The 72,089-nt window shown below is 45.5% G+C and overlaps 1 protein-coding gene across 1 annotated transcript; it reads left to right on the forward strand.

The window, feature by feature from the left end:
- The first annotated feature begins 33,027 nt into the window (after nt 1–33,027).
- Nucleotides 33,028–34,014, forward strand: LOC143793182 (vomeronasal type-2 receptor 26-like). The gene has a single exon (XM_077279919.1). The coding sequence runs from the start codon at nt 33,037–33,039 to the stop codon at nt 33,928–33,930; it is 894 nt and encodes a 297-aa protein (XP_077136034.1). The 5' UTR covers nt 33,028–33,036; the 3' UTR covers nt 33,931–34,014.
- Nucleotides 34,015–72,089: the final 38,075 nt, after the last annotated feature.

The following is a 72,089-nucleotide window of genomic DNA, read 5'->3' on the forward strand; positions in this document are numbered from 1 at the left end:
AAAGAGCATCTGCCTTCACATTTTTTGAACCTGGTAAATACGAGACAACAAAGTCAAAACGGGAGAAAAACAATGACCAGCGGGCCTGTCTAGGATTCAGGCGTTTAGCAGACTCGAGATACATCAGATTTTTGTGATCAGTCAAGACCACCACACGATGCTTAGCACCCTCGAGCCAATGACGCCACTCCTCAAATGCCCATTTCATGGCCAACAACTCCCGATTGCCCACATAATAATTTCGCTCCGCAGGCGAAAACTTCCTAGAGAAAAAGGCGCAAGGTCTCATAACAGAGCAACCAGGGCCTCTCTGCGACAAAACGGCCCCTGCTCCAATCTCTGAAGCATCCACCTCAACCTGAAAGGGAAGCGAGACATCAGGCTGGCACAAAACAGGCGCCGAAGTAAACCGACGTTTCAACTCCTGGAAAGCCTCCACGGCAGCAGGAGCCCAATTAACCACATCGGAGCCCTTCTTGGTCATATCCGTCAAAGGTTTCACAATGCTAGAAAAGTTAGCGATAAAACGACGGTAGAAGTTAGCGAAACCCAAGAACTTCTGAAGACTCTTAACTGACGAGGGCTGAGTCCAATCAAGAATAGCTCGGACCTTGACTGGGTCCATCTCCACAGCAGAAGGGGAAAAAATGAACCCCAAAAAGGGAACCTTCTGTACACCAAAAAGACACTTTGAGCCCTTGACAAACAAAGAATTTTCACGCAAAATTTTAAAGACCATCCTGACCTGCTCCACATGCGAGTCCCAATTATCAGAAAAAACCAGAATATCATCCAGATAAACGATCAAAAATTTATCCAGATAGTTCCGGAAAATGTCATGCATAAAGGACTGAAAAACTGAAGGGGCATTAGAGAGCCCAAAAGGCATCACCAAGTACTCAAAATGACCTTCGGGCGTATTGAATGCGGTTTTCCATTCATCCCCTTGCTTAATGCGCACAAGGTTGTACGCACCACGAAGGTCTATCTTGGTAAACCACTTGGCACCTTTAATCCGGGCAAACAAGTCAGACAACAGCGGCAAAGGATACTGAAATTTGACAGTGATCTTATTTAAAAGCCGATAGTCAATACAAGGCCTCAAAGATCCGTCCTTTTTAGCCACAAAAAAGAATCCCGCACCAAGAGGGGAAGAAGACGGACGGATGTGTCCTTTCTCCAGAGACTCCTTGATATATGAACGCATAGCGGTATGTTCAGGTATCGACAGATTAAACAGTCTTCCCTTAGGAAATTTACTGCCTGGAATCAAATCTATTGCACAGTCACATTCCCTATGAGGAGGCAATGCACTGGACCTGGACTCGCTAAAGACATCCTGATAATCAGACAAATACTCCGGAACTTCCGAAGGCGTAGAAGAAGCAATAGACACAGGCAGGGAATCCTCATGAATACCACGACAGCCCCAACTAGACACTGACATAGCCTTCCAGTCAAGGACTGGATTATGGGTCTGTAACCATGGCAGCCCCAAAACAACCAAATCATGCATTTTATGTAGAACGAGAAAACGTATCACCTCGCGGTGTTCAGGAGTCATGCACATGGTAACCTGTGTCCAATACTGCGGTTTATTTTCTGCTAATGGCATAGCATCAATACCCCTAAGAGGGATAGGATTTTCTAATGGTTCAAGAATAAAACCACAGCGCTTAGCAAATGAGAGATCCATAAGACTCAGGGCAGCACCTGAATCTACAAACGCCATGACAGGATAAGATGACAGTGAGCAAATCAAAGTTACAGACAGAATAAACTTAGGATGCAAATTACCAACGGTGACAGGACTAACAACCTTAGATATACGTTTAGAGCATGCTGAGATAACATGTGTAGAATCACCACAGTAGTAGCACAAGCCATTCCGGCGTCTATGAATTTTCCTCTCATTTCTAGTCAGGATTCTATCACATTGCATCAAATCAGGTGTCCGTTCAGACAACACCATGAGGGAATTTGCGGTTTTTCTATCACATTGCATCACATCAGGTGTCTGTTCAGACAACAACATGAGGGAATTTGCGGTTTTGCGCTCCCGCAACCGCCGGTCAATTTGAATAGCCAGGGACATGGTATCATTCAGACCTGTGGGAATGGGAAAACCCACCATAACATTCTTAATGGCCTCAGAAAGGCCATTTCTAAAATTAGCGGCCAGTGCACACTCGTTCCAATGTGTCAGCACAGACCATTTCCGAAATTTTTGGCAATACACCTCAGCCTCGTCCTGGCCCTGAGACATAGCCAGCAAGGCTTTCTCTGCCTGAATCTCAAGATTGGGTTCCTCATAAAGTAAACCGAGCGCCAGAAAAAACGCATCAATATCAGCCAATGCCGGATCTCCTGGCGCCAACGAAAAAGCCCAATCTTGAGGGTCACCCCGTAAGAATGAAATAACAATTTTTACTTGTTGAGCAGAGTCTCCAGACGAACAAGGTTTCAGGGACAAAAACAATTTACAATTATTCCTGAAATTCCTAAACTTAAATCGGTCTCCTGAAAACAGTTCAGGAATCGGAATCTTGGGTTCAGACCTAGGATTTCTGGTAACATAATCTTGTATACCCTGCACACAAGCGGCAAGCTGGTCCACACTTGTAATCAAGGTCTGGACATTCATGTCTGCAGCAAGCTTAAGCCACTCTGAGGTAAAGGGGAAAAGAAAAAAAAATGAGAGAGGGAAAAAAAAAACTCAAAATTTTCTTTCTTATAATCCCACTTCTGCAATGCATTAAACATTTAATACTGGCCTGGCATACTGTTATGACCCCAGTGGACAGGGTCTCAGAGGAACGTGTAAGTCTGCGAGATTCAAAAATCCAGCTCATAGGGCTGTGGTAACTGGGTTGACCAAATAGCTACTCCTAACGCCAACACTAGAAGTAGCCGGGGATCATGCCTACGGTGATCTCTAGATGACTCGCGCCAGCCGGAGAATCTAACTACCCCTAGGAGAAGAGAACAAAGACCTCTCTTGCCTCCAGAGAAAGGGACCCCAAAGCAAGATACAAGCCCCCCACAAATAATAACGGTGAGGTAAGAGGAAATGACAAACACAGAAATGAACCAGGTTCAGCAAAGAGAGGCCAGCTTACTAATAGCAGAATATAGCAAGATAACTTATCTGGTCAACAAAAACCCTATAAAAATCCACGCTGGAGATTCAAGAACCCCCGAACCGTCTAACGATCCGGGGGGAGGACACCAGCCCCCTAGAGCTTCCAGCAAAGGTCAGGATACAGATTGGAACAAGCTGGACAAAAATACCAAACAAAACAAAAGCAAAAAGCAAGAAAGCAGACTTAGCTTGAAATACAGGAACCAGGATCATAGGACAAGAGCACAACAGATTAGCTCTGATTTCAACGATGCCAGGCATTGAACTGAAGGTCCAGGGAGCTTATATAGCAACGCCCCTGAACTAACGGCCCAGGTGAGGATATAGGAAAAGACAGAAGCTCCAGAGTCAAATCACTAATGACCACTAGAGGGAGCAAAAAGCAAAATCACAACAGGGCAGACACCGTTAGTAGGCCCTAAACACCAATTTTTTTAAAAAAAAAACAGCACTTAATGAGAGCCAGAAGGTAGAAGCTCAGCTTTATTCAGTTGAGGACAAACACCAGGGAGCAGCAAACAGAGGTATTAGGCCCCATCCAGCAATTTAAAAAAAAAAAAAAAAAAAAAAAGCTTAATAAGAGCCAGAAGGTAGAAGCTCAGCTTTATTCAGTTGAGGACAACACCAGGGAGGGGCAGACACCGTTAGTAGGCCCTAAACACCTATTTTTTTTTTAAAAAAACAGCACTTAATGAGAGCCAGAAGGTAGAAGCTCAGCTTTATTCAGTTGAGGACAACTTGAATTAGGGACTGCAGACAGACTTAGCAGGCTGTCCCCTGTGTGGACCATGCATCCAATACATTAACCCATTGCACCATAAAGGACACGTAACCTTCCGTGGCCATGCCTACAGGTCCATGTGTCTGTTGTCAGGTGTACCTTTGGACTCACAGATTGACAGAATGCATGGACAATGCGGTCTTTTACATGCTGGTGGAGGGGTGGGATGGTTTTTCTCGCAAAAGAATTGTCAACTGGGTAGCTCATAGCGTGGTACAGCGTAGTCCATCATGGCTTTATTAATATTAAATAAAATTAAAAAATAGGCTCTATGCACTGTAAAATAGGTTCCAGGGGTAAACGGGCAGCATTGGTGTGGTCAGTGGAGGAGGATTGCAAGGAGGCACCGCAGACAGGCTTACTAGGCCTAAAATACCTAAAAATACGCTCAAGGCAGTTTAAAATAGGTTACATGGATACACAGGCAGCTTTGTGGTCAGCGGAGGAGGAGTATTGAAAGTAGGGACCGCAGACAGGCTAACAAAGGCCTAAAATAACAAAACATAGGCTCTTGGCAGTTTTACATCGGTTACATGGATACACAGGCAGGCAGCATTGTGGTCATGGAGGAGTATTGCAAGGAGGGACCGCAGACAGGCTATCAAAGGCCTAAAATAACAAAACATTGGCTCATGGCAGTTTTACATCGGTTACATGGATACACAGGCAGGCAGCATTGTGGTCAGTGGAGGAGTATTGAAAGTAGGGACCGCAGACAGGCTAACAAAGGCCTAAAATAAAAAAACATAGGCTCTTGGCAGTTTTACATCGGTTACATGGATACACAGGCAGGCAGCATTGTGGTCATGGAGGAGTATTGAAAGTAGGGACCGCAGACAGGCTATCAAAGGCCTAAAATAACAAAACATAGGCTCTTGGCAGTTTTACATCGGTTACATGGATACACAGGCAGGCAGCATTGTGGTCATGGAGGAGTATTGAAAGTAGGGACCGCAGACAGGCTAACAAAGGCCTAAAATAACAAAACATAGGCTCATGGCAGTTTTACATCGGTTACATGGATACACAGGCAGCATTGTGGTCAGTGGAGGAGTAATGCAAGGAGGGACCGCAGACAGGCTATCAAAGGCCTAAAATAACAAAACATAGGCTCATGCAGTTTTACATTGGTTACATAGATACACAGGCAGCATTGTGGTCAGTGGAGGAGTAATGCAAGGAGGGACCGCAGACAGGCTATCAAAGGCCTAAAATAACAAAACATAGGCTCATGGCAGTTTTACATCGGTTACATGGATACACAGGCAGCATTGTGGTCAGTGGAGGAGTATTGCAAGGAGTGTCTGACCCAGTACTCCCAAAATATAAATAGATGTTAATGTCTCGCAAAACAACGAAAAAAAATTAAAAAGGGTGGCATACTTAGGTACAGGGGTGGGCTCATCTGCTGAGTTTCTGACATAGTAATTTGGCAGTAAATTTTTAATGGTGCCAATATAGGACACTGACCCAGACTACTTTAAGTAGCATCATAGATGTCTACAAATTGGTATTGTCAGTGCCAGGCACTGAATGATGTCAGCGAATAGACTAAACATTGGTGGAGCTGTGCGAGATAATTTTGCACGTGGTAGAGCACAGTTTGACCTGGGGGGGAACTCTCTTGTGGCCGGCGGTACTGCCCCAGGGCCCCTCATGTTACAACGGTGTGTCTGACGTTGGGGGCGCACCACCACCGCCAGAGACACTACATTGTACTATGAGGGACCCAGTGGCAGTGCCGTCGACCAAAAGCGGGCACACCCACCTCTTCAGACAAACAGCTCTGTAACGGGTGCTTGAGCCAAGTGGCGAGACCACGGCCTCGTGGGGGGAGTTTTCACATTGCGGGAGGTGTAAACATGTCGTATGCTGGACAAACTGCTGCTGCAAATTAACAGATTGGAACACTCAGTAAGACCAGTCCACAAGCAAGCACTTTTTATAGGAAAGCTAGGTGTCAGCCGGGAAAGGTGGGGCAAAATAATTTGAAATCCAGGAGTGGTTCATTTTAATGAAGGTGAGATCATCCACATTTTGGGTCGACAGACGAGTCCTTTTTTCGGTTAATATTGAACCAGCAGCACTGAATACTCTTTCTGATAGCACACTAGCTGCTGGGCAAGCAAGCTCCTGCAACGCATATTCTGCCAATTCAGGCCAGGTGTCTAATTTTGATGCCCAGTAATCAAATGGGAATGACGGTTGAGGGAGAACATCGATAAGGGATGAAAAATAGTTAGTAACCATACTGGACAAATGTTGTCTCCTGTCACTTTGAATAGATGCTGCAGTACCTGTCCTGTGTGCGGTCATTGCAAAATCACTCCACAACCTGGTCAGAAAACCCCTCTGTCCAACGCCACTTCTGATCTGTGCACCTCTAACACCTCTGCCATGTAGCCCCCTGCAGCTTGTGTGAGAACCATCACGTGCGCTGTGTGCTGGGAATGCCTGAATCAAACAGTCTACAAGAGTAGCTTGTTTGGTTGCTAAGATTTGTTCGAGGTTCTCATGTGGCATAATATTTTGCAATTTGCCTTTATAGCGAGGGTCAAGGATGCAGGCCAACCAGTAATCATCATCGCTCATCATTTTAATAATGCGTGTGTCCCTTTTGAGGATACGTAAAGCATAATCCGCCATGTGGGCCAAAGTTCCAGTTGTCAAATCTGCGGTTGTGCTGCTTGGAGGGGCAGTTACAGATAAATCTACGTCACTTGTCTCCCTTAAAAAAACAGAACCCGGCCTTGCAACTCCACTAATTTCTGTTGTCCCAGGAGAAGCTTCCTCATTCAAAAAGTACTCATCCCCATCATCCTCCTCGTCCTCCTCCTCCTCCTCTTCGCCCGCTACCGCATCCTCTACATGGCCCTGACTGTCATGATCTCAATGGCGAGAGAACATAGCATCAGCATATATAGGAACTAGCTCTTGGAAGATGGGAACTGAGCTGACCATGAACTAAACCTACAGCACAACTAGCAGTGGCCGGGTAGCATGCCTACGTTGATTCTAGATGCCCAGCACCAGCCGGAGGACTAAATAATGCTAGCAGAGGAAAATATTAGTCCTAGCTCACCTCTAGAGAAATACCCCGAAAGGAGACAGAGGCCCCCCACATGTATTGGCGGTGAATTAAGACGAAATAACAAACGTAGTATGAAAATAGGTTTAGCAAATTTGAGGTCCACTTACTACAAAGCAGAAGACAGAAAGGACACTTTCATGGTCAGCTGAAAACCCTATCAAAACACCATCCAGAAATTACTTTAAAACTCTGGCATTAACTCATAACACCAGAGTGGCAATTCCTGTTCACAAGAGCTTTCCAGACACAGTAACGAAACTACAGCTGTGAACTGGAACAAAAATGCAAAAACAAACATGGACAAGAGTCCAACTTATCTAGTAGTTGTCTAGGAGCAGGAACAAGCACAGAGAGGCTTCTGATAACATTGTTGACCGGCAAGCAACTAACAGAGAAGCAAGGTTATATAGCGACTCCCACATCTTGATGGGAACAGGTGAACAGAGAAGATGAAGACACCAGTTCAATTCCACCAGTAGCCACCGGGGGAGCCCAAAATCCAAATTCACAACAGTACCCCCCCCTCAAGGAGGGGGCACCGAACCCTCACCAGAACCACCAGGGCGATCAGGATGGGCCCTATGAAAGGCACGAACCAGATCAGAGGCATGAACATCAGATGCATTCACCCAAGAATTATCCTCCTGGCCGTATCCCTTCCACTTGACCAGATACTGGAGTCTCCGTCTGGAAACACGGGAGTCTAAGATTTTCTCCACAACGTACTCCAACTCACCCTCAACCAACACCGGAGCAGGAGGCTCAACGGAAGGCACAACCGGTACCTCATACCTGCGCAATAATGACCGATGAAAAACGTTATGAATAGAAAAGGATGCAGGGAGGTCCAAACGGAAGGAAACAGGGTTAAGAATCTCCAATATCTTATACGGGCCGATGAACCGAGGCTTAAACTTAGGAGAAGAGACCCTCATAGGGACAAAACGAGAAGACAACCACACCAAATCCCCAACACAAAGCCGAGGACCAACACGACGGTGGCGGTTGGCAAAAAGCTGAGTCTTCTCCTGGGACAACCTCAAATTGTCCACCACCTGCCCCCAGATCTGATGCAATCTCTCCACCACAGCATCCACTCCAGGACAATCCGAAGATTCCACCTGACCAGAGGAAAATCGAGGATGAAACCCCGAATTACAGAAAAACGGGGACACCAAAGTGGCAGAGCTGGCCCGATTATTGAGAGCGAACTCCGCCAATGGCAAAAAAGCAACCCAATCATCCTGGTCAGCAGACACAAAACACCTCAGATATGTCTCCAGGGTCTGATTAGTCCGCTCGGTCTGGCCATTCGTCTGAGGATGGAAAGCGGACGAAAAAGATAAATCTATGCCCATCCTAGCACAGAATGCCCGCCAAAATCTAGACACGAATTGGGTCCCTCTGTCAGAAACGATATTCTCAGGAATACCATGCAAACGAACAACATTTTGAAAGAACAGAGGAACCAACTCGGAAGAAGAAGGCAACTTGGGCAGAGGAACCAAATGGACCATCTTAGAGAAACGGTCACACACCACCCAGATGACAGACATCTTCTGAGAAACAGGCAGATCTGAAATAAAATCCATCGAGATGTGCGTCCAAGGCCTCTTAGGAATAGGCAAGGGCAACAATAATCCACTAGCCCGAGAACAACAAGGCTTGGCCCGAGCACAAACGTCACAAGACTGCACAAAGCCTCGCACATCTCGTGACAGGGAAGGCCACCAGAAGGACCTCGCCACCAAATCCCTGGTACCAAAAATGCCAGGATGACCTGCCAACGCAGAAGAATGAACCTCAGAGATGACTCTACTGGTCCAATCATCAGGAACAAACAGTTTATCAGGTGGGCAACGATCCGGTCTATCCGCCTGAAACTCCTGCAAGGCCCGCCGCAGGTCTGGAGAAACGGCTGACAATACCACTCCATCCTTAAGGATACCTGTGGGCTCAGAGTTACCAGGCGAGTCAGGCTCAAAACTCCTAGAAAGGGCATCTGCCTTAACATTCTTAGAACCCGGTAGGTATGACACCACAAAATTAAACCGAGAGAAAAACAATGACCAGCGCGCCTGTCTGGGATTCAAGCGCCTGGCGGTCTCAAGATAAATCAAATTTTTGTGGTCAGTCAATACCACCACCTGATGTCTGGCCCCCTCAAGCCAATGGCGCCACTCCTCAAAAGCCCACTTCATGGCCAAAAGCTCCCGATTCCCAATATCATAATTCCGCTCAGCGGGCGAAAATTTACGGGAAAAGAAGGCACAAGGCCTCATCACGGAGCAGTCAGAACTTTTCTGCGACAACACTGCCCCAGCTCCGATCTCAGAAGCGTCGACCTCAACCTGAAAAGGTAGAGCAACATCAGGCTGACGCAACACAGGGGCAGAGGAAAAACGGCGCTTAAGCTCCCGAAAGGCCTCCACAGCATCAGGGGACCAATCAGCAACATCAGCACCCTTCTTAGTCAAATCGGTCAATGGCTTAGCAATATCCGAAAAACCAGCAATAAATCGACGATAAAAGTTAGCAAAGCCCAAAAATTTCTGAAGACTCTTAAGAGAAGAGGGCTGCATCCAATCACAAATAGCTTGAACCTTGACAGGATCCATTTCAATGGAAGAGGGAGAAAAAATATATCCCAAAAAGGAAATACTCTGTACCCCAAAAACACACTTAGAACCCTTCACACACAAAGAATTAGACCGCAAAACCTGAAAAACCCTCCTGACTTGCTGGACATGAGAGTCCCAGTCATCCGAAAAAATCAGAATATCATCCAGATACACGATCATAAATTTATCCAAATAATCGCGAAAAATATCATGCATAAAGGACTGGAAAACTGACGGAGCATTTGAAAGACCAAAAGGCATCACTAAATACTCAAAGTGGCCCTCGGGCGTATTAAATGCGGTTTTCCACTCATCCCCCTGCCTGATTCGCACCAAATTATACGCCCCACGAAGGTCAATCTTAGAGAACCACTTGGCCCCCTTTATGCGAGCAAACAAATCAGTCAGCAACGGCAATGGGTATTGATATTTAACAGTGATTTTATTCAAAAGCCGATAATCAATACATGGTCTCAAAGAGCCGTCTTTTTTTGACACAAAGAAAAAACCGGCTCCTAAGGGAGATGACGATGGACGAATATGTCCCTTTTCCAAGGACTCCTTTATATATTCTCGCATAGCAGCATGTTCAGGCACAGACAGATTAAATAAACGACCCTTTGGGTATTTACTACCCGGAATTAAATCTATGGCACAATCGCACTCTCGGTGCGGAGGTAACGAACCAAGCTTGGATTCTTCAAAGACGTCACGATAGTCAGACAGGAAGTCAGGAATTTCAGAGGGAATAGATGATGAAATGGAAACCACAGGTTCATCCCCATGAGCCCCCTTACATCCCCAGCTCAACACAGACATAGCTCTCCAGTCGAGGACTGGGTTGTGAGATTGCAGCCAAGGCAATCCTAGCACCAAATCATCATGTAGATTATACAGCACCAGAAAGCGAATAATCTCCTGGTGATCCGGATTAATACGCATAGTTACTTGTGTCCAGTATTGTGGTTTATTATTAGCCAATGGGGTGGAGTCAATCCCCTTCAGAGGAATAGGAGTCTCCAAAGGCTCTAAATCATACCCACAGCGTTTGGCAAAGGACCAATCCATAAGACTCAAAGCGGCGCCAGAGTCAACATAGGCGTCCGTGGTAATAGATGACAAAGAGCAAATCAGGGTCACAGATAGAATAAACTTAGACGGTAAGGTGCAAATGGAAACAGATTTATCAAGTTTTTTAGTGCGCTTAGAGCAGGCTGATATAACATGAGTAGAATCACCACAATAGAAACACAACCCATTTTTCCGTCTAAAATTCTGTCGCTCGCTCCGGGACAGAATTCTATCACATTGCATACTCTCTGGCGACTTCTCAGTGGACACCGCCAGATGGTGCACTGGTTTGTGCTCCCGCAAACGCCTATCGATCTGAATAGCCATTGTCATGGACTCATTCAGACCCGCAGGCACAGGGAACCCCACCATAACATCCTTAATGGCATCAGAGAGACCCTCTCTGAAAGTCGCCGCCAGGGCGCACTCATTCCACTGAGTAAGCACAGACCATTTACGGAATCTTTGGCAGTAAACTTCCGCTTCATCTTGCCCCTGAGATAGGGACATCAAAGTTTTTTCTGCCTGAAGCTCCAAATGAGGTTCATCATAAAGCAACCCCAAGGCCAGAAAAAACGCATCCACATTGAGCAACGCAGGATCCCCTGGTGTCAATGAAAAAGCCCAGTCTTGAGGGTCGCCCCGGAGCAAGGAAATCACAATCCTGACCTGCTGTGCAGGGTCTCCGGCAGAGCGAGATTTCAGGGACAAAAATAATTTGCAATTATTTCGAAAATTCTGAAACCCAGATCTATTCCCCGAGAAAAATTCCGGCAAAGGAATTCTCGGCTCAGATACAGGTGCATGACAAACAAAATCTTGCAAATTTTGTACCTTCGTGGCGAGATTTTTCAAACCTGCAGTTACACTCTGAAGATCCATTACAAACAGGTGGACACAAAGCCATTCAAAGGAGAAAAAAAAAAAAAAAAAAAAAAATCTCAGCAGACTTCTAATTTCTCTCTTTTCTCAGCCAAGGATTTTAACCCTTTAGTAGGCCGGTCAAACAGTCATGATCTCAATGGCGAGAGAACATAGCATCAGCATATATAGGAACTAGCTCTTGGAAGATGGGAACTGAGCTGACCATGAACTAAACCTACAGCACAACTAGCAGTGGCCGGGTAGCATGCCTACGTTGATTCTAGATGCCCAGCACCAGCCGGAGGACTAAATAATGCTAGCAGAGGAAAATATTAGTCCTAGCTCACCTCTAGAGAAATACCCCGAAAGGAGACAGAGGCCCCCCACATGTATTGGCGGTGAATTAAGACGAAATAACAAACGTAGTATGAAAATAGGTTTAGCAAATTTGAGGTCCACTTACTACAAAGCAGAAGACAGAAAGGACACTTTCATGGTCAGCTGAAAACCCTATCAAAACACCATCCAGAAATTACTTTAAAACTCTGGCATTAACTCATAACACCAGAGTGGCAATTCCTGTTCACAAGAGCTTTCCAGACACAGTAACGAAACTACAGCTGTGAACTGGAACAAAAATGCAAAAACAAACATGGACAAGAGTCCAACTTATCTAGTAGTTGTCTAGGAGCAGGAACAAGCACAGAGAGGCTTCTGATAACATTGTTGACCGGCAAGCAACTAACAGAGAAGCAAGGTTATATAGCGACTCCCACATCTTGATGGGAACAGGTGAACAGAGAAGATGAAGACACCAGTTCAATTCCACCAGTAGCCACCGGGGGAGCCCAAAATCCAAATTCACAACACCTGACCAGACAATGGCTGACTGTCATCAAGGCTTTCCTCTTCCTCGGCTGCAGACGCCTGCTCCTTTATGTGCGTCAAACTTTGCATCAGCAGACGCATTAGGGGGATGCTCATGCTTATTATGGCGTTGTCGGCACTAACCAGCCGTGTGCATTCCTCAAAACACTGAAGGACTTGACACAGGTCTTGTAGCTTCGACCACTGCACACCTGATAACTCCATATCTGCCATCCAACTGCCTGCCCATGTATGTGTATCCTCCCACAAAAACATAACAGCACGCCTCTGTTCGCACAGTCTCTGAAGCATGTGCAGTGTGGAGTTCCACCTTGTTGAAATGTCGATGATTAGGCGATGGGGAAGGTTCAAAGACCGCTGATAGTTCTGCATACGGCTGGAGTGTACGGGCGAACGGCGGATATGCAAGCAAAGTCTGCGCACTTTGAGGAGCAGGTCGGGTAAGCCCGGGTAACTTTTCAGGAAGCACTGCACCACCAGGTTTAAGGTGTGAGCCAGGCAAGGAATGTGTTTCAGTTGGGAAAGGGCTATGGCAGCCATGAAATTCCTTCCATTATCACTCACAACCTTGCTTGCCTCAAGATGTACAGTGCCTAGCCATGACTGAGTTTCATTCTGCAAGAACTCGGACAGAACTTCCGCGGTGTGTCTGTTGTCGCCCAAACACTTCATTGCCAATACAGCCTGCTGATGCTTGCCACTAGCTGTCCCATAATGGCACACCTGGTGTGCAACAGTGGCAGCTGCGGATGGAGTGGATGTGCGACTGCGGTGTGTGGACGAGCTCTCGCTTCTGCATGAGGAGGAGGAAGAGGAGGAGGGGGGGCGAACGCCTACAGCCAACTCTTTCCTTGACCGTGGACTAGGCAAAACTGTCCCAATATTGCTGTCCCCTGTGGACCCTGCATCCACCACATTCACCCAGTGTGTCGTGATGGACACGTAACGTCCCTGGCCATGCCTACTGGTCCATGCATCTGTTGTCAGGTGCACCTTTGTAGTCACAGACTGCCTGAGTGCATGAACGATGCGGTCTTTAACATGCTGTTGGAGGGCTGGGATGGCTTTTCTAGAAAAGAAGTGCCGACTGGGTAGCTCGTAGCGTGGTACTGCGTAGTCCATCAGCGCTTTGAAAGCTTCGCTTTCAACTAACCGGTAGGGCATCATCTCTAACGAGATTAGTCTAGCAATGTGGGCGTTCAAACCCTGTGTACGCGGATGCGAGGATGAGTACTTCCTTTTCCTAACAAGAGTCTCATGTAGGGTGAGCTGGACTGGAGAGCTGGAGATCGTGGAACTAGCGGTGGTGCTGGTGGACATGGGTGAGTGAGAGAGGGTTGGAGATGGTATTCTTGCCGGTGTCCTACATGCAGTGTTTTCTACTGCAAACCTGGTGATTCCCTGACTGCTTTGGCCTGGCGACGAAAGCTGCACAGATACTGCCGGTGGTGCGGGAAATGGTGGGTTTACAGTGAGGGAAGGGATGTAGCGTTGCTGACTAGCTTCATTGGCCGAGGGTGCTGCAACCTTTAGGGACATTTGGTAGTTATTCCAGGCTTGCAAATGCATGGTGGATAAATGTCTATGCATGCAACTTGTATTTAGACTTTTAAGATTCTGACCTCTGCTTAAGGTAGTTGAACATTTTTGACAGATGACTTTGCGCTGATCATTTGGATGTTGTTTAAAAAAATGCCAGACTGCACTCTTTCTACTATCGGATAACGTTTCAGGCATTGCAGACTGAGCTTCTTTACCCGGATGGCCACGCTGTCCTCCAACAGGTTTTGATTTTGCCATGCGTTTTTGGCCAGATACGGGCCCGGTAGATGGAACCTGTTGTGATGTTGATGCCTGCTGCGGCTCCTCCTCCTCCGCTTCAGAGCTAATGCCGCCTGCACCCTGTTCCCCCAATGGCTGCCAATCGGGGTCAACAACTGGGTCATCTATGACCTCCTCTTCTATGTCGTGTGCAACTTCGTCTGTGTCACCGTGTAAGCCGGTGGTATAGCGTTCGTGACGGGGCACCATAGTCTCCGCTGGGTTTGATTCTGCCTCAGTACACAGCGAGGGCAATGTTCTGGTCTGAGTCAAAGGAACAGCATAGTAATCTGGCTGTGGCTGTGCATCTGTGCACTCCATGTCCGATTCAACTTCTAATGGGCATGGCCTGTTAACTGTTTCACTGTCTAACCCAGGAACGGTATGTGTAAAGAGCTCCATGGAGTAACCTGTTGTGTCGACTGACGCATCCTTCACTGTTGTTCTGGGTGAAGGACACAAGGAAGCGACTTGTTCCTGACCGGGAGCATCCACTGATGATGCACTGCTCTGACATTTGGCACTTTCGGAGGAGGAGGCAAAAGAGCTAGAGGCTGAGTCAGCAAGGAAAGCCAAAACGTGTTCTTGCTGCTCCGACTTTAAAAGCGGTTTTCCTACTCCCAGAAAAGGTAGCGTTCGAGGCCTTGTGTAGCCAGACGACGTTTTTGGCTCAACAACTCGAGACTTAGGTGCTGTACTGCTTTTACCACGACCACCTGATGCTCCACCACCACTACTATCATTACCAGCTGACAATGACCGCCCACGGCCACGACCTCTTCCACTAGACTTCCTCATTGTTTGCAAAACGTAACCAAAGTAACGCTATTTGTTACTGTAAAACAACTTATAAGTTGAACTCAAACTTCTGTAGGATTTATAAACACCTTTATAGGTGCCTGACACTGAAAGGAAAATCAGGCCCAATGTTACACACTAGGTTTTCTGTGCCCCAATAATTTGAGACAGATGGCACACACAGGAGCAGCACTCACGCAGACTTGCCAATATTTATCTCCCACTAATATTTTTTTTTTTAAAGGGAGAATTTACCCCCCAAAAAACAAAAAGGCCCAGTATTACACAGTGCTTTTCAATGGCACACAATGAGAGACAGATGCCACACACAGGACTGGCACGGAGGCAAACTTGCCAATATTTATCTCCCACTAACTATTTTTTTTTGAAAAGGGAGAATTTACCCCCCCCCAAAAAAAGGCACAGTATTACACAGTGCTTTTCAATGGCACACAATGAGAGACAGATGCCACACACAGGACTGGCACGGAGGCAAACTTGCCAATATTTATCTCCCACTAACTATTTTTTTTTGAAAAGGGAGAATTTACCCCCCCCCAAAAAAAAGGCACAGGATTACACACTGCTTTGCGGTGGGACACAATGAGAGACAGATGCCACACAAAGGACTGGCACGGAGGCAGACTTGCCAATATTTATCTCCCACTAATATTTTTTTTTTTTAAAGGGAGAATTTACCCAAAAAAAACAAAAAGGCCCAGTATTACACAGTGCTTTTCAATGGCACACAATGAGAGACAGATGGCACACACAGGACTGGCACGGAGGCAGACTTGCCAATATGTATCTCCCACTAACATTTTTTTTATTTTAAAGGGAGAATTTACCCAAAAAACCCAAAAAGGCCCAGTATTACACAGTGCTTTTCGGTGGCACACAATGAGAGACTGAGAGACAGATGCCACACACAGGACTGGCACGGAGGCAGACTTGCCAATATTTATCTCCCACTAACTACTTTTTTTTTGAAAAGGGAGAATTTACCCCCCCCCAAAAAAGGCCCAGTTTTACACAGTGCTTTTCGGTGGCACACAATGAGAGACAGATGCCACACACAGGACTGGCATGGAGGCAGACTTGCCAATATTTATCTCCCACTAATATTTTTTTTTTTTAACCCCTTTCTGTCATTAGACGTACTATTCCGTCCATGTGGGGTGGGCCCTACTTCCCAAGGATGGAATAGTACGTCATACGTGATCGGCCGCGCTCACGGGGGGAGCGCGGCCGATCGCGGCCGGGTGTCAGCTGCATATCGCAGCTGACATCCGGCACTATGTGCCAGGAGCGGTCACGGACCGCCCCCGGCACATTAACCCCCGGCACACCGCGATCAAACATGATCGCGATGTGCCGGCGGTGCAGGGAAGCATCGCGCAGGGAGGGGGCTCCCTGCGGGCGTTGCTGCGAGGGTCTTACCTCCCTCCCTGTCTGCTCCAGACCCGGATCCAAGATGGCCGCGGATCCGGGTCCTGCAGGGAGGGAGGTGGCTTCACAGAAGCCTGCTCACAGCAGGCACTGTGAAGCAGCCTGCACTTCTCGCAGATCGGTGATCTGTCAGAGTGCTATGCAAACTGACAGATCACCGATCTGTATTGTCCCCCCCTGGGGCAAAGTAAAAAAGTTAAAAAAATTTTTTCCAAATGTGTAAAAAAAAAATAAAAAAAAAATATTCCAAAATAATGAAAAAAAAAAAAATTATTCCCATAAATACATTTCTTTATCTAAATAAAATAAAAAAAACAATAAAAGTACACATATTTAGTATCGCCGCGTCCGTAACGACCCGACCTATAAAACTGGCCCACTAGTTAACCCCTTCAGTAAACGCCGTAAGAAAAAAAAAAACGAGGCAAAAAACAACGCTTTATTATCATACCGCCGAACAAAAAGTGGAATAACACGCGATCAAAAAGACTGATATAAATAACCATGGTACCGCTGAAAACGTCATCTTGTCCCGCAAAAAACGAGCCGCCATACAGCATCATCAGCAAAAAAATAAAAAAGTTATAGTCCTGAGAATAAAGCGATACCAAAATAATTATTTTTTCTATAAAATAGTTTTTATCGCATAAAAGCGCCAAAACATAAAAAAATGATATAAATGAGATATCGCTGTAATCGTACTGACCCGACGAATAAAACTGCTTTATCAATTTTACCAAACGCGGAATGGTATAAACGCCTCCCCCAAAAGAAATTCATGAATAGCTGGTTTTTGATCACTCTGCCTCACAAAAATCGGAATAAAAAGTGATCAGAAACTGTCACGTGTCCGATCATGTTACCAATAAAAACGTCAACTCGTCCCGCAAAAAACAAGACCTCACATGACTCTGTGGACCAAAATATGGAAAAATTATAGGTCTCAAAATGTGGAGACGCAAAAACTTTTTCGCTATAAAAAGCATCTTTTAGTGTGTGACAGCTGCCAATCATAAAAATCCGATATAAAAAACACTATAAAAGTAAATCAAACCCCCCTTCATCACCCCCTTAGTTAGGGAAAAATAATAAAATAAAAAAAATGTATTTATTTCCATTAGGGCTAGGGTTAGGGTTAGGGTTAGGGCTTGGGTTAGGGTTAGGGCTAGGGTTAGGGCTAGGGTTAGGGTTAGGGTTTGTTAGAGAAGGGATTTCCAACCTACTCAGTTATTCTGTCTTTTAGGTACCTACGCAATGAAGCAATAATCAGAGAGACACACACTCGTTGTCTGTCCAAATAGTCTCATGCTCTTTATTTTTAGGGCTGGGCTTTTGAAGGCCCAAGATCAAAAGGAAATGTAGGGTTGCATAATAAATTGGCACATACGTCCTGGGACACAAGATAGATTAGGTGAAAAGAATGTAGGGAGTCTTTGCACATGCCTGTGGTTTTATGAGATGTTGGCTGGACATTGACATTTCTGGATGTTTTTCGAACAGAAAAACAATCTGGGCAATAACAGCCTAACGACCAGATGTCCTTGACATTTTCTGGGAAATTCTTGACCATTGTTATTTAAGATATACGGGAAATGAGACTCAGATGATGACCTTGTGCAATACTTTGTTTTTTTAGCTATTTTTCTGATATAAATGAAAATGAAGATTAATCATTTCTTTAACAATTCCCCTCTTTTTATCATCCGATCTACCTTGCCCAAGCTGAACCCTTCCTGTTACTCAGGTCTGCAAGATAACCCTACTTCACGAAATACATGGCTTATCCAGTGTATATCATGGGATACCGACATGCTGTGCATCCATTCAAATTATACTTGTGGGTCAGACCTTCTGTTCCTTCTAACCCTATTTCTATCGAGGGATTATTATAAGGGGATGATATAGATACATTTTTATGACATAGAAGTACAGACATTTATATTAATATATTAAAATATATGTTAGAAAATAGAATATAGTTTTTGTTTGTTAGTATAATTCATAGAGTCCATATTGTCAATGAGTCTTTGTAAGTTCTCTGTGGGCTCTTTGTCTTTTATCAGACCTTTGGTCTTCTGAAATACAATCCGCCAAGTCTACTGAAGTTTTCTTGTTGTTGCAGAATATGCATTCAGGTTGGAGTGCAGTTATTGAGGTAGTCATCACTTGGGTTTGCTTTATTATCAAGGTAATGATCGATTTTAGCTTTACGTTTACCTGGAAAACATTTACAATTAGAACTGAGAATTTTCTTTATTGCATAAGAAATAACTTTATCATCACTGCAATGATTAGTATCACTAAAGCTGCTTGAATTAGGGCATGAATTACACCCGATATCCATACACCTATTCCTTTGAACAGTTTCACGGGGTTTAACCATAAGAGCCATTCAGGGAGGGGTAAATCATCCAGTAAATTAGCTTTTTGCACCCCTTCCCTTTATCATTTCAAGTTATTCTATATCAGAAGTAAATCTCATTAGTCCAGAAGGATCTATATATATATATATATATAGCAGCAACAGGCAGGTCCGACCACCTGACAGAAGCCTCCTTGAGAGGCTGTGAGATAATTATGTACTATAGAATGATGATTAATAATAACTATAAGCTGTTTCATGTAGGCTGATTTAACATTTAGAGCATCAAATAAATAATCAGTTATACTATCAAAAATGTCACCTAGTCGATACATACCAACACATATTCATAGATGCCTACCTCTAGAAGCTGCATGAAATTAATTTGTGGTGGCTGGAGCAGGTACAATGGTCAGGCGGTGCACTGGTCCCACATTTAGGCATACACAGACTACGCATCCCTATACGAATCTAGCAGCAGCTCAATGGAATTCTGGGGTCACCTAATTAGCTTTTACCTGACTTACCATTGCATCTTTGGACTGATGGGATAGTCCATGAGAGAGAGCGCACATCATGGGGAACAGTGCCCTAGGAAGGCAGTACTTACTGTCCGCTCTCCTCAGACCATCTTCTTGCTTCACACAAGAGTGCCTTTGCCAATCTTATTTTCTGGTGCAGAAGCCTGACCTTGCAGCCTCTGAAGCAGTTGTAGGTCCCACTCCCCAGACACCTGTACAGTGTATACTTCTGTGGGGAGAGGTAACAGCGCAGCGGCTTTTGCTGCAAGGTCAGCTCTGTTGTTGCCTTCGGCTTCCCTAGTGCGCTCTCTGGTATGAGCCTGCACCTTGATTATTGCACCTTTCTTTGGTAGTTCTAGTGCCCTGAGGAGCTGAGCAACCAAGTCTGCATTTTTAACGGGTTTACCAGAAGAACCAATAAACTTTCTGCTCTTCCATATGGGACCACAATCATGGAAAATGCTGAATGCGTGGCACTATCAGTAAATGCTCTGCCATTATACATGCCTCAGTGAGTGCTTTCAGTTCAGCTTCCCGAGCAGACATCCTAGGAGGTATAGCTTCACTTTTTACCACCTCATGTTGATCAACTATTGCACAACCTCTATGAGGTGCTATATCTTTGGAGAAAAAAAAACTGTGACCCATTTACATAAAGCTCTAGAATTACATTAGAGATTGGTGTCTCTTGCATATTGGCAAGTATTTGTGTTAAAATAGTACACCCATAACATGTCCCCCCAGATTTATGACAGTACAAACAGAAAGGGAGGTCATAACTTGGATTTCCTAGTGCTGGGGCTGAGAGAATGGCTTCCTTCCGGTCCTTAAACCCCTCTTTGGCTTCTGGGGTCAGTTGGTATGGCTGACCCTTGTTTCACATTGATAACACATCAAATAGAGGGTGCATGATTTGTGATGCAGAGGGAATCCATTCTCTACAGTAGCCGATCAGCCCTAGGGATGTTCTCAGTGTACTGATGGACGTGGGCACAATTGCTAAGCTTATGGCCTTTTACCCTTTCTGGTGTTATGTGTTTCAGCTGAGGTGAAATGCAGCGACCTAAGAAAACAACTTTTTCCTCTCTCTCTCTTTTTTTTATTTTTTATTATTATTTTGCTGTTTATCTCTTGAAACCTTACATCCTTCATGGTACAAAAAGATTAGCAAAGAATCTGTTTCGATTAGACATACCTGTTTGCTCTCTGCTCAGGGGATATTGTCTGATACACACTGGTACAGTACCTGGCTTCAGTTTGATGGATGCTTGTGTTATCCTTAACAAACCAACGTCTCTCTTATCCTTTACCCATACTGCTGCTGTTTGCTCGATCATTTGCTGAATGTCCTCATCTTTGTCAATTTGCAGTTTTTCATCATGTAGCTAAATTAGCGACATCATAGTGGAGAGGGTTGCTCCAGACAATGGGCCTGTAACAGTAATACTTTTCTTCCAAACAATTAATAACTGCATTAATTGCACTCAGGATATCAGCACCTATCAAGGACATTTATCTGAGTCTAGCAATTGGGCACACAAGTCTGTGGTCCGTGCTATTCACACATTCTTGGGTTCTGTTCATGCAAGGGATGGACTGCCCCATCTGTCCCTACACTGTTTACTGTTTTCCCTGTCATGAATCGTTGTGGCATATCCATTTTCTTATATCAGTACAACTCGCCCATGTATCAATCAGGCATTTTAATTGTGTGAAAGTGATAGCCATCCTGGGGGAACCACTAGTTTTGTTTACACTTCTCTTGGCCAACTATCCCATCTTTCCTTTTCTTCTCTCCCCCTGTTCCCCTGTGATACATACCTGTCCCCTGCACCGCAGTTTTCACAGCATTAGTAAATACATCCAGAGGTATATTCACCATAACAGGGGTTGGCTTTAGCTGCTTCTTTTGCTCTCCTACTGTTAATCTGGACCTCTATCCTCCTAAACATAGGATGCGACTGATCGAGTGTAGCAGAGATACATTCTGGCCTCACTCCTCTCTTAATCCTGTCAGGAACATATTTTTAAGAAACCTAGATTCCCTAGGATTTTTCAGGTCATAATCATGATCTATGAACACTGCTGTACATCTAGCATAAAATCTGTCAATAGGCTCCTCTGAACCCTAAAATACTTCTGGTAATTCTGAAGCTAAGTCCTCTGTCTGCTTTCTGGCAACCACAAGTATCCTGGCTAGAAATTGCTGTCCCGACTCCCTAGTTTTCTTGTCTGCTGGTATCTCCTGTATTATGGCATTCACCTGAACTGCTTTTATTTTCTCAGCTAGCGGCACCCCGGCAGAGATGCAGCATAATGGTTCCAAATCATTCCACACAGCCTCATAGCTATCAGCTGTACCCTTCGTGGCTTTATAAAACTCTAGGGGATTTTTATACGGGTCTGGGAAACTATTCACCTTGGCAAGTTACTCAGATCTGCTCCATGGTTTATACCAAGTAGTGGTATCTATCTTTGTGTTTTCCGCTCCAGTCTCCTGTGGTTTGCTGGTGGTCTGTGTTATTACAGAGAGGGCTATTGCAGTGTCACCCCTCTGAGTCATAGCACAGAAGTCATTTTGGGTTTTTCCTTTATCTTGTGGCTTGTTACATTTATTACAGATCCAGGTAGTGGATCTCATGGCTCTACTATCCCTCTGCTTATCCTGTTGATTGCCTGCGTGCACTGGGGGTTGTGGGTGTGTGGGACTACATTCTGTAGCCCCCACCAACCCTTCACTGGACTGGTCATCTCCTACACACCTCCATTCGCTGTCTACTCTGCTTTATGGTCACCCGGAGGAGGTGTAGGGGTAGTCTGTAAGTGAAACCTATCTTCGCTCTGTTCCGTGAGGACCTCCTGCTGCTGGGGACTATTTATTGGAGTGGAAAAACTATCCGGGGACCCTTTTGGTAGTCCAGGGTATTGGTTTGTAGCTGAATACCCCGGAGGGGAGGCCTCACAAGCTGGATATGCTAATTGTACCTGCCCTGGCATCCGCATCCACCCTCCTCCCATCACGGACATCCATGGTGTCCCTTGCTGGAGAAGCAGCTGCTGACAAATTACCGGGGTCTGCACCCCAATGGGAGATGGAATGAAAGGGTGGATATGAAACTTGGCAAATAAGGTATTGTACTAGTCACAGAGGTTGAAACTGGGGACTCAGAGAAGCTAGAACTAGAGATTGCTCCTTTTTCACACTTATTCTTTGCTGAGCTTATGTTAGAGGGGACAGGGCTCTCCCTCCCTCCTGCTGCAGGGGCGGAGGGCGATATCTGTTCTGTCTGACTCAATGAGGGAGGTGTTATGATCCTTAGTGGCTGAGGATCACAAATAGACCAGCAAGTGATCAAACTTAGGACAAGCTCTAGGGAGATGGTAACTGGACTGATCGCAAATCTGAACCTATCCAACACAACTAGAGGTAGCCGGTGAACGTGCCTAAAAAATTCCTAGACGTCTCGAGCCAGCCTGAGAAACTAGCTACCCCTAAAGAGAAAGAAAGACCTCGCTTGCCTCCAGAGAAATAATCCCCAAAGATATAGAAGCCCCCAACAAATATTAACGGTGAAGTAAGAGGAAGGCACATACATAGGGATGAAATCAGATTCGGCAAAGAGGCCCACTAATACTAGAAAGCAGAAAATAGAGCAGGGGTCTATGCGATCAATAAAAAACCCTTTTCAAAATATCCATCCTGAGATTTCAAGAACCCACGCACCGACTAACGGTGTGTGGGGAGAAACTCAGTCCACTAGAGCAACCAGCAAGTGAGGGAATCACATTTTAGCAAGCTGCATGTAGGATAGCTGCGGAGACACCATCACGTGTTTCTCGACGCAAGCAGTGAATAGCCAGACCTTTCCCCGGGAGGGAACAACCACGGGAAGGGCAGCATCCAATAAAGGAAAACATCCAATACTGGAAAACCACCTATGCCAAGCATGGTATCCATCCACAGACAGCTGTTTCGGGGTGTTTGCCCCTCATCAGTGTGGAGTAGGAATCTGGCTATTAGGAGCAGTGCCTAGTAAAAGGCTGTGAAGGAACAGATGATTGGCCTCGGGGAGACCAAAACATTCAACAACGCGGAGACACCATCACGTGTTTCTCAATGCAGTGATCAAGAACACTGCCCCCATCCCTTATGGGAAATATGCAAATGCATGTAGGATAGCTGCGGAGACACCATCACGTGTTTCTCGACGCAAGCAGTGAATAGCCAGACCTTTCCCCGGGAGGGAACAACCACAGGAAGGGCAGCATCCAATAAAGGAAAACATCCAATACTGGAAAACCACCTATGCCAAGCTTGGTATCCATCCACAGACAGCTGTTTCGGGGTGTTTGCCCCTCATCAGTGTGGAGTAGGAATCTGGCTATTAGGAGCAGTGCCTAGTAAAAGGCTGTGAAGGAACAGATGATTGGCCTCGGGGAGACCAAAACATCCAACACCGCGGAGACACCATCGTGTTTCTCAACGCAGTGATCCAGAACACTGCCCCCATCCCTTATGGGAAATATGCAAATGCATGTAGGATAGCTGCGGAGACACCATCACGTGTTTCTCGACGCAAGCAGTGAATAGCCAGACCTTTCCCCGGGAGGGAACAACCACGGGAAGGGCAGCATCCAATAAAGGAAAACATCCAATACTGGAAAACCACCTATGCCAAGCATGGTATCCTGTTGTGAATTTGCTTTTTGGCTCCCTCTAGTGGTTACTAGTTTTTTTACTCTGGTTTTTCTGTCATTCCTTTTTTCCGCACCTGGGTCGTTAGTTAGGGGTGTTGCTATATAAGCTCCCTGGACCTTCAGTTCAATGCCTGGCAACGTAGTTATCAGAGCTAATCTGCTGTGCTCTTGTCTACTGATCCTGGTTCCGGTTATATCAGCTAAGTCTGCTATTTTGCTTTTTGCTATTTGTTTTGTTTTGTATTTTTGTCCAGCTTGTTCCAAATCTGTATCCTGATCTTTGCTGGAAGCTCTAGGGGGCTGGTGTTCTCCCCCCGGACCGTTAGACGGTTCGGGGGTTCTTGAATTTCCAGTGTGGATTTTGATAGGGTTTTTGTTGACCATATAAGTTACCTTTCTTTATTCTGCTATTAGTAAGCGGGCCTCTCTGTGCTAAACCTGGTTCATTTCTGTGTTTGTCATTTCCTCTTACCTCACCGTTATTATTTGTGGGGGGCTTCTATCCTGCTTTGGGGTCCCTTTCTCTGGAGGCAAGAGAGGTCTTTGTTTTCTTCTACTAGGGGTAGTTAGATTCTCCGGCTGGCGCGTGTCATCTAGAATCAACGTAGGAATGATCCCTGGCTACTTCTAGTGTTGGCGTTAGGAGTAGATATATGGTCAACCCAGTTACCACTGCCCTATGAGCTGGATTTTTGTATCTTGCAGACTTCCACGTTCCTCTGAGACCCTCGCCATTGGGGTCATAACAGTATCCATCCACAGACAGCTGTTTCGGGGTGTTTGCCCCTCATCAGTGTGGAGTAGGAATCTGGCTATTAGGAGCAGTGCCTAGTAAAAGGCTGTGAAGGAACAGATGATTGGCCTCGGGGAGACCAAAACATCCAACACCGCGGAGATACCGTCACGTGTTTCTCAACGCAGTGATCCAGAACACTGCCCCCATCCCTTATGGGAAATATGCAAATGCATGTAGGATAGCTGCGGAGACACCATCACGTGTTTCTCGACGCAAGCAGTGAATAGCCAGACCTTTCCCCGGGAGGGAACAACCACGGGAAGGGCAGCATCCAATAAAGGAAAACATCCAATACTGGAAAACCACCTATGCCAAGCATGGTATCCATCCACAGACAGCTGTTTCGGGGTGTTTGCCCCTCATCAGTGTGGAGTAGGAATCTGGCTATTAGGAGCAGTGCCTAGTAAAAGGCTGTGAAGGAACAGATGATTGGCCTCGGGGAGACCAAAACATCCAACACCGCGGAGACACCATCACGTGTTTCTCAACGCAGTGATCAAGAACACTGCCCCCATCCCTTATGGGAAATATGCAAATGCATGTAGGGTAGCTGCGGAGACACCATCACGTGTTTCTGGACGCAAGCAGTGAATAGCCAGACCTTTCCCCGGGAGGGAACAACCACGGGAAGGGCAGCATCCAATAAAGGAAAACATCCAATACTGGAAAACCACCTATGCCAAGCATGGTATCCATCCACAGACAGCTGTTTCGGGGTGTTTGCCCCTCATCAGTGTGAAGTAGGAATCTGGCTATTAGGAGCAGTGCCTAGTAAAAGGCTGTGAAGGAACAGATGATTGGCCTCGGGGAGACCAAAACATTCAACACCGCGGAGACACCATCACGTGTTTCTCAACGCAGTGATCAAGAACACTGCCCCCATCCCTTATGGGAAATATGCAAATGCATGTAGGATAGCTGCGGAGACACCATCACGTGTTTCTCGACGCAAGCAGTGAATAGCCAGACCTTTCCCCGGGAGGGAACAACCACAGGAAGGGCAGCATCCAATAAAGGAAAACATCCAATACTGGAAAACCACCTATGCCAAGCATGGTATCCATCCACAGACAGCTGTTTCGGGGTGTTTGCCCCTCATCAGTGTGGAGTAGGAATCTGGCTATTAGGAGCAGTGCCTAGTAAAAGGCTGTGAAGGAACAGATGATTGGCCTCGGGGAGACCAAAACATCCAACACCGCGGAGACACCATCACGTGTTTCTCAACGCAGTGATCAAGAACACTGCCCCCATCCCTTATGGGAAATATGCAAATGCATGTAGGATAGCTGCGGAGACACCATCACGTGTTTCTCGACGCAAGCAGTGAATAGCCAGACCTTTCCCCGGGAGGGAATAACCACGGGAAGGGCAGCATCCAATAAAGGAAAACATCCAATACTGGAAAACCACCTATGCCAAGCATGGTATCCATCCACAGACAGCTGTTTCGGGGTGTTTGCCCCTCATCAGTGTGGAGTAGGAATCTGGCTATTAGGAGCAGTGCCTAGTAAAAGGCTGTGAAGGAACAGATGATTGGCCTCGGGGAGACCAAAACATCCAACACCGCGGAGACACCATCACGTGTTTCTCAACGCAGTGATCCAGAACACTGCCCCCATCCCTTATGGGAAATATGCAAATGCATGTAGGATAGCTGCGGAGACACCATCACGTGTTTCTCGACGCAAGCAGTGAATAGCCAGACCTTTCCCCGGGAGGGAACAACCACGGGAAGGGCAGCATCCAATAAAGGAAAACATCCAATACTGGAAAACCACCTATGCCAAGCATGGTATCCATCCACAGACAGCTGTTTCGGGGTGTTTGCCCCTCATCAGTGTGGAGTAGGAATCTGGCTATTAGGAGCAGTGCCTAGTAAAAGATTCCTACCCACACTGATGAGGGGCAAACACCCCGAAACAGCTGTCTGTGGATGGATACCATGCTTGGCATAGGTGGTTTTCCAGTATTGGATGTTTTCCTTTATTGGATGCTGCCCTTCCCGTGGTTGTTCCCTCCCGGGGAAAGGTCTGGCTATTCACTGCTTGCGTCGAGAAACACGTGATGGTGTCTCCGCAGCTATCCTACATGCATTTGCATATTTCCCATAAGGGATGGGGGCAGTGTTCTGGATCACTGCGTTGAGAAACACGTGATGGTGTCTCCGCGGTGTTGGATGTTTTGGTCTCCCCGAGGTCAATCATCTGTTCCATCTTAGCAAGCTGGACAAGAAAACATGATAAACACTGATGATCAAAAAATGAGCAAACAAAACTTAACTTGTCTTGGAGGGACTAGGAGCAAGGTAGTCAGAAGCAATCTGAGTAGCACTGATTACATCGACAGCCGGCAACAAGTGGAAGTGAAACAGAGCTATATAGGAACCTCCCAGAGGATAACGAACCAGCTGATAGCCAGAGACCAGCAGGATAACAAACAAAGCCACCAGGGGGAGCCCAAAGCAGAAGTCACACCATACCACCAGTGACCACAAGAGGGAGCCCGAAAACAGAGTTCACAACAGGGAGGGGCTGCTTGTGCCTGCGCTGGCTAGGTCTGTAAAGGAGGGGCTGCCTGTTCCAGGGGGGATGAAGCTGCAGATTTCTTTACATACATCCTGCTCCTCAAATGTGCTTCATCACTATCATCCTCATCATCCTTCTCAGTATTAAAATACGGGCATGTCATTCAGAGGTTCTGATCCACACTGCAACTTGCATCCCATAGTCATTTTTATCAATCCATGCATCATGCTTCTTACTTAAATGCTTCCATCTCTAAGCATCCAAACATCCATTCCTTGGCATTCCTGCCTTTTCTAGAATTAGCGGTATCCTTATCTGCTTTATTTCCCACCAGGTCCTTTATCTTATATCTCAGATCTGTAATCTATCCTGACCTGGTTAATCTATCACCCATAACAGATGTCAAAGGTAGCGACCCCTATCTTCAGCCCTGTTATGTATAAGCTGGATCCCACTGGTCTACTATGATAGCGAGCAATCCTGCTTTCAAAGCAATAAGCTGAACCACAGTTCTCTGTTCTCTTCTTATGCTGAAACAAATTCTCCTGAATAAGTAGATGTATATCACTATAAACAACACAGTTCCAAAGGCAAGCTCTATACATTCCTCATACATCGATATCCGAGTCTCACTACTCACTAGATATCCGAGTCTCCACTTGACCCTGAATATGACCCAAATCTATTCCTGAATCTATTCCTGAGATTCCAAAGTAATAATCATGCGTGACAATATCCTGCCACTATGGCATATACCATCTAGTATCAACGATGTATGTCCAACTTTTCGACAGCGCATGAGGGTGTGGTACTACATGACAAGAGAACACTCTATATAGCCTATTCCCCCGTCTATATTGATGCGGAACTACAGGCGTCAAATGTACTCTTTCTAAAAAAAACAGTCCACCACCCCTGCCACTCGTTTCTCAACTATAGTGACTGAACACAAACAGTTTTCACACAGCATGCAGCATGAACATGAGGAGCATTTCCTATTCAAAACAAACAAAGAACTTTCTATCAATTATTGACTCTGGTTCTTATCACACTCAGCAATTCAACAATTCCTCATACACATCCATACACACAGTACTTCTGTACTTTCTCGCTCCTCACATTTTATCAAAATGCTCTAGTGCCAATGGACAAAAACATAAATCACATCTATTTGTGGAATCTCTTACTTGGTTCACTATATCCTCTAATTCATTTCCTCTCTGAGTACGGGATTGTATACAAAAATGAGCATTTATGTCCACATAGATTGTCTTCACGTGCTCTTTCCCACTTCACTACAAACTCCCACCCGGGACCTTCCTGTAAGTTTTTTCAAGTAGCAACTAACCAGAGAGTTTTACCTTACTCACTGCTTTTAATGAGAAGGCTATTTATATACTGAGCACACATCATTTAGTCTCCATACATCATGAGCGCTGCTCCGTACCCCACAACACAGATTCGGCAATATATCAGAAACCCAGTGTAATCAGAATAGTTCAGCACAGCTCTATCAGTACTACTTATCAATTATCAACTGACAAGGCACCAATAAACTCAACTAATATAATTAACTAAAGTTAGGGTTAGGGTTGGGGTTAAAGTTAGGGTTAGGGCTTGGATTACATTTACGGTTGGGATTAGGGTTGGGATTAGAATTAGGGGTGTGTCAGGTTTACCATTGGGATTAGGGTTAGGGGTGTGTTTGGATTAGGGTTTCAGGTAGAATTGGGGAGTTTCCACCGTTCAGGCACATCAGGGGCTCTCCAAACGCGACATGGCGTCCGATCTCAATTCCAGCCAATTCTGCGTTGAAAAAGTAAAACAGTGCTCCTTCCCTTCCGAGCTCTCCGGTGCACCCAAACAGGGGTTTACCCCAACATATCAGCGTACTCGGGACAAATTGGACAACAACTTTTGAGGTCCAAGTTCTCTTGTTATCCTTGGTAAAATAAAAATTTGGGGGCTAAAAACCAATTTTTGTGGGAAAAAAAGGATTTTTTATTTTCACGGCTCTGCGTTGTAAACTGTAGTGAAACACTTGGGGGTTCAAAGGTCTCACAACACATTAAGATAAGTTCCTTGGGAGGCCTAGTTTCCAATATGGGGTCACTTGTTTCTACTGTTTGGGTACATCAGGGGCTCTGCAAATGCAACATGACGCCTGCAGACCAATCCATCTAAGTCTGCATTCCAAATGGCGCTCCTTCCCTTCCAAGCTCTGCCATGCACCCAAACAGTGGTTCTCCCCCACATATTGGGTATCAGCGTACTCAGGACAAATTGGACAACAACTTTTGGGGTCCAATTTATCCTGTTACCCTTGTGAAAATACAAAACTGGGGGCTAAAAAATAATTTTTGTGATAAAAAAGAATTTTTATTTTCATGGCTCTGCGTTATAAACTGTAGTGAAACACTTGGGGGATCAAAGCTCTCAAAACACATCTAGATAAGTTCCTTAGGGGGTCTACTTTCCAAAATGGTGTCACTTGTGGGGGGTTTTAATGTTTATGCACATCAGGGGCTCTCCAAACGCAATATGGCGTCCCATCTCAATTCCAGTCAAATTTGCATTGAAAAGTCAAATGGTGCTCCTTCCCTTCCGAGCTCTGCCATGCGCCCAAACAATGGTTTACACCCACATATGGAGTATCAGCGTACTCAGGACAAATTGTACAACAACTTTTGGTGTCCATTTTCTCCTGTTACCTTTGGTAAAATAAAACAAATTGGAGCTGATATAAATTTTGTGTGAAAAAAAGTTAAATGTTCATTTTTATTTAAACATTCCAAAAATTCCTGTGAAACACCTGAAGGGTTACTAAACTTCTTGAATGTGGTTTTGAGCACCTTGAGGGGTGCTGTTTTTTAGAATGGTGTCACACTTGGGTATTTTCTATCATATAGACCCCTCAAAATGACTTCAAATGAGATGTGGTCCCTAAAAAAAATGGTGTTGTAAAAATGAGAAATTTCTGGTCAACTTTTAACCCTTATAACTACCTAACAAAAAAAAATTTTGGTTACAAAATTGTGCTGATGTAAAGTAGACATGTGGGAAATGTTACTTATTAAGTATTTGCATGACATATCTCTGTGATTGAAGGGCATCAAAATTAAAATTTGGAAAATTGCGAAATTTTCAAAATTTTTGCCAAATTTACGTTTTTTTTCACAAATAAACGCAAGTTATATCGAATAAATTTTACCACTATCATGAAGTACAATATTTCATGAGAAAACAGTGTCAGAATCGCCAAGATTCGTTGAAGCGTTCCAGAGTTATAACCTCATAAAGTGGTCAGAATTGTAAAAATTGGCCCGGTCATTAACGTGCAAACCACCCTCGGGGCTTAAGGGGTTAATGCCACCTGATGCCCCTCTAAAAATAGGCTTTGTGACTTTAAGAGTCCCTCCTTCAGAAAAGGAACGTGATGGGTCTGCTTATGTGTCACACACCACATGGCCAGCTAGCATTGTTAAATGTTACAATGACATTTCCCAGTGAATGCATTTGTATTGGTTGAAAGCAATGTTAAAGTTGAAAATGCATCAAAAACGCGGCGTGTGAACATAGCCCAAGTGGTGGAGGAACATTTTGGTCTGGAGTTAATTATTTTTACTTATATACAAGTCATTAACGTGGAAAGGATGTACCTTAACATATTTCTCAACAAAATCCATTTTGGTTTTGTTTTTGTATGTTTTTTGGTGCACCTGTAAAAATGGAGTGAAACTCTGACAACATTGCTTACAGCTGGGAGCTAGGAGTCAGAAATGCTTCCAGTGGCGATCCCCATGATGTCCCTGTGTCATTTGAGGAGTGTTTTCATCATTTTCAGACATTTTTAGACCATAAAAGGACCCCGGGGGGATCGCGGTAAAAATACTTGGGTTTCCCATAGACTTACATTGGGCTCATTGCTCGGGTCGAGTACCTGAGTATCCCAATCTGCTCGACCCAAGCAACCGAGCATTTTAGTACTCGTTCATCACCAGTCATCACTTAATTCTGTGAGCATGCAGCTTTTCTCTTCTTCTCTATTCATTGCATATTAGCATGCTATTGCAGAAACCCTAACTCCAATATTGTTTAGTTGTGCCCTCCATATTCAATTTTCTAAAAGGATATTCCAGGTTGGGACAATCAGGTCACCTGGCCACATACCTCAAAAGACTGTCGGCTTTCTAACCTTGGTGCCCGCCAAATGCGGGTTGCCACTGGTGGGTATAGCTGGCTCTGGAAGACCCCAAATTCGTAGCAGCTCGAATTCCAGTGTGCCATTGGAAGAGTGAGACTGTAATTTGCATCATCTTGAACATTTACTGGGACAGTTCTATATTTTATTGTCTGTTTGTGGACCAATAAACTATTACCACACTGTTTTACCCTCACCCTGTGTTATCTGAGTAGTATTCTGCCCATGAGAAAGGAGTGTGGACATTAAGTGGGATGAGCCCTGGTCCATGCAGTCTTTTTAAAGACATCTGAGCCAGCGGACGAGAGCACCCACTGACCCTCACGTCCTCACATCTACTGTAAGAAAAGTTGTTCCCAAATGCTTTTACACATGTAAAATAACAAACAGAGCTCATCTTCCTCAGGTCCAGCACAAAGTAGATGGCACAAATCACAGAGCTTTGTGTTTGGCTGCAGTGATGCTGGGCACGTAAGTAGGAACAAGTTATCTGTGTTTTGTCGCTGCTGCCAAAAATGTTTATTTTCATGAACAAACTAATGTCAATGTCTTTGTGATTCCATGACCTTATTTTGAGGGTGTGAAGGGTTGTGTGGTCTAAAAAAAAGTCTGTGTATTTTGTCCAGAAAAAAAAAATTACCAAAGGAGATGGCGACCCTGCATGCACAAACATGTAGCAGTAAAGTATGGTATTTCTTGTTTATACTGAGAGAGATATGACATGTGATGGGCGTTTAGTCATCCAATAAAACTTATTTGTATTTAACATTGATGGAAAGATAGATATTAGACAGATTCACAGACAGACAGATAGATAGATAATAAATAGATAATGGACAGATAGAAAATAGATAATAGATGATAGATATTAGATAATAGATAGATAAATAATGGATAATAGACAGACAGATAATAGACCGATAGATAATAGGCAGAAAGATAGTTACTAGATAGATAATAGATAATTCATAGATAATAGATAGATGATAGATAGATAAAGCCAAAATATGGGAAGAAGCACTCCACAAATTATTTAAGGAGTAAGGTGGACTTGGGTCCACATGGTGTGGCGATGTTTTGGTTCCCAAAATCATCTATTATGCATGATAAAGGCTCTTGGGAGCCAAAACGTCACCACACCATGTGGACCCAATAAATTCCACCTTACTCTTTAAGTAATTTTTGTAGTGCTGCTTCCCATTTTTTGTCTTTATATATTAGACAAGTATACAGGTTGTTTGCCGGGAGATCTGGGCAGCCACCTATTTGGAAAGTGTGCTGTTCCATTTTTTCTAAAATAGATTATAGATAGATAAATAGATAGATATATAATAGATAGATAATAGTTATTCTTCCCACAATAAAAGTAACACGTTATGTAATGTTTCTACAGACAGCGAGATCTGCATGAAATGCCAAATTGACAAATGGCCAAATGAGAAGAGAGACCAGTGTCTGCCTAAAGTGATGGAGTTCATCTCTTACCAGAATGACACAATGGCTTCGGTATTTTCCTGTATCTCGGTCTTCGGATGTCTTGTGACCGGCTTCACATTTGGGATATTTATTTCCTACCGGGACACTCCTATTGTTAGAGCCAATAACCGGAACCTGAGTTACCTCCTCCTGGTCTCCATCTTTCTCAGCTTCCTCTCTGTGTTTTTGTTCCTCGGTCGTCCCAATTATGTAACTTGTAGATTACGTGAAACCAGTTTTGGATTTTTCTTCTCAGTAGCCGTCTCTTCACTTCTCGCCAAGACTGTCATGGTTTGTGTTGCTTTTAAGTCCACCAAGCCTGGAAGTGCCTGGAGAAAATGGCTGAATGTGAAACTGCCCTATACCATAGTGTTGTTGTGTTCATCCGTTCAGGTTGTAATCTGTGTTTTGTGGTTGACTATTTCTCCCCCATTCCAAGATCTGGACACTGAGACTTATCCTGGGATTCTCATCATTCAGTGTAATGAAGGCTCAGATATCTGGTTCTACTCCATGTTGGGTTATCTGGGGCTCCTGGCAGCTGTAAACTTTGTCCTGGCTTTCTTGGTGAGGACATTACCGGACAGTTTCAACGAGGCTAAGTACATCACCTTCAGCATGCTGGTGTTCCTCAGTGTCTGGATTTCCATGATCCCGGCTTATCTGAGCACCAGAGGGAAGAACATGGTGGCTGTGGAGATATTTGCAGTGATGGCTTCCAGTGGTGGACTTTTAGGTTGTGTGTTTTTCCCTAAATGTGTTATTATTTTGTTTAAATCTGGAATGAATAAAAAAACGGAGCTGCTCGGAAAAAGAAAGGAATGACCGCACAATATTAGGAACCACTGATAATAATGACTAATTCTGTACATTAGACCCATAGAAACCATTTTAAAGTAAGATGCAAGATTCTCTATCAACCTGTGTATGAAATAAACATATAAAAATGTATTATCCCATTATCTCCAGTAATTGATGTATTTATCAGGACGTCTCATATTTGTATTAGAGTTTGGGAAATGTAGAAATTTCTCTGTGGTTTTGGTAAATGATCTGCTTAATCCTTAAAGAGAATATTGTAGCAGTTTCTCCATGTTAAACTGGACTCATCATGGAATAGCGGCTGCAGAGCTGAACACAACACAGCTTTTATCTTATAATTTCTTATCTCTATTGTGGAGGTATGAGTTTAGAATATAGGTTATAATTTATGAAGAGCACAAATGGGCATCACCAGAGAATATTACCTGGGAGCGTGCAGGAAAAGAAGGAACATGTCTCTAGAATGTTAAAAGAACATGCTTTCTCCTGTGAGCTGTAACTATGTAACTATGTAATGACAGATAGTCCTGCTGTCAACCCTGATCTCTGCCTAAAATCTACTGCAGAGTGTGATTACAAACATCTTTAGTAGGGTTGAGCGACTTTTCATTTTTTGAGATCGAGTCGGGTTTCACGAAACCCGACTTTCTCAAAAGTCGGGTCGAGTGAAATCGGCCGATCTTATTGAAAAGTCGGGGTCGGGGATCGGCCAAAACACGAAACCCAATGCAATTCAATGGGGAAGCATACTTTTTTAATATTTGCTTCAGCGCGATAATGTTGAAAAGCCGGTAATTCAATTGCCAGCTTTTCATTTCTCCTGCCTAAACCCGACATGATATGAGACATGGTTTACATACAGTAAACCATGTCATATACCCCTTTTTTTTTGCATATTCCACACTAATAATGTTAGTAGTGTGTATGTGCAAAATATCGGCGCTGTAGCTGTTAAATTTAAGGGTTAAATCGCGGAAAAAATTGGCGTGGGCTCCCGCACAATTTTCTCCGCCAGAGTGGTAAAGCCAGTGACTGAGGGCAGATATTAATAGCCTGGAGAGGGTCCATGGTTATTGCCCCCCCCCCCCTGGCTACAAACATCTGCCCCCAGCCACCCCAGAAAAGTCACATCTGGAAGATGTGCCTGTTCTGGCACTTGGCCACTCTCTTCCCACTCCCGTGTAGCGGTGGGATATGGGGTAATGAAGGGTTAATGCCACCTTGCTATTGTAAGGTGACATTAAGCCAGATTAATAATGAAGAGGCGTCAATTATGACACCTATCCATTATTAATCCAATTGTATGAAAGGGTTAAAAAACACACACAGATGATTAAAAAGTATTTTAATGAAATAAACACACTGGTTGTTTTAATATGTTATTGCTCTCTCAATCCACCTGAAGACCATCGCTCTGAAAAATAATAAACCAACAATATACATACCCTCTGATGAACTGTCATGTCCCACGAGGTAAATCCATCTGAAGGGGTTAAAATATTTTACAGGCAGGAGCTCTGCTAATGCAGCTGTGCTCGTGCCTGTAAACCCCGGGGAATGAAGGAAATGTAGGTCAATGACCTATAGTTACTTTCATTCGCGGTGATGCGCCCACTGCTGGATGTCCTCATATGACCTCGAGCGTGGGAAAAAGTTCCCAGGCTGCAGTTCATGAGGACATCCAGCAGGGGGCGCATCACCGCGAATGAAGGTAACTATAGGTCATTGACCTACATTTCCTTCATTCCCCGGGGTTTACAGGCACGAGCACAGCTGCATTAGCAGAGCTCCTGCCTGTAAAATATTTTAACCCCTTCAGATGGATTTACGTCGTGGGACGTGACAGTTCATCAGAGGGTATGTATATTGTTGGTTTATTATTTTTCAGAGCGAGGGTCTTCAGGTGGATTGAGAGAGCAATAAAATATTAAAACAACCTGTGTGTTTATTTCATTGAAATACTTTTTAATCATGTGAGTGTGTTTTTTTAACCCTTTCATACAATTGGATTAATAATTGATAGGTGTCATAATTGACGCTTCTCCATTATTAATCTGGCTTAATGTCACCTTACAATAGCAAGGTGACATTAACCCTTCATTACCCCATATCCCACCGCTACACGGGAGTGGGAAGAGAGAGGCCAAGTGCCAGAATAGGCGCATCTTCCAGATGTGACTTTTCTGGGGTGGCTGGGGGTAGATGTTTTTAGCCAGGGGAGCCAATAACCATGGACCCTCTCTAGGCTATTAATATCTGCCCTCAGTCACTGGCTTTACCACTCTGGCGGAGAAAATTGCGCGGGAGCCCACGCCAATTTTTTCCGCGATTTAACCCTTAAATTTAATAGCTACAGCGCTGAAATTTTGCACATACACACTACTAACATTAGTAGTGTGGAATATGCAAAAAAAAGGGGATATGAGATGGTTTACTATATGTAATCATGTCTCATATCCTGTCCGGTTTAGGCAGGAGAAATGAAAAGCCGGCAATTGAATTACCGGCTTTTCACATATATCGTGCTGAAGTAAATATAAATATATATATATGTGTCTCAATGACATATATATATATATATATATATATATAAAAAACGAAACCCGACTTTGGAGCGAAGATCGCCGACGGCCGACCCTATCCCACAGTGAGATCGGTTCGGGTTTCACGAAACCCGACTTTCCCAAAAGTCGGCGACTTTTGAAATTGGCCGATCTGTTTCGCTCAACCCTAATCTTTAGCTTTCATCTCTCAGCAGTGAGTGTGGGAGAAGGAACTACAGCTGTACTGACAGTCCATTGAGGGGAGAGCTGCAACTGCAGAGGTGTTTGTAATCATGACCAGCTCAACTCTACTCCTGTTTCCCCCTCACTGACTGCTGTGAAATGAAAGTTATAGAGGTGTTTGTAATGAGCTTCAGATCTTTTTTATACTCCACAGTATCTGCAGAGATCAAGGCTGAGAGCAGGGCTCCCCATCATTACATCCCACAGGAGAAGGAATGTTCTTCTGACCTTCTGGAGACATGTTCTTTTTACTCGTGCATATCAATCCTGCTTATGATTGCTCAACTTCATGCAGGGGAAAAAGTACAAACCCCCAGAGGGGAATCTCTGCTAATGATCCATTGGGCTTATAATAAATTACATCCTAGTAAGTCCACTCCTAGCAATCGTCCTACACTGTCCAAACCAATGCTGCCTGTGTACCCCTGTTACCCATTATTAACAGCATTGAGCCTACTTTTTTATTTTAGGCCTAGTAAGTCTGTCTGCGACACTCCTACCAATCGTCCTCCGCCTAACAAAACAATGGTGCCTGTGTACCCCTGTTACCCATTTTGAACTGCATTGCGCCTACTTTTTTATTTTAGGCCTAGTAAGTCTGTCTGGGCCACTACAGTCCTAACAATCGTCCTCCGCTTAACAACGCTCTGCCGCCTGTGTACCCCTGTAACCAATTTTAAACTGCATTTAGCCAACTTTTTAAATTTAGGCCTACTACTTGTGTCTATAAATCAAGCCCAAAATGGAGGATAACCATATACACTTTTTCCACATACTCACAACCACAGTGGGAGAGTCTAGCAGAAAAGCATTTTTAGTATCTAAAGGACACTCCTAAAGCAAATATTGATAGAGCAGAAAAAACAGAGTTGATGTCCAAAGAATTACATGATAATTTATTAATTTACAAAAAATACCAATAATTTTCCAACAACATATAAACAATACACTTAGATAAAAATTCAGGCAGTTAAAGGTGGGAAGTAGCACAGAAAAGAGATAACGGTGCAGCACCCACCCCGGATTCTTACCCATGCGCTGGCACCAGGACTGGACCGCACCGTTGCCCCAATCCGGGGTGGGGATTTTTAGTTCTATGAATGAGATAGGAGTCAGTGTACAGGACTCATACATTGCTATATAGTGTTCTATATGCCCCCCGGTTTTCATTACCTGTGTCTCATACTCTGCACTATGCAGGTGATTCTTGTTTATATGGCATCAGCCTGAGTGCTGCACCTTTATCTCTTTTCTGTGCTACTTCCCACCTTTAACTGCCTGAATTTTTATCTAAGTGTATTGTTTATATGTTGTTGGAAAATTATTGGTATTTTTTGTAAATTAATAAATTATCATGTAATTCTTTGGACATCAACTCCGTTTTTTCTGCTCTATCACTACTACTTGTGTCTGTCTGCGCCACTCAATACAGCTGTCCTTCACTGCACAAAGCAGAGCCTCAATTTGCTGCCAATATCACATATTAAAGTGCATTTGGCCTACTAGTTTGGTTGGGCCTACTAACGGTGTCTGCCGCTCATTGGTATTCTCCTGTGTTTTTCTCCTGAGCTTCAATCTTCATGCTTTTGGCCTATAGGAATTTTAAAACTGCATTTGGCCTACTGGTTTGGTTGGGCCTACTAACGGTGTCTGCCGCTCGTTGCTGTTCTCTTCTGAACAAAGCAGTGCTGCCTGTTTACTCCTGTTACCAATTTTGAACTGCATTTAGCCTACTTTATTCTTTGGGCCTATATCTGTGTTTCCTCCTCATCCTGCCCATTGCCCAGCCACTGCTAGATGAGTCTGCCGGTACATTGACCCAGACCACTACATTCCCCTTGCACTCTACATAGCCAGTATCTGACCCTGCAGAAAGTCTGGTTTCCCTTCCCACATACTATACCACCTTACACATGGACAAAGAGGAAGGTGCAGATGAAAGTGCAGGTTCCTTCAACAGGTGGGGGGGCATACTCGTTGGCAACGTCACTGGCACAGGGCCCCTCATAGTATGCAAAAGTGTCTCTGCCGGTGGGAGGCGCCCCCGCCGTCAATCACAATGCCGTACTTTGAGGGGCCCTGTGCCAGTGGCAATGCTGTCAACATTTTTCTATCCCACACCTTTTCATCTTCTGCAGTTAATTTTTTGGACCTTCATGTTCAGTGTCAAGAGGGTATTGTGTTCACATGTCTGTATCTGAAACCAACAGCCACCAACAGTTTTTTGGAATACCGAAGTTTCCACCCTACACACATCAGTTGTTCCGGTTGGTCAATTTTTAAGGGTTATGCGCAATTGCACAGACGAACAAGACTTTCAGAAAGAGGTGTTGGATCTCACTCACAGGCTCAAAAGGAGAAGTTATCCTAGGAAATGCATTTCTCGGGCCTATCAGAGGGCCAAGGCAGAGCACAGGATTCCCTCCTTACCCAAAATAAAAAGGATTCTGACAATCATGTTCGCTTCATCACGAGTTTCAATAATCACTGGAGACAGGTAAGAACAATCTTACAAGAGCATTAGAGAATTTTGACTACTGACTTGCAGACTTCCCAGGTTGTGAGCCAACAGCCAATTCTGACTGCAAGAAGAGCCCCTAACTTAAGGGACATTCTCATGAGGAGTCACTATACGAGGCCCTCCTATAGACTCAATCGGGGCATTATCTTCAAGAGCTCGTTTCCATGTGGTGATTGCAATATTTGTCAATACATGCACCCTACACATGATCTATTTTGCAACCCGTTTGATCAAGCTCAGCACAATCTGAAGGCCTATATTAATTGCAAAATGACCAATGTTATCTATGCCATCATCTGCCCTTGCTCCCTTGTGTATATAGGTCAGATGTCACAAGAACTACGCCGCAGGATCCAGGGACATTTTTCAACCATTAACACAGCTGCCACAGATTGCCGTAAAGGTAAGACGCTCACAACAGTGGCATCCCATTTCTTGACTAATCATGCAGGGAGCTGCTCCAACACCGAGGTAGTCGGATTGGAACACATAAGGGGCTCCGGTAGAGGTGGCTCCTAACATAAGAAATGATTACAGGCAGAATCCCATTGGATTTTTTTGCTTCATTCCATGGCACCGCATGGGATTTTTGTATTATCTGTTTGGTCAGTGTTCGGTCTGGTATTGCAGTATCCGCATACTATTACATGTCTAGATGTACATTTTTTCTGGTTGCCATTTACTAACCTTTCTAGTTTGCACAACTATGCATTGTTATTGTGTGTACAGGAACGGGATTGGTCCGGTGGAGTGTTGTATTGTTTTTAATATTGTTGCCAATAAAGTTTTCCTGTTTTATATTAGATTATCTTGGGTGGTGTGCATACTGTATAGTGGCTTCTTTTTCTTCCCTTTTTGCCAAGAGAACAATTGTTGTCATGGTGACCTGATGTTGTAATGATGACATCCTGGTTAGTAAGCTCATACGCAGTGCCTGATCTACCTGAGCTGTGTCAGTGCAGCACTGACAGCTGTAGAGCATTGCTATACTCCTCATTGCTGTGCTTTATAACTGCGACCAGAGCGCTGAAAATGAAACTCCCCAAGTGGAACTAAATAAAACAATAACAAAAATAACAAAAATTGCATAAATATTTTTTAAATAATCTCAAAATAATAATAAATAAATAAAAACGCATTGTACGTATAAATACATATTTTTATGAAAAATTACCAAACAATAAAAGTACAAATATTTGGTATTGCTGCATCCGGAACAACCCTACCTTCAAATTGTCCCACTAGTTATCCCCTTCAGTGAACACCATATTAAAAATAAATAAAAAATAGCCAAAAAACTATGCTTTTTTCTCATATCGCCAAAAACAAAAAATTTAAATAAAACATGATAAAAATCATGAATGTCAATAAAAATGGTATAGCTGAACATTTGCGGTCAATACTGGAGACTTGTCTCAGAAGTTTTTAGTCTGGGAGCCTGCAGCTGTCTGCCTAGCCTTTGCTGGTTATTAAACAGGCCTAGGCAGGGGACACTTTGTGAGGAGGATGACGTGGAGTCAATGGAGGAGGAAGACATCTGTCCAGAGGAGGGAGTTACACAGTTCTCCAGTAGTCATTGTGTAGAGCGAGGGTGGGGTGATGCAGAGCAGGCAGAGATCACGCCTCAAGCAGGGGACAGCGTTTTTTGGCCAGTTGGAAGACTGCAGCACATGGTTGATTTCATGCTGCAGTGCCTGAGAAATGACCGCTCACATTCTCAACACGGCTGATTATTGGGTGACACCCTCCTAGATCCTCGCTACAGGGACAACTTACAAAGCCTCATAACACCGTTGAACCAGGAGCGTAAAATGCGGGAGAACCAAGACACACTGGTGAATTCCATCATCTTCTCCAGTCCAGCTGAGAGCAGTGCTGCTAGTGCTTTACAAAGCAGCTCAGTGCTTCGAGGCAGTGGAGGAAGTTCTGCACAAAATGGGAGCAGAAGCAGTGCCTCAGCACAAGGCAAGACCAGTATGGTCCAACTGTGGCACAGTTTTGTGTGCCTGCCACAAATGTCTACACCATCACAGACAGCTCCAGTCAGCAGGAGGCAACGTTTCCGTCAGATGGTGACAGACTACATGTCTTGCCCTCTTACTGTACTCCCAGACGGCTCTTCCCACTTCAAGTTTTTGGTCTCTAAGCTGGATACATGGCCAAAGCTTAGCCACTATGCATTGGAGGTGCTGGCTTGCCCTGCTGCTAGTGTATTATCGGAACGCGTCTTTAGTGCCGCAGGTGGTGTACTAATAGACCGTCGCATGCGACTATCCTCCAATAACGTTGACCGGCTATCTTTTCTGAAAATGAACAAGGCCTGGATCTCGCAGGAATTTGCCACTCCTCTTCCAGATTAAATAATTGGTTGGATACAGTATCCAGGTCTCCTGTTGTGTTCATGTTTCTACCACCTGAACTGTAATGTCTGAGCTTCAACACCGCCAGTTGCTGCTCAGAAGTGCCATCTGCACAGTCAACACATGACACAGTGTTATTGGGTTTCAGTAACGTCAGCTGATCCTCAGCTGTGTATCCAGCAATGTGTACAGCTACCTCCATGCTGACACTACACCAGAAATTTAAGGGAACCTGTCCCCCCCAGGCGTTTGTTACTGAAAGAGCCATTACTGCTGCACAAGGAAAAGGTGGCTCTTTTAGTTATGCTCCTTGCACCCGCTGAACTTAACACTTATAAAATGTGTCCCCTTTTACCGATAAACCATCCCGGAGGTGGGACTTTCCTTCGTAATGAGACACAACACAGCTGTCATTCCTACCCCCTTGGCGCTGTGCGCCGCCTCCTCAGCGTTGTTTGAATCTGTCCCGGATCCTGCGCTGTTATGTTAAACCTTGGTCAAGGGAAGGGGTTACATACAAGTTACAGATATCACTTACAGTAAGCAAACTAACAATGACAGACTGATACAGAGGGAAGAGGACCCTGCCCTTGCAGGCTTGCATTCTGCAAGATTATGGGGAAGGAGACAGTAGGTTGAGGGTTGCAGGAGCTCCGGTGTTGGTGAGGCGGTAGCTTCGGTAGTGATGAGGAGGCAGCGGGGTCAGTGCAGGCTGTAGGCTTTCCTGAAGAGATGAGTTTTCAGGTTCCATCTGAAGGATCATAATGTGGTTGATAGTCGGATGTGTTGGGGCAGAGAGTTCCAGAGGATGGGGGATATTCGGGAGAAGTCTTGGAGGCGATTGGATGAGGAGCGAATAAGTGTGGAGGAGAGGAGGTCTTGGGAGGACCGGAGATTACTTGAGGGAAGATATAGGGAGATTAGTTCAGAGATATACGGATAAGACAGGTTGTGGATGGCTTTGTAGGTCAGTATTAGTAATTTGAACTGGATACACTGAGGGAATGGGATACAGTGAAGAGATTTGCAGAGGGGGGAAGCGGAGGAGTAGTGAGGAGAGAGATGGATTAGTCGGGCAGCAGAGTTAAGAATGGACTGGAGAGGTGCAAGGGTGTTAGCAGGGAGGCAGCAGAAAAGGATGTTGCAGTAGTCAAGGCAGGAGATGTTGAGGGCATGCACAAGCATTTTAGTAGATTGAAGGTTGAGGAAAGGACGGATTCTGGAGATATTTTTGAGCTGGAGGTGACAGGAGGTGGAAAGAGCTTCGATGTGCGGTTTGAAGGACAGGGCAGAGTTGAAGGTTACTCCGAGGCAGCGGACTTCCGGTACGGGGGAAAGCATGATGTCATTGATTGCGATAGATAGGTCAGGTAAGGAAGATCTGTGGGATGGAGGAAAGATCATGAGTTCAGATTTGTCCACATTGAGTTTGAGGAAGCGACAGGAGGAGAAGGAGGATATGGCTGATAGGCACTCTGGGATTCTGGACAGCAGAGCAGTGACGTCTGGGCCAGAGAGGTAGATCTGAGTGTCATTGGCATAGAGGTGGTACTGGAATCCATGGGACTGTATGAGTTGTCCCAAGCCAAGTGTATATGCAGTGCCCCAGAGTCCTGGTCGTTGCAGTACTGACGCTCCGCCGCTAAGGGGAGTGATGGTACGTCTGATGGCACTGAAGGGGTTCACCTGACCAGGTATCACAGACACCAATACACTTCATAGTCTGGCCTCCAGGGGGAGCAAAGGGCGCTGTGTATTAGGCCACTCCTCACAATCTGGTATATCTGGGGGTTAGATAGAAAGTTAGTTAGAAGCTGAATGGGTTGGAACCAGGCAACATCCTGTGGCAGAAGGTGTTGCGGGGGAAGATTCAGGGGGGTCCCTGTCAGGGGTGGGATCCTGACAGTGGCCTAGTGAAAAGGAAAGAACGTTAAGGAACCATGCCTGCACTACATCGCGGCGGTATCTCAAGAAAGGACAAGAAGCGAGGTTTATTGTGGAGAGATCAAAGCAAAAAGGAGATAACACCAGTAGGAGTCATGCTGTAAGACCGAGGCAACATCCTACTGAGGCACGTAGCCGGTGGCCGGAACGCCGAGGAAGTATTAGGCTACAAGCATTACTTCAAACCAACGGCAGGACAGTTAATTATAGGTTGGCTGTCTCACCTAAATCAGCTAAGCAGACATAGGGGGCAACTGTGGGAGAGGGGTGACACTAGGGTTCCGGAAGAACTGCAGGCCTACCCGTCATACGGGTGCGTCCTAGCCATATCATCTGGGGGACGGAGAAGAACAGCAGAACAGATATCATTTGTGGGAAAGAACATCAGAAACAGACACAACAGTTGTGAGGACTATCCCGTGGTGCTCAGCAGGGAAGTACTACAACACACAGGCGCTAGAAGGAAGGCACAGATTTCCACCTGCAAAGGGAACTCTGGAGGTGCCATCGGACCGGCCAGTCTCAGACAGCTCTGTTAACCGTACTCTGGATTGAGGATCTTGAAGCCTTCAGTAAAAAGGTAAAAAGACTGCAACCCTGTGTCCTCGTTATTCATCGCGACCTGCACCACACACCACCATCTACAACTTTCATTGGACGCCCCTTAGCAGGGTCACGGACCGGGTCTAGCCACCGTGACATCCCCAGAACTGAGACAGAGAGGCCCGGTACTGGGTACCCCTCGGCCCTGCGTCTGAGGATGCTCCATATAGATTGAGAAGAGTAGGGGTCCTAGAACAGAGCCTTGGGGGACTCCAACAGAGAGAGGGTGGGATGAGGAGGTATTGAGGGAGTGGGAGATGCTGAATGTGCGGTTGGAAAGGTACAATGCGATCCAGGATAGGGCGAGGTCTTTGATGCCAAATGAGGAGAGGATCTGTAGTAGGAGGCAGTGGTCAACTGTGTCGAAAGCAGAGGACAGGTCTAGAAGGAGGAGTACAGAGTATTGTCCAGTAGCTTTGGCGGTAAGTAGTTCGTAAGTGATTTTGGTCAGGGCAGTCTCAGTTGAGTGATGGGGCGGAAACCAGATTGTAGATTGTCGAGCAACAAGTTAGATGAGAGGTGGGAGGAAAATTCAGCGTGGACATGCTGCTCCAGGAGTTTGGAAGCGAATGGGAGCAGTGATATTGGGCGACAGCTTGACATAGCAGTTGGATCGAGGATTGGCTTTTTAAGGATAGGTGTGATTGTGGCTTGTTTGAACGCAGAAGGGAAGGTGCCAGAAGTTAGTGATAGGTTGAACAGGTGGGTTAGGGATGGGATAAGTGTGGTGGTGAGGTTGGGGAGGAGGTGGGATGGGATGGGGTCGAGCGCACAGGTGGTAAGGTGCGATTTGGAGAGGAGACAATTAAGCCCCCCTTCAGTGATGTTAGATAGGGAGGTTATGGGGTTTGGGCATTGGTCTGGTATACAAAGGGCTTGTGGTGGTTGAACAATAAAGACTAGCCTTGTCTGGTCGATCTTATTTTTAAAGTGTGTGGCAAAGTCCTCAGCAGAGATGAGGGATGTTGGAGGGGGCAGTGGGGGGCGGAGGAGGGAGTTAAAGGTTTTAAATAACTGTTTGGGGTTGTAGGATAGGAAAGATATGAGGGTTGTGAAGTAGGCCTGTTTAGCAGAGGTGAGATCAGATTTAAAAGCGAGTGTTGCTTGTTTGAATACAGTGAAGTCATCTTGCGAGTTTGTTTTCTTCCAGCGCCGCTCTGCAACCCTGGACACTTGCCGGAGTGTTTAGTTCTGCGTTTGCAAGGAGCATAAATAAAAGAGCCACCTTTTCTTTGTGCGGCATTAGTGCTGCATAAGTGGCTCTTTCAGTTACAAAAGCCTGAGGGGGTTTAAAGGTTCCCTCTCTGCTTCTCCTGCATTCCCTGGGCTCCCACACCACCAGTTGCTGCTTGGAAGTGCTCTCTGCACAGTCAACACTTGCTACCGTGTTATTGGGGTTCAGTAGCGCCAGCTGCTCCCCAGCTGTGGGTGTGGCAAAACCTCCAGTCTGCTCCTCCTGCATTTCCTGGGCTCCAACAATGCTAGTTGCTGCCCGGAAGTGCTGTCTGCACAGAGAAAAACACAAGCTCTTGTGTTAGTGGGGTTCAGTAACGTCAGCTGCTCCTCTGCTGTGTATCCGGCAATGTGTCCTGCGACTGCCACTCTGACACTACAACAGATATTAAAGAGCACCGGTCCCCTCCCCCCCAACACCGCCAGTTGCTGCCCGGAAGTCCTGTCTGCACAGTCAACAGTTGCTCCTCTGTTATTGGGGTTCTGTAATGCCAGCTGCTCCCCTGCTGTGTGTGCAGCAATCACTCTAGTCTGCTCCTCCTGCTGTCCCTGGGTTCCAGCACCACCAGTTGCTGCCCGGAAGTGCTGTCTGCACAGTCAACAGTTGCTCCTCTGTTATTGGGGTTCAGTAACGCCAGCTGCTCCCCTGCTGTGTGTGCGGTTATCACTCTAGTCTGCTCCTCCTGCTGTCCCTGGGTTCCAGCACCACCAGTTGGTGCCTGGAAGTGCTGTCCGCACAGTCAACAGTCGCTCCTCTGTTATTGGGGTTCAGTAATGTCAGCTGCTCCCCTGCTGTGCGTGCTGCAATACCTCCTATCTGCTCCTCCTGCTGTCCCTGGGCTCTAACACCGCTAGTTGGTGCCTGGAAGTGCTGTCCGCACAGTCAACAGTCGCTCCTCTGTTATTGGGGTTCAGTAACGTCAGCTGCTCCCCTGCTGTGTGTGCTGCAATACCTCCTATCTGCTCCTCCTGCTGTCCCTGGGCTCTGCCAGTTGGTGCCGGGAAGTAGGGTTGAGCGACTTTCATTTTTTTAAGATCGAGTCGGGTTCTGTGAAACCCGACTTTGTCCAGAGTCGAGTCGAGTGCAGTCGGCCGATTATCGCTAAAAGTCGGGGATCGACCGAAACACGAAACCCAATGCAAGTCAATGGGGAAGCATAGTCGGCAGTGAGTGGAGGCCAGGAAAACACCTACAGTGCCCATTTTAATGCCAAAAACATCCATTCTTGTTTCTGAAGCTTGTCAATCTTAATTAACTTTATAATAATAGTTGGGCATAGGAAATTGGGGGTCATTTGGCAAAAGCTGTGGGGGGTAGGGCTGGTTCAAGCCTTTAGTGGGCCCAGGAAACGTGGACTACGTCACGGCAGTGGAGCAGGGAGAGGTAAGTATTTCAACGTTGCAAGTGCTGTGATCCTGAGCAAGCAGGGGGGGCCCACTCGTTCGCATTGGCACTGGCACAGGGCCCCTCAAAGTACGGCGGTGTGTTTGCATGGCGGGGGCGCCTCCCACCAGCAGCGACACTTTTGCGTACTCTGAGGGGCCCTGTGCCACTGACGTCGCCAATGAGTATGCCCCCCCCACCTGATGAAGGAACCTGCACTTTCATCTGCACCTTCCTCTTTGTCCCTGTGTAAGGTGGTATAACATGCGGGAAGGGGAACCTTACTTTCAGCAGGGTCAGATTCTGGCTGTGTAGAGTGCAAGGGGAATGTAGTGGTCTAGGTCAATGTACCAGCAGACTCATCTAGCAGTGGCTGGGCAATGGGCAGGATGAGGAGGAAACAGATATAGGGCCAAAGAATAAAGTAGGCCAAATGCAGTTCAAAATTGGTAACAGGACTAAACAGGCGGCATTGCTTTGTTCAGTGGAGTAGCAAACCCAAGAGCAGCAGACAGTGTTTCAAGGGCCCAACCACACTAGTAGGCCAAATGCAGTTTAATATCTGATACTATAGGCCGAAAGCCAGAAGGTAGAAGCTCAGCTGTATTCAGTTGAGGGCAACACCAGGGAGGGGCAGACACCGTTAGTAGGCCGTAACCAAAGTTGAAGGCCATAAGCAGTTTAATATCTGATACTATAGGCCGAAAGCCAGAAGGTTGAAGCTCAGCTGTATTCAGTTGAGGGCAACACCAGGGAGGGGCAGACACCGTTAGTAGGCCGTAACCAAAGTTGAAGGCCAAATGCAGTTTAATATCTGATACTATAGGCCGAAAGCCAGAAGGTAGAAGCTCAGCTGTATTCAGTTGAGGGCAACACCAGGGAGGGGCAGTGTTATGACCCCAGTGGACAGGGTCTCAGAGGAACGTGTAAGTCTGCGAGATTCAAAAATCCAGCTCATAGGGCTGTGGTAACTGGGTTGACCAAATAGCTACTCCTAACGCCAACACTAGAAGTAGCCGGGGATCATGCCTACGGTGATCTCTAGATGACTCGCGCCAGCCGGAGAATCTAACTACCCCTAGGAGAAGAGAACAAAGACCTCTCTTGCCTCCAGAGAAAGGGACCCCAAAGCAAGATACAAGCCCCCCACAAATAATGACGGTGAGGTAAGAGGAAATGACAAACACAGAAATGAACCAGGTTCAGCAAAGAGAGGCCAGCTTACTAATAGCAGAATATAGCAAGATAACTTATCTGGTCAACAAAAACCCTATAAAAATCCACGCTGGAGATTCAAGAACCCCCGAACCGTCTAACGGTCCGGGGGGAGAACACCAGCCCCCTAGAGCTTCCAGCAAAGGTCAGGATACAGATTGGAACAAGCTGGACAAAAATACCAAACAAAACAAAAGCAAAAAGCAAGAAAGCAGACTTAGCTTGAAATACAGGAACCAGGATCATAGGACAAGAGCACAACAGATTAGCTCTGATTTCAACGATGCCAGGCATTGAACTGAAGGTCCAGGGAGCTTATATAGCAACGCCCCTGAACTAACGGCCCAGGTGAGGATATAGGAAAATACAGAAGCTCCAGAGTCAAATCAATAATGACCACTAGAGGGAGCAAAAAGCAAAATCACAACAGTACCCCCCCCTTAGTGAGGGGTCACCGAACCCTCACCACGACCACCAGGGCGATCAGGACGAGCGGCGTGAAAGGCACGAACTAAATCGGCCGCATGAACATCAGAGGCGACCACCCAGGAATTATCTTCCTGACCATAGCCCTTCCACTTGACCAGGTACTGAAGCCTCCGCCTGGAGAGACGAGAATCCAAGATCTTCTCCACCACGTACTCCAACTCGCCCTCAACCAACACCGGAGCAGGAGGCTCAGCAGAAGGAACCACAGGCACAACGTACCGCCGCAACAAGGACCTATGAAACACGTTGTGGATAGCAAACGACACAGGAAGATCCAGGCGAAAGGATACAGGATTAAGGATTTCCAATATCTTGTAAGGACCAATAAAACGAGGTTTAAATTTGGGAGAGGAAACCTTCATAGGAACAAAGCAGGAAGAAAGCCACACCAAATCCCCAACACGTAGTCGGAGACCCACACCGCGGCGGCGGTTGGCAAAGCGATGAGCCCTCTCCTGTGACAACTTCAAGTTGTCCACCACAAGATTCCAGATCCGCTGCAACCTATCCACCACAGAATCCACCCCAGGGCAGTCAGAAGGTTCCACATGACCCGAAGAAAAACGAGGGTGGAAACCAGAGTTGCAGAAAAACGGCGAAACCAAGGTGGCGGAACTAGCCCGATTATTAAGGGCAAACTCAGCCAACGGCAAGAAGGTCACCCAATCGTCCTGATCAGCAGAGACAAAACACCTCAAATAAGCCTCCAAAGTCTGATTAGTTCGCTCCGTCTGTCCATTAGTCTGAGGATGGAAAGCAGACGAAAACGACAAGTCAATGCCCATCCTACTACAAAAGGATCGCCAGAATCTGGAAACGAACTGGGATCCTCTGTCTGACACAATATTCTCAGGGATGCCGTGCAAACGAACCACGTTCTGGAAAAACACAGGAACCAGATCGGAAGAGGAAGGCAGCTTAGGCAAAGGAACCAAATGGACCATCTTGGAGAAGCGATCACATATCACCCAGATAACAGACATGCCTTGAGACACAGGAAGATCAGAAATGAAATCCATGGAGATATGTGTCCAAGGTCTCTTAGGGACAGGCAAGGGCAAGAGCAACCCGCTGGCACGAGAACAGCAAGGCTTAGCTCGAGCACAAGTCCCACAGGACTGTACAAATGACCGCACATCCCTAGACAAGGAAGGCCACCAAAAGGATCTGGCCACCAGATCTCTGGTGCCAAAAATTCCTGGGTGACCTGCCAACACCGAGGAATGAACCTCGGAAATGACTCTGCTGGTCCACTTATCAGGCACAAACAGTCTGTCAGGTGGACAAGAATCAGGCCTATCAGCCTGAAATCTCTGCAACACACGTCGCAGATCTGGAGAAATAGCTGACAAGATAATACCATCCTTAAGAATACCAACAGGTTCAGCGACTCCAGGAGCATCAGGCACAAAGCTCCTGGAAAGAGCATCTGCCTTCACATTTTTTGAACCTGGTAAATACGAGACAACAAAGTCAAAACGGGAGAAAAACAATGACCAGCGGGCCTGTCTAGGATTCAGGCGTTTAGCAGACTCGAGATACATCAGATTTTTGTGATCAGTCAAGACCACCACACGATGCTTAGCACCCTCGAGCCAATGACGCCACTCCTCAAATGCCCATTTCATGGCCAACAACTCCCGATTGCCCACATAATAATTTCGCTCCGCAGGCGAAAACTTCCTAGAGAAAAAGGCGCAAGGTCTCATAACAGAGCAACCAGGGCCTCTCTGCGACAAAACGGCCCCTGCTCCAATCTCTGAAGCATCCACCTCAACCTGAAAGGGAAGCGAGACATCAGGCTGGCACAAAACAGGCGCCGAAGTAAACCGACGTTTCAACTCCTGGAAAGCCTCCACGGCAGCAGGAGCCCAATTAACCACATCGGAGCCCTTCTTGGTCATATCCGTCAAAGGTTTCACAATGCTAGAAAAGTTAGCGATAAAACGACGGTAGAAGTTAGCGAAACCCAAGAACTTCTGAAGACTCTTAACTGACGAGGGCTGAGTCCAATCAAGAATAGCTCGGACCTTGACTGGGTCCATCTCCACAGCAGAAGGGGAAAAAATGAACCCCAAAAAGGGAACCTTCTGTACACCAAAAAGACACTTTGAGCCCTTGACAAACAAAGAATTTTCACGCAAAATTTTAAAGACCATCCTGACCTGCTCCACATGCGAGTCCCAATTATCAGAAAAAACCAGAATATCATCCAGATAAACGATCAAAAATTTATCCAGATAGTTCCGGAAAATGTCATGCATAAAGGACTGAAAAACTGAAGGGGCATTAGAGAGCCCAAAAGGCATCACCAAGTACTCAAAATGACCTTCGGGCGTATTGAATGCGGTTTTCCATTCATCCCCTTGCTTAATGCGCACAAGGTTGTACGCACCACGAAGGTCTATCTTGGTAAACCACTTGGCACCTTTAATCCGGGCAAACAAGTCAGACAACAGCGGCAAAGGATACTGAAATTTGACAGTGATCTTATTTAAAAGCCGATAGTCAATACAAGGCCTCAAAGATCCGTCCTTTTTAGCCACAAAAAAGAATCCCGCACCAAGAGGGGAAGAAGACGGACGGATGTGTCCTTTCTCCAGAGACTCCTTGATATATGAACGCATAGCGGTATGTTCAGGTATCGACAGATTAAACAGTCTTCCCTTAGGAAATTTACTGCCTGGAATCAAATCTATTGCACAGTCACATTCCCTATGAGGAGGCAATGCACTGGACCTGGACTCGCTAAAGACATCCTGATAATCAGACAAATACTCCGGAACTTCCGAAGGCGTAGAAGAAGCAATAGACACAGGCAGGGAATCCTCATGAATACCACGACAGCCCCAACTAGACACTGACATAGCCTTCCAGTCAAGGACTGGATTATGGGTCTGTAACCATGGCAGCCCCAAAACAACCAAATCATGCATTTTATGTAGAACGAGAAAACGTATCACCTCGCGGTGTTCAGGAGTCATGCACATGGTAACCTGTGTCCAATACTGCGGTTTATTTTCTGCTAATGGCATAGCATCAATACCCCTAAGAGGGATAGGATTTTCTAATGGTTCAAGAATAAAACCACAGCGCTTAGCAAATGAGAGATCCATAAGACTCAGGGCAGCACCTGAATCTACAAACGCCATGACAGGATAAGATGACAGTGAGCAAATCAAAGTTACAGACAGAATAAACTTAGGATGCAAATTACCAACGGTGACAGGACTAACAACCTTAGATATACGTTTAGAGCATGCTGAGATAACATGTGTAGAATCACCACAGTAGTAGCACAAGCCATTCCGGCGTCTATGAATTTTCCTCTCATTTCTAGTCAGGATTCTATCACATTGCATCAAATCAGGTGTCCATTCAGACAACACCATGAGGGAATTTGCGGTTTTTCTATCACATTGCATCACATCAGGTGTCTGTTCAGACAACAACATGAGGGAATTTGCGGTTTTGCGCTCCCGCAACCGCCGGTCAATTTGAATAGCCAGGGACATGGTATCATTCAGACCTGTGGGAATGGGAAAACCCACCATAACATTCTTAATGGCCTCAGAAAGGCCATTTCTAAAATTAGCGGCCAGTGCACACTCGTTCCAATGTGTCAGCACAGACCATTTCCGAAATTTTTGGCAATACACCTCAGCCTCGTCCTGGCCCTGAGACATAGCCAGCAAGGCTTTCTCTGCCTGAATCTCAAGATTGGGTTCCTCATAAAGTAAACCGAGCGCCAGAAAAAACGCATCAATATCAGCCAATGCCGGATCTCCTGGCGCCAACGAAAAAGCCCAATCTTGAGGGTCACCCCGTAAGAATGAAATAACAATTTTTACTTGTTGAGCAGAGTCTCCAGACGAACAAGGTTTCAGGGACAAAAACAATTTACAATTATTCCTGAAATTCCTAAACTTAAATCGGTCTCCTGAAAACAGTTCAGGAATCGGAATCTTGGGTTCAGACCTAGGATTTCTGGTAACATAATCTTGTATACCCTGCACACGAGCGGCAAGCTGGTCCACACTTGTAATCAAGGTCTGGACATTCATGTCTGCAGCAAGCTTAAGCCACTCTGAGGTAAAGGGGAAAAGAAAAAAAAATGAGAGAGGGAAAAAAAAAACTCAAAATTTTCTTTCTTATAATCCCACTTCTGCAATGCATTAAACATTTAATACTGGCCTGGCATACTGTTATGACCCCAGTGGACAGGGTCTCAGAGGAACGTGTAAGTCTGCGAGATTCAAAAATCCAGCTCATAGGGCTGTGGTAACTGGGTTGACCAAATAGCTACTCCTAACGCCAACACTAGAAGTAGCCGGGGATCATGCCTACGGTGATCTCTAGATGACTCGCGCCAGCCGGAGAATCTAACTACCCCTAGGAGAAGAGAACAAAGACCTCTCTTGCCTCCAGAGAAAGGGACCCCAAAGCAAGATACAAGCCCCCCACAAATAATAACGGTGAGGTAAGAGGAAATGACAAACACAGAAATTAACCAGGTTCAGCAAAGAGAGGCCAGCTTACTAATAGCAGAATATAGCAAGATAACTTATCTGGTCAACAAAAACCCTATAAAAATCCACGCTGGAGATTCAAGAACCCCCGAACCGTCTAACGATCCGGGGGGAGAACACCAGCCCCCTAGAGCTTCCAGCAAAGGTCAGGATACAGATTGGAACAAGCTGGACAAAAATACCAAACAAAACAAAAGCAAAAAGCAAGAAAGCAGACTTAGCTTGAAATACAGGAACCAGGATCATAGGACAAGAGCACAACAGATTAGCTCTGATTTCAACGATGCCAGGCATTGAACTGAAGGTCCAGGGAGCTTATATAGCAACGCCCCTGAACTAACGGCCCAGGTGAGGATATAGGAAAAGACAGAAGCTCCAGAGTCAAATCACTAATGACCACTAGAGGGAGCAAAAAGCAAAATCACAACAGGGCAGACACCGTTAGTAGGCCCTAAACACCAATTTTTTTTTAAAAAAAACAGCACTTAATGAGAGCCAGAAGGTAGAAGCTCAGCTTTATTCAGTTGAGGACAAACACCAGGGAGCAGCAAACAGAGGTATTAGGCCCCATCCAGCAATTTAAAAAAAAAAAAAAAAAAAAAAAGCTTAATAAGAGCCAGAAGGTAGAAGCTCAGCTTTATTCAGTTGAGGACAACACCAGGGAGGGGCAGACACCGTTAGTAGGCCCTAAACACCTATTTTTTTTTTAAAAAAACAGCACTTAATGAGAGCCAGAAGGTAGAAGCTCAGCTTTATTCAGTTGAGGACAACTTGAATTAGGGACTGCAGACAGACTTAGCAGGCTGTCCCCTGTGTGGACCATGCATCCAATACATTAACCCATTGCACCATAAAGGACACGTAACCTTCCGTGGCCATGCCTACAGGTCCATGTGTCTGTTGTCAGGTGTACCTTTGGACTCACAGATTGACAGAATGCATGGACAATGCGGTCTTTTACATGCTGGTGGAGGGGTGGGATGGTTTTTCTCGCAAAAGAATTGTCAACTGGGTAGCTCATAGCGTGGTACAGCGTAGTCCATCATGGCTTTATTAATATTAAATAAAATTAAAAAATAGGCTCTATGCACTGTAAAATAGGTTCCAGGGGTAAACGGGCAGCATTGGTGTGGTCAGTGGAGGAGGATTGCAAGGAGGCACCGCAGACAGGCTTACTAGGCCTAAAATACCTAAAAATACGCTCAAGGCAGTTTAAAATAGGTTACATGGATACACAGGCAGCTTTGTGGTCAGCGGAGGAGGAGTATTGAAAGTAGGGACCGCAGACAGGCTAACAAAGGCCTAAAATAACAAAACATAGGCTCTTGGCAGTTTTACATCGGTTACATGGATACACAGGCAGGCAGCATTGTGGTCATGGAGGAGTATTGCAAGGAGGGACCGCAGACAGGCTATCAAAGGCCTAAAATAACAAAACATTGGCTCATGGCAGTTTTACATCGGTTACATGGATACACAGGCAGGCAACATTGTGGTCAGTGGAGGAGTATTGAAAGTAGGGACCGCAGACAGGCTAACAAAGGCCTAAAATAAAAAAACATAGGCTCTTGGCAGTTTTACATCGGTTACATGGATACACAGGCAGGCAGCATTGTGGTCATGGAGGAGTATTGAAAGTAGGGACCGCAGACAGGCTATCAAAGGCCTAAAATAACAAAACATAGGCTCTTGGCAGTTTTACATCGGTTACATGGATACACAGGCAGGCAGCATTGTGGTCATGGAGGAGTATTGAAAGTAGGGACCGCAGACAGGCTAACAAAGGCCTAAAATAACAAAACATAGGCTCATGGCAGTTTTACATCGGTTACATGGATACACAGGCAGCATTGTGGTCAGTGGAGGAGTAATGCAAGGAGGGACCGCAGACAGGCTATCAAAGGCCTAAAATAACAAAACATAGGCTCATGCAGTTTTACATTGGTTACATGGATACACAGGCAGCATTGTGGTCAGTGGAGGAGTAATGCAAGGAGGGACCGCAGACAGGCTATCAAAGGCCTAAAATAACAAAACATAGGCTCATGGCAGTTTTACATCGGTTACATGGATACACAGGCAGCATTGTGGTCAGTGGAGGAGTATTGCAAGGAGTGTCTGACCCAGTACTCCCAAAATATAAATAGATGTTAATGTCTCGCAAAACAACGAAAAAAAATTAAAAAGGGTGGCATACTTAGGTACAGGGGTGGGCTCATCTGCTGAGTTTCTGACATAGTAATTTGGCAGTAAATTTTTAATGGTGCCAATATAGGACACTGACCCAGACTACTTTAAGTAGCATCATAGATGTCTACAAATTGGTATTGTCAGTGCCAGGCACTGAATGATGTCAGCGAATAGACTAAACATTGGTGGAGCTGTGCGAGATAATTTTGCACGTGGTAGAGCACAGTTTGACCTGGGGGGGAACTCTCTTGTGGCCGGCGGTACTGCCCCAGGGCCCCTCATGTTACAACGGTGTGTCTGACGTTGGGGGCGCACCACCACCGCCAGAGACACTACATTGTACTATGAGGGACCCAGTGGCAGTGCCGTCGACCAAAAGCGGGCACACCCACCTCTTCAGACAAACAGCTCTGTAACGGGTGCTTGAGCCAAGTGGCGAGACCACGGCCTCGTGGGGGGAGTTTTCACATTGCGGGAGGTGTAAACATGTCGTATGCTGGACAAACTGCTGCTGCAAATTAACAGATTGGAACACTCAGTAAGACCAGTCCACAAGCAAGCACTTTTTATAGGAAAGCTAGGTGTCAGCCGGGAAAGGTGGGGCAAAATAATTTGAAATCCAGGAGTGGTTCATTTTAATGAAGGTGAGATCATCCACATTTTGGGTCGACAGACGAGTCCTTTTTTCGGTTAATATTGAACCAGCAGCACTGAATACTCTTTCTGATAGCACACTAGCTGCTGGGCAAGCAAGCTCCTGCAACGCATATTCTGCCAATTCAGGCCAGGTGTCTAATTTTGATGCCCAGTAATCAAATGGGAATGACGGTTGAGGGAGAACATCGATAAGGGATGAAAAATAGTTAGTAACCATACTGGACAAATGTTGTCTCCTGTCACTTTGAATAGATGCTGCAGTACCTGTCCTGTGTGCGGTCATTGCAAAATCACTCCACAACCTGGTCAGAAAACCCCTCTGTCCAACGCCACTTCTGATCTGTGCACCTCTAACACCTCTGCCATGTAGCCCCCTGCAGCTTGTGTGAGAACCATCACCGGCGCTGTGTGCTGGGAATGCCTGAATCAAACAGTCTACAAGAGTAGCTTGTTTGGTTGCTAAGATTTGTTCGAGGTTCTCATGTGGCATAATATTTTGCAATTTGCCTTTATAGCGAGGGTCAAGGATGCAGGCCAACCAGTAATCATCATCGCTCATCATTTTAATAATGCGTGTGTCCCTTTTGAGGATACGTAAAGCATAATCCGCCATGTGGGCCAAAGTTCCAGTTGTCAAATCTGCGGTTGTGCTGCTTGGAGGGGCAGTTACAGGTAAATCTACGTCACTTGTCTCCCTTAAAAAAACAGAACCCGGCCTTGCAACTCCACTAATTTCTGTTGTCCCAGGAGAAGCTTCCTCATTCAAAAAGTACTCATCCCCATCATCCTCCTCGTCCTCCTCCTCCTCCTCTTCGCCCGCTACCGCATCCTCTACATGGCCCTGACTGTCATGATCTCAATGGCGAGAGAACATAGCATCAGCATATATAGGAACTAGCTCTTGGAAGATGGGAACTGAGCTGACCATGAACTAAACCTACAGCACAACTAGCAGTGGCCGGGTAGCATGCCTACGTTGATTCTAGATGCCCAGCACCAGCCGGAGGACTAAATAATGCTAGCAGAGGAAAATATTAGTCCTAGCTCACCTCTAGAGAAATACCCCGAAAGGAGACAGAGGCCCCCCACATGTATTGGCGGTGAATTAAGACGAAATAACAAACGTAGTATGAAAATAGGTTTAGCAAATTTGAGGTCCACTTACTACAAAGCAGAAGACAGAAAGGACACTTTCATGGTCAGCTGAAAACCCTATCAAAACACCATCCAGAAATTACTTTAAAACTCTGGCATTAACTCATAACACCAGAGTGGCAATTCCTGTTCACAAGAGCTTTCCAGACACAGTAACGAAACTACAGCTGTGAACTGGAACAAAAATGCAAAAACAAACATGGACAAGAGTCCAACTTATCTAGTAGTTGTCTAGGAGCAGGAACAAGCACAGAGAGGCTTCTGATAACATTGTTGACCGGCAAGCAACTAACAGAGAAGCAAGGTTATATAGCGACTCCCACATCTTGATGGGAACAGGTGAACAGAGAAGATGAAGACACCAGTTCAATTCCACCAGTAGCCACCGGGGGAGCCCAAAATCCAAATTCACAACAGTACCCCCCCCTCAAGGAGGGGGCACCGAACCCTCACCAGAACCACCAGGGCGATCAGGATGGGCCCTATGAAAGGCACGAACCAGATCAGAGGCATGAACATCAGATGCATTCACCCAAGAATTATCCTCCTGGCCGTATCCCTTCCACTTGACCAGATACTGGAGTCTCCGTCTGGAAACACGGGAGTCTAAGATTTTCTCCACAACGTACTCCAACTCACCCTCAACCAACACCGGAGCAGGAGGCTCAACGGAAGGCACAACCGGTACCTCATACCTGCGCAATAATGACCGATGAAAAACGTTATGAATAGAAAAGGATGCAGGGAGGTCCAAACGGAAGGAAACAGGGTTAAGAATCTCCAATATCTTATACGGGCCGATGAACCGAGGCTTAAACTTAGGAGAAGAGACCCTCATAGGGACAAAACGAGAAGACAACCACACCAAATCCCCAACACAAAGCCGAGGACCAACACGACGGTGGCGGTTGGCAAAAAGCTGAGTCTTCTCCTGGGACAACCTCAAATTGTCCACCACCTGCCCCCAGATCTGATGCAATCTCTCCACCACAGCATCCACTCCAGGACAATCCGAAGATTCCACCTGACCAGAGGAAAATCGAGGATGAAACCCCGAATTACAGAAAAACGGGGACACCAAAGTGGCAGAGCTGGCCCGATTATTGAGAGCGAACTCCGCCAATGGCAAAAAAGCAACCCAATCATCCTGGTCAGCAGACACAAAACACCTCAGATATGTCTCCAGGGTCTGATTAGTCCGCTCGGTCTGGCCATTCGTCTGAGGATGGAAAGCGGACGAAAAAGATAAATCTATGCCCATCCTAGCACAGAATGCCCGCCAAAATCTAGACACGAATTGGGTCCCTCTGTCAGAAACGATATTCTCAGGAATACCATGCAAACGAACAACATTTTGAAAGAACAGAGGAACCAACTCGGAAGAAGAAGGCAACTTGGGCAGAGGAACCAAATGGACCATCTTAGAGAAACGGTCACACACCACCCAGATGACAGACATCTTCTGAGAAACAGGCAGATCTGAAATAAAATCCATCGAGATGTGCGTCCAAGGCCTCTTAGGAATAGGCAAGGGCAACAATAATCCACTAGCCCGAGAACAACAAGGCTTGGCCCGAGCACAAACGTCACAAGACTGCACAAAGCCTCGCACATCTCGTGACAGGGAAGGCCACCAGAAGGACCTCGCCACCAAATCCCTGGTACCAAAAATGCCAGGATGACCTGCCAACGCAGAAGAATGAACCTCAGAGATGACTCTACTGGTCCAATCATCAGGAACAAACAGTTTATCAGGTGGGCAACGATCCGGTCTATCCGCCTGAAACTCCTGCAAGGCCCGCCGCAGGTCTGGAGAAACGGCTGACAATACCACTCCATCCTTAAGGATACCTGTGGGCTCAGAGTTACCAGGCGAGTCAGGCTCAAAACTCCTAGAAAGGGCATCTGCCTTAACATTCTTAGAACCCGGTAGGTATGACACCACAAAATTAAACCGAGAGAAAAACAATGACCAGCGCGCCTGTCTGGGATTCAAGCGCCTGGCGGTCTCAAGATAAATCAAATTTTTGTGGTCAGTCAATACCACCACCTGATGTCTGGCCCCCTCAAGCCAATGGCGCCACTCCTCAAAAGCCCACTTCATGGCCAAAAGCTCCCGATTCCCAATATCATAATTCCGCTCAGCGGGCGAAAATTTACGGGAAAAGAAGGCACAAGGCCTCATCACGGAGCAGTCAGAACTTTTCTGCGACAACACTGCCCCAGCTCCGATCTCAGAAGCGTCGACCTCAACCTGAAAAGGTAGAGCAACATCAGGCTGACGCAACACAGGGGCAGAGGAAAAACGGCGCTTAAGCTCCCGAAAGGCCTCCACAGCATCAGGGGACCAATCAGCAACATCAGCACCCTTCTTAGTCAAATCGGTCAATGGCTTAGCAATATCCGAAAAACCAGCAATAAATCGACGATAAAAGTTAGCAAAGCCCAAAAATTTCTGAAGACTCTTAAGAGAAGAGGGCTGCATCCAATCACAAATAGCTTGAACCTTGACAGGATCCATTTCAATGGAAGAGGGAGAAAAAATATATCCCAAAAAGGAAATACTCTGTACCCCAAAAACACACTTAGAACCCTTCACACACAAAGAATTAGACCGCAAAACCTGAAAAACCCTCCTGACTTGCTGGACATGAGAGTCCCAGTCATCCGAAAAAATCAGAATATCATCCAGATACACGATCATAAATTTATCCAAATAATCGCGAAAAATATCATGCATAAAGGACTGGAAAACTGACGGAGCATTTGAAAGACCAAAAGGCATCACTAAATACTCAAAGTGGCCCTCGGGCGTATTAAATGCGGTTTTCCACTCATCCCCCTGCCTGATTCGCACCAAATTATACGCCCCACGAAGGTCAATCTTAGAGAACCACTTGGCCCCCTTTATGCGAGCAAACAAATCAGTCAGCAACGGCAATGGGTATTGATATTTAACAGTGATTTTATTCAAAAGCCGATAATCAATACATGGTCTCAAAGAGCCGTCTTTTTTTGACACAAAGAAAAAACCGGCTCCTAAGGGAGATGACGATGGACGAATATGTCCCTTTTCCAAGGACTCCTTTATATATTCTCGCATAGCAGCATGTTCAGGCACAGACAGATTAAATAAACGACCCTTTGGGTATTTACTACCCGGAATTAAATCTATGGCACAATCGCACTCTCGGTGCGGAGGTAACGAACCAAGCTTGGATTCTTCAAAGACGTCACGATAGTCAGACAGGAAGTCAGGAATTTCAGAGGGAATAGATGATGAAATGGAAACCACAGGTTCATCCCCATGAGCCCCCTTACATCCCCAGCTCAACACAGACATAGCTCTCCAGTCGAGGACTGGGTTGTGAGATTGCAGCCAAGGCAATCCTAGCACCAAATCATCATGTAGATTATACAGCACCAGAAAGCGAATAATCTCCTGGTGATCCGGATTAATACGCATAGTTACTTGTGTCCAGTATTGTGGTTTATTATTAGCCAATGGGGTGGAGTCAATCCCCTTCAGAGGAATAGGAGTCTCCAAAGGCTCTAAATCATACCCACAGCGTTTGGCAAAGGACCAATCCATAAGACTCAAAGCGGCGCCAGAGTCAACATAGGCGTCCGTGGTAATAGATGACAAAGAGCAAATCAGGGTCACAGATAGAATAAACTTAGACGGTAAGGTGCAAATGGAAACAGATTTATCAAGTTTTTTAGTGCGCTTAGAGCAGGCTGATATAACATGAGTAGAATCACCACAATAGAAACACAACCCATTTTTCCGTCTAAAATTCTGTCGCTCGCTCCGGGACAGAATTCTATCACATTGCATACTCTCTGGCGACTTCTCAGTGGACACCGCCAGATGGTGCACTGGTTTGTGCTCCCGCAAACGCCTATCGATCTGAATAGCCATTGTCATGGACTCATTCAGACCCGCAGGCACAGGGAACCCCACCATAACATCCTTAATGGCATCAGAGAGACCCTCTCTGAAAGTCGCCGCCAGGGCGCACTCATTCCACTGAGTAAGCACAGACCATTTACGGAATCTTTGGCAGTAAACTTCCGCTTCATCTTGCCCCTGAGATAGGGACATCAAAGTTTTTTCTGCCTGAAGCTCCAAATGAGGTTCATCATAAAGCAACCCCAAGGCCAGAAAAAACGCATCCACATTGAGCAACGCAGGATCCCCTGGTGTCAATGAAAAAGCCCAGTCTTGAGGGTCGCCCCGGAGCAAGGAAATCACAATCCTGACCTGCTGTGCAGGGTCTCCGGCAGAGCGAGATTTCAGGGACAAAAATAATTTGCAATTATTTCGAAAATTCTGAAACCCAGATCTATTCCCCGAGAAAAATTCCGGCAAAGGAATTCTCGGCTCAGATACAGGTGCATGACAAACAAAATCTTGCAAATTTTGTACCTTCGTGGCGAGATTTTTCAAACCTGCAGTTACACTCTGAAGATCCATTACAAACAGGTGGACACAAAGCCATTCAAAGGAGAAAAAAAAAAAAAAAAAAAAAATCTCAGCAGACTTCTAATTTCTCTCTTTTCTCAGCCAAGGATTTTAACCCTTTAGTAGGCCGGTCAAACAGTCATGATCTCAATGGCGAGAGAACATAGCATCAGCATATATAGGAACTAGCTCTTGGAAGATGGGAACTGAGCTGACCATGAACTAAACCTACAGCACAACTAGCAGTGGCCGGGTAGCATGCCTACGTTGATTCTAGATGCCCAGCACCAGCCGGAGGACTAAATAATGCTAGCAGAGGAAAATATTAGTCCTAGCTCACCTCTAGAGAAATACCCCGAAAGGAGACAGAGGCCCCCCACATGTATTGGCGGTGAATTAAGACGAAATAACAAACGTAGTATGAAAATAGGTTTAGCAAATTTGAGGTCCACTTACTACAAAGCAGAAGACAGAAAGGACACTTTCATGGTCAGCTGAAAACCCTATCAAAACACCATCCAGAAATTACTTTAAAACTCTGGCATTAACTCATAACACCAGAGTGGCAATTCCTGTTCACAAGAGCTTTCCAGACACAGTAACGAAACTACAGCTGTGAACTGGAACAAAAATGCAAAAACAAACATGGACAAGAGTCCAACTTATCTAGTAGTTGTCTAGGAGCAGGAACAAGCACAGAGAGGCTTCTGATAACATTGTTGACCGGCAAGCAACTAACAGAGAAGCAAGGTTATATAGCGACTCCCACATCTTGATGGGAACAGGTGAACAGAGAAGATGAAGACACCAGTTCAATTCCACCAGTAGCCACCGGGGGAGCCCAAAATCCAAATTCACAACACCTGACCAGACAATGGCTGACTGTCATCAAGGCTTTCCTCTTCCTCGGCTGCAGACGCCTGCTCCTTTATGTGCGTCAAACTTTGCATCAGCAGACGCATTAGGGGGATGCTCATGCTTATTATGGCGTTGTCGGCACTAACCAGCCGTGTGCATTCCTCAAAACACTGAAGGACTTGACACAGGTCTTGTAGCTTCGACCACTGCACACCTGATAACTCCATATCTGCCATCCAACTGCCTGCCCATGTATGTGTATCCTCCCACAAAAACATAACAGCACGCCTCTGTTCGCACAGTCTCTGAAGCATGTGCAGTGTGGAGTTCCACCTTGTTGAAATGTCGATGATTAGGCGATGGGGAAGGTTCAAAGACCGCTGATAGTTCTGCATACGGCTGGAGTGTACGGGCGAACGGCGGATATGCAAGCAAAGTCTGCGCACTTTGAGGAGCAGGTCGGGTAAGCCCGGGTAACTTTTCAGGAAGCACTGCACCACCAGGTTTAAGGTGTGAGCCAGGCAAGGAATGTGTTTCAGTTGGGAAAGGGCTATGGCAGCCATGAAATTCCTTCCATTATCACTCACAACCTTGCTTGCCTCAAGATGTACAGTGCCTAGCCATGACTGAGTTTCATTCTGCAAGAACTCGGACAGAACTTCCGCGGTGTGTCTGTTGTCGCCCAAACACTTCATTGCCAATACAGCCTGCTGACGCTTGCCACTAGCTGTCCCATAATGGCACACCTGGTGTGCAACAGTGGCAGCTGCGGATGGAGTGGATGTGCGACTGCGGTGTGTGGACGAGCTCTCGCTTCTGCATGAGGAGGAGGAAGAGGAGGAGGGGGGGCGAACGCCTACAGCCAACTCTTTCCTTGACCGTGGACTAGGCAAAACTGTCCCAATATTGCTGTCCCCTGTGGACCCTGCATCCACCACATTCACCCAGTGTGTCGTGATGGACACGTAACGTCCCTGGCCATGCCTACTGGTCCATGCATCTGTTGTCAGGTGCACCTTTGTAGTCACAGACTGCCTGAGTGCATGAACGATGCGGTCTTTAACATGCTGTTGGAGGGCTGGGATGGCTTTTCTAGAAAAGAAGTGCCGACTGGGTAGCTCGTAGCGTGGTACTGCGTAGTCCATCAGCGCTTTGAAAGCTTCGCTTTCAACTAACCGGTAGGGCATCATCTCTAACGAGATTAGTCTAGCAATGTGGGCGTTCAAACCCTGTGTACGCGGATGCGAGGATGAGTACTTCCTTTTCCTAACAAGAGTCTCATGTAGGGTGAGCTGGACTGGAGAGCTGGAGATCGTGGAACTAGCGGTGGTGCCGGTGGACATGGGTGAGTGAGAGAGGGTTGGAGATGGTATTCTTGCCGGTGTCCTACATGCAGTGTTTTCTACTGCAAACCTGGTGATTCCCTGACTGCTTTGGCCTGGCGACGAAAGCTGCACAGATACTGCCGGTGGTGCGGGAAATGGTGGGTTTACAGTGAGGGAAGGGATGTAGCGTTGCTGACTAGCTTCATTGGCCGAGGGTGCTGCAACCTTTAGGGACATTTGGTAGTTATTCCAGGCTTGCAAATGCATGGTGGATAAATGTCTATGCATGCAACTTGTATTTAGACTTTTAAGATTCTGACCTCTGCTTAAGGTAGTTGAACATTTTTGACAGATGACTTTGCGCTGATCATTTGGATGTTGTTTAAAAAAATGCCAGACTGCACTCTTTCTACTATCGGATAACGTTTCAGGCATTGCAGACTGAGCTTCTTTACCCGGATGGCCACGCTGTCCTCCAACAGGTTTTGATTTTGCCACGCGTTTTTGGCCAGATACGGGCCCGGTAGATGGAACCTGTTGTGATGTTGATGCCTGCTGCGGCTCCTCCTCCTCCGCTTCAGAGCTAATGCCGCCTGCACCCTGTTCCCCCAATGGCTGCCAATCGGGGTCAACAACTGGGTCATCTATGACCTCCTCTTCTATGTCGTGTGCAACTTCGTCTGTGTCACCGTGTAAGCCGGTGGTATAGCGTTCGTGACGGGGCACCATAGTCTCCGCTGGGTTTGATTCTGCCTCAGTACACAGCGAGGGCAATGTTCTGGTCTGAGTCAAAGGAACAGCATAGTAATCTGGCTGTGGCTGTGCATCTGTGCACTCCATGTCCGATTCAACTTCTAATGGGCATGGCCTGTTAACTGTTTCACTGTCTAACCCAGGAACGGTATGTGTAAAGAGCTCCATGGAGTAACCTGTTGTGTCGACTGACGCATCCTTCACTGTTGTTCTGGGTGAAGGACACAAGGAAGCGACTTGTTCCTGACCGGGAGCATCCACTGATGATGCACTGCTCTGACATTTGGCACTTTCGGAGGAGGAGGCAAAAGAGCTAGAGGCTGAGTCAGCAAGGAAAGCCAAAACGTGTTCTTGCTGCTCCGACTTTAAAAGCGGTTTTCCTACTCCCAGAAAAGGTAGCGTTCGAGGCCTTGTGTAGCCAGACGACGTTTTTGGCTCAACAACTCGAGACTTAGGTGCTGTACTGCTTTTACCACGACCACCTGATGCTCCACCACCACTACTATCATTACCAGCTGACAATGACCGCCCACGGCCACGACCTCTTCCACTAGACTTCCTCATTGTTTGCAAAACGTAACCAAAGTAACGCTATTTGTTACTGTAAAACAACTTATAAGTTGAACTCAAACTTCTGTAGGATTTATATACACCTTTATAGGTGCCTGACACTGAAAGGAAAATCAGGCCCAATGTTACACACTAGGTTTTCTGTGCCCCAATAATTTGAGACAGATGGCACACACAGGAGCAGCACTCACGCAGACTTGCCAATATTTATCTCCCACTAATATTTTTTTTTTTAAAGGGAGAATTTACCCCCCAAAAAACAAAAAGGCCCAGTATTACACAGTGCTTTTCAATGGCACACAATGAGAGACAGATGCCACACACAGGACTGGCACGGAGGCAAACTTGCCAATATTTATCTCCCACTAACTATTTTTTTTTGAAAAGGGAGAATTTACCCCCCCCCAAAAAAAGGCACAGTATTACACAGTGCTTTTCAATGGCACACAATGAGAGACAGATGCCACACACAGGACTGGCACGGAGGCAAACTTGCCAATATTTATCTCCCACTAACTATTTTTTTTTGAAAAGGGAGAATTTACCCCCCCCCAAAAAAAAGGCACAGGATTACACACTGCTTTGCGGTGGGACACAATGAGAGACAGATGCCACACAAAGGACTGGCACGGAGGCAGACTTGCCAATATTTATCTCCCACTAATATTTTTTTTTTTTAAAGGGAGAATTTACCCAAAAAAAACAAAAAGGCCCAGTATTACACAGTGCTTTTCAATGGCACACAATGAGAGACAGATGGCACACACAGGACTGGCACGGAGGCAGACTTGCCAATATGTATCTCCCACTAACATTTTTTTTATTTTAAAGGGAGAATTTACCCAAAAAACCCAAAAAGGCCCAGTATTACACAGTGCTTTTCGGTGGCACACAATGAGAGACAGATGCCACACACAGGACTGGCACGGAGGCAGACTTGCCAATATTTATCTCCCACTAACTACTTTTTTTTTGAAAAGGGAGAATTTACCCCCCCCCCAAAAAGGCCCAGTTTTACACAGTGCTTTTCGGTGGCACACAATGAGAGACAGATGCCACACACAGGACTGGCATGGAGGCAGACTTGCCAATATTTATCTCCCACTAATATTTTTTTTTTTTAACCCCTTTCTGTCATTAGACGTACTATTCCGTCCATGTGGGGTGGGCCCTACTTCCCAAGGATGGAATAGTACGTCATACGTGATCGGCCGCGCTCACGGGGGGAGCGCGGCCGATCGCGGCCGGGTGTCAGCTGCATATCGCAGCTGACATCCGGCACTATGTGCCAGGAGCGGTCACGGACCGCCCCCGGCACATTAACCCCCGGCACACCGCGATCAAACATGATCGCGATGTGCCGGCGGTGCAGGGAAGCATCGCGCAGGGAGGGGGCTCCCTGCGGGCTTCCCTGAGCCCCCCGCAGCAACGCGATGTGATCGCATTGCTGCGAGGGTCTTACCTCCCTCCCTGTCTGCTCCAGACCCGGATCCAAGATGGCCGCGGATCCGGGTCCTGCAGGGAGGGAGGTGGCTTCACAGAAGCCTGCTCACAGCAGGCACTGTGAAGCAGCCTGCACTTCTCGCAGATCGGTGATCTGTCAGAGTGCTATGCAAACTGACAGATCACCGATCTGTATTGTCCCCCCCTGGGGCAAAGTAAAAAAGTTAGAAAAAATTTTTCCAAATGTGTAAAAAAAAAATAAAAAAAAAATATTCCAAAATAATGAAAAAAAAAAATATTATTCCGATAAATACATTTCTTTATCTAAATAAAATAAAAAAAACAATAAAAGTACACATATTTAGTATCGCCGCGTCCGTAACGACCCGACCTATAAAACTGGCCCACTAGTTAACCCCTTCAGTAAACGCCGTAAGAAAAAAAAAAACGAGGCAAAAAACAACGCTTTATTATCATACCGCCGAACAAAAAGTGGAATAACACGCGATCAAAAAGACTGATATAAATAACCATGGTACCGCTGAAAACGTCATCTTGTCCCGCAAAAAACGAGCCGCCATACAGCATCATCAGCAAAAAAATAAAAAAGTTATAGTCCTGAGAATAAAGCGATACCAAAATAATTATTTTTTCTATAAAATAGTTTTTATCGCATAAAAGCGCCAAAACATAAAAAAATGATATAAATGAGATATCGCTGTAATCGTACTGACCCGACGAATAAAACTGCTTTATCAATTTTACCAAACGCGGAACGGTATAAACGCCTCCCCAAAAAGAAATTCATGAATAGCTGGTTTTTGATCACTCTGCCTCACAAAAATCGGAATAAAAAGCGATCAAAAAATGTCACGTGTCCGAAAATGTTACCAATAAAAACGTCAACGCATCCCGCAAAAAACAAGATCTCACATGACTCTGTGGACTCAAATATGGAAAAATTACAGCTCTCAAAATGTGGTAACGCAAAAAATATTTTTTGCAATGAAAAGCGTCTTTCAGTGTGTGACGGCTGCCAATCATAAAAATCCGCTAAATAACCCGCTATAAAAGTAAATCAAACCCCCCTTCATCACCCCCTTAGTTAGGGAGAAATTAAAAAATGTATTTATTTCCATTTTCCCATTAGGGTTAGGGTTAGGGCTAGAGTTAGGACTAGAGTTAGGGCTAGGGTTATTGCTAGGGTTAGGGCTAGCGTTGGGGCTACAGTTAGGGTTGGGTCTAAAGATAGGGTTAGGGTTTGGATTAAATTTACGGTTGGGAATAGGGTTGGGTGTGTCTGGGTTAGAGGTGTGGTTAGGGTTACTGTTGGGATTAGGGTAAGGGGTGTGTTTGGATTAGGGTTTCAGTTATAATTGGGGGGTTTCCACTGTTTAGGCACATCAGGGGCTTTCCAAACGGGATATGGCATCCGATCTGAATTCCAGCCAATTCTGCGTTGAAAAAGGAAAACAGTGCTCCTTCCCTTCCGAGCTCTCCCGTGTGCCCAAACAGGGGTTTACCCCAACATATGGGGTATCAGCGTACTCAGGACAAATTGGACATCATCTTTTGGGGTCCAATTTCTCCTGCTACCCTTGGGAAAATACAAAACTGGGGGCCAAAAAATAAGTTTTGTGGGAAAAAAAAGATTTTTTATTTTCACGGCTCTGCGTTGTAAACTGTAGTGAAACACTTGGGGGTTCAAAGTTCTCACAACACATCTAGATAAGTTCCTTGGGGGGTCTAATTTCCGATATGGGGTCACTTGTGGGGGGTTTGTACTGTTTGGGTACATCAGGGGCTCTGCAAATGCAACGTGACGCCTGCAGACCAATCCATTTAAGTCTGCATTCCAAATGGCGCTCCTTCCCTTCCGAGCTCTGTCATGCGCCCAAACAGTGGTTCCCCCCCACATATCGGGTATCAGCATACTCAGGACAAATTGGACAACAAATTTTGGGGTCCAATTTATCCTGTTACCCTTGTGAAAATACAAAACTGGGGGCTAAAAAATCATTTTTGTGAAAAAAAAAAAAGAATTTATTTTCACGGCTCTGCGTTATAAACTGTAGTGAAACACTTGGGGGTTCAAAGCTCTCAAAACACATCCAGATAAGTTCCTTAGGGGGTCTACTTTCCAAAATGGTGTCACTTGTGGGGGTTTTTAATGTTTAGGCACATCAGGGGCTCTGCAAACGCAACATGGCATCCCATCTTAATTCCAGTCAATTTTGCATTGAAAAGTAAAATAGCGCTCCTTCCCTTCCGAGCTCTGCTATGCGCCCAAACAGTGGTTTACCCCCACATATGGGGTATCGTCGTACTCAGGACAAATTGCACAACAACTTTTGTGCTCTAATTTCTTCTCTTACCCTTGGGGAAATAAAAAAATGGGGGCAAAAAGATCATTTTTGTGAAAAAATATGATTTTTTATTTTTACGGCTCTGCATTATAAACTTCTGTGAAGCACTTGTTGGGTCAAAGTGCTCACCATACATCTAGATAAGTTCCTTAGGGGGTCTACTTTCCAAAATGGTGTCACTTGTGGGGGGTTTCAATGTTTAGGCACATCAGGAGCTCTCCAAACGCAACATGACGTCCCATCTCAATTCCAGTCAATTTTGCATTGAAAAGTCAAATGGCGCTCGTTCCCTTCCGAGCTCTGCCCTGCGCCCAAACAATGGTTTACACCCACATATGGGGTATCAGCGTACTCAGGACAAATTGCACAACAATTTTTGGGGTCCAATTTCTTCTCTTACCCTTGGGAAAATAAAAAATTGGGGGCGAAAAGATCATTTTTGTGAAAAAATATGATTTTTTATTTTTACCGCTCTGCATTATAAACTTCTGTGAAGCACTTGTTGGGTCAAAGTGCTCACCACACATCTAGATAAGTTCCTTAGGGGGTCTACTTTCCAAAATGGTGTCACTTGTGGGGGGTTTCAATGTTTAGGCACATCAGGGGCTCTCCAAATGCAACATGGCGTCCCATCTCAATTCCAGTCAATTTTGCATTGAAAAGTAAAATGGCGCTCCTTTCCTTCCGAGCTCTGCCATGTGCCCAAACAGTGGATTACCCCCACATATGGGGTATCAGCATACTCAGGACAAATTGTACAACAAATTTTGGGGTCTATTTTCTCCTGTTACCCTTGGTAAAATAAAACAAATTGGATCTGAAATAAATTTTGTGTGAAAAAAAGTTAAATGTTCATTTTTATTTAAACATTCCAAAAATTCCTGTGAAATACCTGAAGGGTTAATAAACTTCTTGAAAGTGGTTTTGAGTACCTTGAGGGGTGCAGTTTTTAGAATGGTGTCACACTTGGGTATTTTCTATCATATAGACCCCTCAAAATGACTTCAAATGAGATGTGGTCCCTAAAAAAAAATGGTGTTGTAAAAATGAGAAATTGCTGGTCAACTTTTAACCCTTATAACTCCGTCACAAAAAAAAAATTTGGTTCCAAAATTGTGCTGATGTAAAGTAGACATGTGGGAAATGTTACTTATTAAGTATTTTGCGTGATATATGTCTGTGATTTAAGGGCATAAAAATTAAAAGTTGGAAAATTGCGAAATTTTCAAAATTTTCGCCAAATATACGTTTTTTTCACAAATAAACGCAATTTATATCGAAGAAATTTTACCACTATCATGAAGTACAATATGTCGCGAGAAAACAGTGTCAGAATCGCCAAGATCCGTTGAAGCGTTCCAGAGTTATAACCTCATAAAGGGACAGTGGTCAGAATTGTAAAAATTGGCCCGGTCATTAACGTGCAAACCACCCTTGGGGGTGAAGGGGTTAAAGGGAGAATTTTCCCAAAAAAAACAAAAAGGCCCAGTATTACACAGTGCTTTTCAATGGCACACAATGAGAGACAGATGCCACACACAGGACTGGCACGGAGGCAGACTTGCCAATATTTATCTCCCACTAACTATTTTTTTTTTTAAAGGGAGAATTTACCCAAAAAACCCAAAAAGGCCCAGTATTACACAGTGCTTTTCGGTGGCACACAATGAGAGAGAGATGCCACACACAGGACTGGCACGGAGGCAAACTTGCCAATATTTATCTCCCACTAACTATTTTTTTTTTAAAAAGGAGAATTTACCCCCCCCAAAAAAAGGCACAGTATTACACAGTGCTTTTCAATGGCACACAATGAGAGACAGATGCCACACACAGGACTGGCACGGAGGTAAACTTGCCAATATTTATCTCCCACTAACTATTTTTTTTTGAAAAAGGAGAATTTACCCCCCCAAAAAAAGGCACAGTATTACACAGTGCTTATCAATGGCACACAATGAGAGACAGATGCCACACACAGGACTGGCACGGAGGCAAACTTGCCAATATTTATCTCCCACTAACTATTTTTTTTTGAAAAAGGAGAATTTACCCCCCCCAAAAAAGGCACAGTATTACACAGTGCTTTTCAATGGCACACAATGAGAGACAGATGCCACACACAGGACTGACACGGAGGCAAACTTGCCAATATTTATCTCCCACTAACTATTTTTTTTTGAAAAAGGAGAATTTACCCCCCCAAAAAAAGGCACAGTATTACACAGTGCTTTTCAATGGCACACAATGAGAGACAGATGCCACACACAGGACTGGCACGGAGGCAAACTTGCCAATATTTATCTCCCACTAACTATTTTTTTTTGAAAAAGGAGAATTTACCCCCCCAAAGAAAGGCACAGTATTACACAGTGCTTTTCAATGGCACACAATGAGAGACAGATGCCACACACAGGACTGGCACGGAGGCAAACTTGCCAATATTTATCTCCCACTAACTATTTTTTTTTGAAAAAGGAGAATTTACCCCCCCCAAAAAAGGCACAGTATTACACAGTGCTTTTCAATGGCACACAATGAGAGACAGATGCCACACACAGGACTGGCACGGAGGCAAACTTGCCAATATTTATCTCCCACTAACTATTTTTTTTTTGAAAAGGGAGAATTTACCCCCCCCAAAAAAGGCACAGTATTACACAGTGCTTTTCAATGGCACACAATGAGAGACAGATGCCACACACAGGACTGGCACGGAGGCAGACTTGCCAATATTTATCTCCCACTAACTATTTTTTTTTGAAAAAGGAGAATTTACCCCCCCCAAAAAAGGCACAGTATTACACAGTGCTTTTCAATGGCACACAATGAGAGACAGATGCCACACACAGGACTGGCACGGAGGCAAACTTGCCAATATTTATCTCCCACTAACTATTTTTTTTTGAAAAAGGAGAATTTACCCCCCCCAAAAAAGGCACAGTATTACACAGTGCTTTTCAATGGCACACAATGAGAGACAGATGCCACACACAGGACTGGCACGGAGGCAAACTTGCCAATATTTATCTCCCACTAACTATTTTTTTTTTGAAAAGGGAGAATTTACCCCCCCCAAAAAAAGGCACAGTATTACACACTGCTTTGCGGTGGGACACAATGAGAGACAGATGCCACACACAGGACTGGCATGGAGGCAAACTTGCCAATATTTATCTCCCACTAACTATTTTTTTTTTTTTTGAAAAGGGAGAATTTAGCCAAAAAAAAAAAAAAAATGGCCAAGTATCACACAGTGGTTTTTTCGGTGCCACACAATGAGAGAGAGATGCCACCCACAGCAATGGCACGGAGG

Source organism: Ranitomeya variabilis, chromosome 1, assembly GCF_051348905.1.
Source record: "Ranitomeya variabilis isolate aRanVar5 chromosome 1, aRanVar5.hap1, whole genome shotgun sequence".
Classification (NCBI taxonomy): Eukaryota; Metazoa; Chordata; class Amphibia; order Anura; family Dendrobatidae; genus Ranitomeya; species Ranitomeya variabilis.

What these genes read in the sequence shown, in the direction of transcription:
- LOC143793182 (XM_077279919.1), top strand. Translation starts at nt 33,037, where the DNA reads ATGAAATGCCAAATTGACAAATGGCCAAATGAGAAGAGAGACCAGTGT.